General features: G+C 39.5%; 1 long non-coding RNA gene across 1 annotated transcript; it reads left to right on the top strand.

Annotated features, from left to right (window-relative positions):
* Positions 1 to 28,482: 28,482 nt before the first annotated feature.
* Positions 28,483 to 34,079, top strand: LOC135966421 (uncharacterized). Its single transcript, XR_010579744.1, has 2 exons — positions 28,483 to 28,853; positions 33,486 to 34,079. It is a non-coding gene; the product is annotated as an uncharacterized lncRNA (long non-coding RNA).
* Positions 34,080 to 59,811: the final 25,732 nt, after the last annotated feature.

Raw genomic sequence — 59,811 nt, 5'->3', positions numbered from 1 at the left:
TTCTCTTCACTTGCTGCTGATTATTGACACTCAGGAAGATCCCAGAAGCTCCATGCTGAAAATGGCGGATCCTCTTTCAGCCTGGATCTCTGAAAGACTCTCTAAACCCTTCTCTCCTCTTCTCCTTATAAGTAGAAGACAGACCAGAGCATGCTGTCTCTCCCCCTGCCTAGCATTGAGAGCACACAGGAAAGATGATGTGAGAGCATGGTGAGAAGGAGGCCAGTCCTTGCTAGACAACAACCCTGACAGCATCTTAATCTTGGCTTTCTAGCCTCCAGAACTGTGATTTTAAAATGTGTTGTTTAAGCCAAAGTCTATGGTTATTTTGTGATGGCAGCCTGAGCAGACTGATACAACCATAGGTCCTACTCTTGCCCCAATCCTTGTTGCAGATTGAATTTTACATGATGAAAAATAAATGTCTTTTTTTTTGTTAAGCCATTGAGATGTCAGGCTTTATCTCTTACAACAGTTAGTGTTTACATTTCTGATACAAAGACCGTGCAGAGCTAATCAAGTGTGTGATATCCCTTTTCTCAAAATGTACAGGCTGGATTTTTTTTTCTTTGAAATGGAGTCTTGCTCTGTTGCCCAGGCTGGAGTGCAGTGGCGCTATCTGGGCTCACTGCAAGCTCCACCTCCCAGGTTCACGTCATTCTCCTGCCTCAGCCTCCTGAGTAGCTCGGACTACAGGCACCCGCTACCACACCAGGCTTATTTTTTGTATTTTTAGTAGAGATGGGGTTTCACCTTGTTAGCCAGGACGGTCTCAATCTTCTGACCTCATGATCCGCCCACCTCGGCCTCCCGAAGTGCTGGGATTACAGGCATGAGCCACTGCGCCCGGCCCAAGCTGGAGTTTTATATGCAAACTCTGCCTTAGTGCAAAAGATTCCTTAGGGTCAGCACCCAAGATTATCACACACACACACAAAAAAGCTAACTAATACTTCATTAACAGATATTTAAAAAATAAGAGTACTTATTTAGGCCAGCTAATTTTTCAAACATTTTATGACTCTTAGCTCATTTCATTCTCATAGAAATCTATGAGGTATAATTCTTATTATCCCTGTTTTATAGATGGAGACACTGAAATAGCTATTGCAAAATCATAACTAAGAAAGAGATCTGACCTAACCAACCCCATCTTGCTTCTAACCTCCAAGCTGTCCTTGTTCATTCCTGGGTGTAGGGTGTAGAACTAACTTTGGGAGGAACTTACTTTATAGTGTAAAACAAAGATGTTAGCAGCCCTTTCTCAAAACAAACCTCCTTCTTGCCTGGGGACTAGACTGCTTTTGTAAGACTAACAAGTTAGCCACAAGATTAGAAGTCATACGGTGTTTGGTTTTCTGTTCTTGTGATAGTTTGCTAAGAATGATGGCTTCCAGCTGCATCCATGTCCCTACAAAGGACACAAACTCATCCTTTTTTATGGCTGCATAGTATTCCATGGTGTATATGTGCCACATTTTCTTAATCCAATCTGTCACTGATGGACATTTGGGTTGATTCCAAGTCTTTGCTATTGTGAATAGTGCCGCAATAAACATACGTGTTCTCACTCATAGGTGGGAACTGAACAATGAGATCACTTGGACTCGGGAAGGGGAACATCACACACCGGGGCCTATCATGGGGAGGGGGGAGGGGGGAGGGGGGAGGGATTGCATTGGGAGTTATACCTGATGTAAATGACGAGTTGATGGGTGCTGACGAGTTGATGGGTGCAGCACACCAACATGGCACAAGTATACATATGTAACAAACCTGCACGTTATCCACATGTACCCTAGAACTTAAAGTATAATAATAATAAATAAATAAATAAATAAATAAAAAAGATTAGAAGTCATGGTTTAGGAGTCATGCAGCTGGAAGCTACAAGATCTGATCCTCCCTAAACTGCTCCTAAGATCAGTGCTTGAGATTTTGCAGACCCTGCACTTGAGGGATCAGCTGGCACCCAGTTCACTGAAACACTCAGATCAATAAACTGGCTCATCTGATCTTGTGGCCCCCACCCAGGAACACACTCAGTGAGATCTTGTGGTCCCCACCCAGGAACGGACTCAGTGAGATCTTGTGGCCCCCACCCAGGAATGGACTCAGTGAGAAAGGACAGCTTCAATTCCCTATGATTTTATCTCTAACCTAACCAATCAGCACTCTAGACTCACTGGCCTTCCTCCACCCACTAAATTATCCTTAAAAACTCTGAATGCTCTGGGAGATGGATTTGAGAAATAATAAAACTTCAGTCTCCTGCACAGCCGGCTGTGTGTGAATTTTCTCTTTCTCTATTGCAATTCCCCTGTCTTGATCAATTGGCTCTGTCTAGGCAGTGGTCAAGGTAAACCCACTGGATGGTTACAACCCTGAGGCACAGAGAGGCTGAGTGACCAACCCAAAGTTTCACAGGGCACAGTAGAGTCAGGATTTGAACACAGACATTCTGACTCTAGAGTCTATCCCCTTAACCACTACTCATACTAATTCATTTATGGTTTGTTTTGTCCATGTTTTCATTTATTTTCTTTAACCTACAATAAAACTTTGATTTTTACACTTGCGGAGGATGACTTAAGAATATTGCAAATAGAAAAATGTTAATTGAAAGACACAATTTATCTTATTCTACAACCAGAAATGATCAGGCCTATTTTCACCATGAATCTCGCAAACTGTGCTCTCTAGACCTTGGGATGAGAGGGCATGGGCTCAGAGTCTGAGAAATCTCTCTCCCTCACTCCCTCTGCTAAGAAGGTTCCATATTCTATTCAAGTTTGAGAGACTCTGCTTGATTGGGGCCTGCTCAAGGGCGTGAGCCTGCATTAATGTTACTCCTATGCTTTATACTTGGCACATCACAGACCATGAAAAAATAATCTGGTGAAAATGGCAACTTTGGATTTTTAATCTCAGTTGTTAAAATTTTTCCAAATATATTTATCTTTTGAATAATCTAAGGCCCTTATCCCCCTAAGGTTTACCTGGCTTACTTCATACTGCTTTTACTTTTCAAGGCAGTTAATCTTTTGTAATAACACTTTGTATTCAGTTATGTCCTTTCACTTAGTTTTCAGCTTTGTTATTCTCCAAACTGATTTTATTAATTAATGCAGAGAAGGTCAGGAGTATCTGAATTAATTAGGTTATAGTGAACCAGGAGGAAATCACAGGCCTCAGTGTGAGACAAATCTGGATTTAAATCCTAGCTCTAACACAGTCCATGACCTTGAGGAGGTCAGTTAGGTTCACTGGGCTCAGTTTCCAAATCTCTAAAATGTAAGTGACCATATGTACCTCACAAAATTGTTGAAAGGACAATTACTTCTTTGAGAACATGTTACTGTAGTGTTTATAACCTATCAAGTGTATAGCAAATGATGATGATGATGATGGTGCTAATTAAAAGAAAATCAGACTTTAACACTCCACTGTCAACATTAGACAGATCAACGAGACAAAAAGTTAACAAGGATGTCCAGGAATTGAACTCAACTCTGCACCAAGTGGACCTAATAGACATCTACAGAACTCTCTACCCCAAATCAACAGAATATACATTCTTCTCAGCACCACATCACACTTATTCCAAAATCGACCACATAGTTGGAAGTAAAGCACTCCTCAGCAAATGTAAAAGAATAAAAATTATAACAAGCTGTCTCTCAGACCACAGTGCAATCAAACTAGAACTCAGGACCAAGAAACTCACTCAAAACCACTCAACTACATGGAAACTGAACAACCTGCTCCTGAATGACTACTGGGTACATAACGAAATTAAGGCAGAAATAAAGATGTTCTTTGAAACCAATGAGAACAAAGATACAACATGCCAGAATCTCTGGGACACATTTAAAGCAGTGCGTAGAGGGAAATTTATAGCACTAAATGCCCACAAGAGAAAGAGGAAAGATCTAAAATTGACACCCTAACATCGCAATTAAAAGAACTAGAGAAGCAAGAGCAAACAAATTCAAAAACTAGCAGAAAGCAAGAAATAACTAAGATCAGAGCAGAATGGAAGGAGATAGAGACACAAAAAATCCCTTCAAAAAATCAATGAATCCAGGAGTTGGTTTTTTGAAAAGATCAATGAAATTGATAGACTGCTAGCAAGACTAATAAAGAAGAGAGAAGAATCAAATATATGCAATAAAAAAACGATAAAGGGGATATCATCACCAACCCCACAGAAATACAAACTACCACCAGAGAATGCTATAAACACCTCTACACAAATAAACTAGAAAACCTAGAAGAAATGGATAAATTCCTGGACACATACACTCTCCCAAGACTAAACCAGGAAGAAGTTGAATCCCTGAATAGACCAATAACAGGCTTTGAAATTGCGGCAATAATTAATACCCTACCAACCAAAAAAAAGTCCAGGACCAGAGAGATTCACAGACGAATTCTACCAGAGGTACAAGGAGGAGCTGGTACCGTTCCTTCTGAAACTGCTCCAATCAATAGAAAAAGAGGGAATCCTCCCTAACTGATTTTATGAGGCCAACATCATCCTGATGCCAAAGCCTGACAGAGATGCAACAAAAAAAGATAATTTTAGACCAATATACCTGATGAACATCAGTGCAAAAATCCTCAATAAAATACTGGCAAACTGATTCCAGCAGCACATCAAAAAGCTTATCCACCATGATCAAGCAGACTTCATTCCTGGGATGCAAGGCTGGTTCAACATACGCAAATCAATAAACGTAATCCAGCATATAAACAGAACCAAAGACAAAAACCACATGATTATCTCAATAGATGCAGAAAAGGCCTTTGACAAAATTCAACAGCCCTTCATGCTAAAAACGCTCAATAAATTCAGTATTGATGGAATGTATCTCAAAATAATAAGAGCTATTTATGACAAACCCACAGCCAATATCATACTGAATGGGCAAAAACTGGAAGCATTCCCCTTGAACACAGGCACAAGACAGGGATGCCCTCTCTCACCACTCCTATTCAACATAGTGTTGGAAGCTCTGGCCAGGGCAATCAGGCAAAAGAATGAAATAAAGGGTATGCAATTAGGAAAAGAGGAAGTCAAATTGTCCCTGTTTGCAGATGACATGATTGTATATTTAGAAAACCCCATTGTCGCAGCCCAAAATCTCAAGCTGATAAGAAACTTCAGCAAAGTCTCAGGATACAAAATCAATGTGCAAAAGTCACTAGCATTCTTATACACCAATAACAGAGAAACAGAGAGCCAAATCATGAGTGAATTCCCATTCACAATTGCTTCAAAGAGAATAAAATACCTAGGAATGCAACTTACGAGGGATGTGAAGGACCTCTTCAAGGAGAACTACAAACCACTGCTCAATGAAATAAAAGAGGACACAAACAAATGGAAGAACATTCCATGCTCATGGATAAGAAGAATCATTATTGTGAAAATGGCCATACTGCCCAAGGTAATTTACAGATTCAATGCCATCCCCATTAAGCTACCAATGACTTTCTTCACAAAACTGGAGAAAACTACTTTAAAGTTCGTATGAAACCAAAAATGAGCCCGCATTGCCAAGACAGTCCTAAGCCAAAAGAACAAAGCTGGAGGCATCACGCTACCTGACCTCAAACTATACTACAAGGCTACAGTAACCAAAACAGCATGGTACAGGTACCAAAACAGGCATATATACCACCAATGGAACAGAACGGAGCCCTTAGAAATAATACCACACCTCTACAACCATCTGATCTTTGACAAACCTGACAAAAACAAGAAAGGGGAGGAGGATTCCCTATTTGATAAATGGTGCTGGGAAAACTGGCTAGCCATAAGTAGAAAGCTGAAAGTGGATCCCTTCCTTACACCTTATACAAAAATTAATTCAAGATGGATTAGAGACTTAAATGTTAGACCTAAAATCATAAAAACCCTAGAAGAAAACCTAGGCAATACCATTCAGGACATAGGCATGGGTGAGGACTTCATGTCAAAAACACCAAAAGCAATGGCAACGAAAGCCAAAATTGACAAATGGGATCTAATTAAACTAAAGAGCTTCTGCATGGAAAAAGAAACTACCATCAGAGTGAACAGGCAACCTACAGAATGGGAGAAAATTTTTGCAATCTACTCATCTGACAAAAGGCTAATATCCAGAACCTACAAAGAACTCAAATTTACAAGAAAAAAACAAACAACTCCATCAAAAAGTGGGCAAAGGATATGAACAGACACTTCTCAAAAGAAGACATTTATGTAGCCAACAGACACATGAAAAAATGCTTATCATCACTAGCCATCGAGAAATGCAAATCAAAACCACAATGAGATACCATCTCACACCAGTTAGAATGGTGATCATTAAAAAGTCAGGAAACATCAGATGCTGGAGAGGATGTGGAGAAATAGGAACACTTTTACACTGTTGGTGGGATTGTAAACTAGTTCAACCATTGTGGAAAACAGTGTGGCGATTCCTAAGGATCTAGAACTAGAAATGCCATTTGACCCAGCCATCCCATTACTGGGTATATGCCCAAAGGATTATAAATCATGCTGCTATAAAGACACATGCACACGTATGTTTATTGCGGCACTATTCACAATAGAAAAGGCTTGGAACCAACCCAAATGTTCATCAATGACAGACTGGATTAAGAACATGTGGCACATATACACCATGGAATACTATGCAGCCATAAAAAAGGATGAGTTCATGTGCTTTGTACGGACATGGATGCAGCTGGAAACCATCACTCTCAGCAAACTATCGCAAGAACAGAAAACCAAACACCACATGTTCTCACTCATAGGTGGGAATTGAACAATGAGAACACCTGGACACAGGGTGGGGAACATCACACACCGGGGCCTGTCATGGGGTTGGGGAAGGGATAGCATTAGGAGATATACCTAATGTAAATGACGAGTTAATGGGTGCAGCACACCAACATGGCACATGTATACATATGTAACAAACCTGCACATTGTGCATAGGTACCCTAGAACTTAAAGTATAATAATAAAAATACATATATCTATTGAAAGTCCCAGAAGTTTTACTTTAACATATTGATTTTTATCCCATGAAAGGCATATGATTTGGCAGAAAATATAACCCCAAAGGTTATTATGTATTGCTCTGTAAGATATTAAGAAGTTTTATATATAACCGAAATATCTTAACATTTTAAAATTAAATGTTCTATAAATACCCACCTCCTCAAATATTGTGTGAACTATTCTTAATATCTAATTGTTTCTCCATCTAATAATGAGTTGAACAATATCCTTACCATGTATTCATATTATATTTACATCGGTGTCCTAATTATATCTTTTGAAATTATACTTTAGCAATAAGAATAAAAATCATAATCAAAATGTTAGCACTTAGCATGGGAATAATTCTATCAGTCAGGGTTTAGTCAAGAAAAACTGATTGCTCTAGATAGTCCAAACTAAAAAGGTTTAATGCAGATGTCGAGAAGCCTACACAACCAATGGAAAACTGGAGGAAACTGAGGTCAACGAAGCCATGGTAGACAACCTCAGCCTCGGCTCCCAGCTGAACAGTTCCCTGTTCATTGTTCATTGTCCATTTTCCATGAACTTCTAGACATTTCTCTTCAGCCATCACAGTCTGCAGTGATGAAGGGCATTGTTTTCTGGTGGAGCCTCTTAGAATCTCACGGCTGTCCACATTTCTGCCTATAACCACCTCTAGCCTGTTGTTCATTTCAGCCTTCCAAATCTTCAGCAAGGGAAGGGACTTCTTGGTCAATCAACCTGTAAGCATATGCGGAAGGGAATTCTACAAATATAGCTCCCAACTTCTCTGAAAGACAGAGGAACCCTTAGAAGGGAGTGTTGGTGATGCCAGATTGGCAATAAATAACCCATGACTGCAACTCAGCTTGGCATCTAACTCTGTAGGGCACTCACTTACTTCAGGAAGGGAGCATTTACTCAGTAAGGCAGATTAAAGGATCACTTGGTTCAAAAGGACTCAGACAAAAGTGGACTAAGTGATTTTTAAACAGATATGACCAAGCTGAGGAATACCAAAGACTTATTATTTTCCAATCAGAGAACACAGCATGGAATAGCAGGAAGAGTACCAGACTGGAAGCCAGGGAATCTGGGATCCAGTTCAGCCTATCCTGAACTTGCTACCTGAGGAAGCCTTCAGGGCAGTCACTTCACCTCTCTGTAATTCAAGTTTTCTCTTCTATGAAATAAGGAAAATAGTATCTGTCATGCCTCAGAGAATCACCACAAGGTTAACATATATGGAAATATTTTAAAGTGTACAAGCACCATATCAATATTAAGGTCCCCATATGAACATGAAGACCTAAGGTGTACTTGGCTTAATCTGAAGAAGCTTCCGACACAAGGCTGGATTAGGAAAGATTTAAATGAAGAAATAAAAGTTGGACTGCGGCCAGGCACAGTGGCTCACGCCAGTAATCCCAGCACTTTGGGAGGCCAAGGCAGGCAGATCATGAGGTCAAGAGATTGAGACCATCCTGGCCAACAAGGTGAAACTCCATCTCTACTAAAAATACAAAAATGAGCTGGGCGTGGTGGTGCGTGCCTGTAATCCCAGCTACTCGGGAGGCAGAGGTAGGAGAATCACTTGAACCCAGGAGGCAGAGGTTGCAGTGAGCCGAGATCACACCACTGCACTCCAGCCTGGGTGACAAGAGTGAAACTCTGACTCAAAACACACACACACACACACACGCACACACACACAGAAAGTTGGACTGGGAGCCTTACAGAGTTCACACATGTTTGTAACATTCTTCAGACGTGGTCTGCACAAACTGGAGTCCAATTTTACAAAGAAAAATCATGTTTTGAATGTAGCCAAAGAAATTCCTAATTAAAATGGTATGATCCTTAAAAGGTTTTTTGGGGGTAATGGAAGGAGGATCAGGAGGATCAAAATAGAATGCATATATTTGAAAATAAATATAATATTTGGCCAAAGATGGCCGGGCTTGGTGGCTCACGCCTGTAATCCCAGCACTTTGGGAGGCGGAGGCCGGCGGATCACGAGGTCAGGAGATCGAGACCATCCTGGCTGACACGGTGAAACCCCATCTCTAATTAAAAGAAATACAAAAAATTAGCCGGGCGCGGTGGCAGGTGCCTGCAGCCCCAGCTACTCCGGAGGCTGAGGCAGGAGAATGGCGTGAACCCGGGAGGTGGAGCTTGCAGTGAGCCGAGATCCCGCCACCGCACTCCAGCCTGGGCGACAGAACGAGACTCCCTCTCAAAAAAAAAAAAAAAAATATATATGGCCAAAGAAAAATAAAAGTTCTACCTAATCAATTTGCAGAAATGCCTAGAAAATAAATCATCTTCTAAATATATCAGTGATTTTAGAGGATAAAGTTTGAGGAAGGGAGGGAGCTGTCCATCAGAAAAAAATATATAATTTTACAACATTTTATTTTTATTAAAAGAGAGCAGGGGTTAAAACCACCATGAGAATTAGGTCATTAAACCATCAACAATAGACTAATATTCCCCCCAAATTCCTGTATTGAAATTCTAATTCCCAATATGATGGTATTAGGAAATGGGGTCTTTCATAAGTGATTAGTGATTCATGAATCCGTGAATGAGATTAGTGCTCTTATTAAAGAGATGCAAGAGAGATTCATTGTAAGAGAAATCCATTGTAAGAGAAGACACAGTGAGAAGACAGTCATTGTCTGTGAACCAGAAAACTGAGCCTCACCAGATAACGATGCTGATAGTGACTTAATCTCAACCTTCTGAGCCTCTAGTACTGTAAGAAATAAATTTATGTTCTTTATAAACTACCCTATTTATGGTATTTTTGTAACAAAAATTTTTGTAACAGCGCAAATGGACTAAGATACCATCCCTAAGTAGGGCAGTCATCCTGAAGTAGTTACAACCCAACGAAAACAATGGCAAGACTTAATTGAAAAATTTCATTCCTGAGATGTAATAAAGCAGGTGAATTTAGTAATGGGAAATGATTCTGCAAGGGACTTTCAGCATTATCACCCTCCAGAAACATGTCAGAAAAATCTAGAACATTATTCTCTGGGTGGGACAGATTTTGAAGAATGCATGCTACCTTATCAGCTTGCTGTTCCTCCCTGGGAGACTGATGCTTCCCAATGCACAACTCAATTCAAAGCAACAATGTACTCTGAAATTTCATCTTTCTTTCTTCCTTCCTTCCCTCCCTCCCTCCCTCCCTTCTTTCCTTCCTTCCTTCCTTCCTTTCTTCCTTCCTTCCTTTCTCTATCTTTCTTTCTTCTTTTCCCTTCCTTCCTTCCTTCCTTCCTTCCTTCCTTCCTTCCTTCCTTCCTTCATTTTTCTTCTTCCTGAGACAGGGTCTTACTCTGTTGCTCAGGCTAGAGTGCAATGGTATGATTACACCTTACTACAGCCTTGAAATCTTGGCCTCAAACTATCCTCCCACCTCTGCCTCCTGAGTAGCTGGGTCCACAGGCATCCACCACCATGCCTGGTTAATTTTTTAAAGTTTTTGTAGAGACAGGGTCTCACTCTCTTGCCCAGGTTGGTCTTGAACTCTTGGCCTCAAGTGATCTTCCCATCTTAGCCTCCCAAAGTGTTGGGATCGTAGGTGTGAGTCACCATGCTCAACCCAGAAAGTATTTTTATGTAAAAATAAATTATGCAATGGCACTTTATGAACTTCAAAGAAAAAATACTTTCTTTGTGTTGTTCTCATTATATCTGAGAATAAAAATGATAAATTTCTAAATAAAACATATTCTGTTAATTTACAACTTTTCTCAAAATGGAAGAGTTTAAATTGTGATTAAAAGTAGTAGGTAGAGTGCATAGCAGCATTACTTACAATAGTCAATAGTCAAGATTAGAAACTACCCAAGTGTTCATCTACAGGTGAATGGAAAAATAATTTATATATATATATATACAGTGGAATATTATTTAGCCTTAAATGGGAATGAGACTCTGACACAATGCTACAATGTGGATACATCTTGAAGACATGCTAAGTGAAATAAGCAAGCCACAAAAAGACAAATACTATAAGTAATAAAATTCATAGAAATGGAAAGTAGAATTATGTTTGCCAGGAGCTGAGGAGAGGGGAAAATGAGGAGTTGTTTAATGGAGATAGAGTTTCAGTTGTGACAGATGGAAAAGTTCTGGACATTGATTACACAATGTAAATTCACTTAACACGATTGAACTGCACACTTAAAAATGGTTAAGATGGTAAATTTTATGTTATGTGTATTTTACAACTATTTAAAAAATTAATTGAAAAATAGTAGACCAAAATTTATTTCTAACGTTGGCTTCCCACCACCATTTTGGGGGAAATTCTGTTGTGAAATTTTAGGTGATTTACTTTTTCAAATTTTACTGAATCATGAGTTTGTTTTCCCAAGGAGAAATTACTAAAACAAGAGCATGTGAAAACATATAACACTTAAGTCAGTTCCAGGGGAGGTATTGCAAAGGTATGTCCATAAGACCTTTGACTTTGATGAGATTTATAAAAGCTATGTGGTCTTTTCTTCCTTCTCACTCCATCCCATCTCCCAGGGCCAGGCTGTTCCTCAAAAGAGTGAAAAACATAGGAAAATTACTGCCAGTCATCCAAGCAGACTATCTAAATGATGTAAAGTAATTATTAAATTTTACTCAGCCAATACACTGTTTGAGCTTGGATTATAAACCACTGTTTACTCTCACAGTGTCTGGCAAAAAATAGGCGCTCTCATTTTGTTTTCAGTAGACAGATGGTATTTGCCCTTCTAGAGCTCAAGAAGGAGAGTGATCAAGCAAATAGGCTTAAGCACATTTTGAGAAAAGCAATATGGTGCACAGCCCTGGGGCAAGACTATGTTGGGCTCAGGACTTGAGTCTGCCATTTACTAGCTGTGTAATCTTGAGCAATTCACTTAAATATCCTGATCTTCATTTTTTTTCAGTGTAAAATGGTGACATTAATAAACAATATCTATAACAAGAAATGTAAAGGTCAAATGTAAAGAAATGTAAAATCCTAAGTCCTGCTTGGCTTCTACCACTGGTCTAGTCGTGTGTGCCAGCTAAACATTCCCTGGGCTGCAATTAATGTGACTGATGGTTTTATCCCTGGTTTCCCAGGGTGAAATCTAGACACAGGAATCCTGAAAAATGCCTCTGTGGAAAGATGGATCGAAAGCAGGTCTTCTAAGGGAAAATGTTTCTCCCTCAGCCTGTAGTTTGACAAAATGATATCACGATGAAACCCTGAAGGCCTAGGATTTTTCATGGATTTGATTATTCTATTGAAGACCTTAAAAAAAGTGGCTAATAAAGATATTTTTAGAAATTGCTTTAGTATGGTTTTTATTAAGTTAACATTTATTTAATTAACTACATAAAATCTGTACATAAAAGAGGCAAAAGATTATTCTTCCTCTCGGCCAGACAGTTGCTGATAAGGTAGTTTTGACAGGAATCTCCCTGACTCAGCAACCATAAATATGGTTGGAATGTGGTATTTTCTCTTCCTGAAAACAATGCTTCCCATTTACAGAGTTTATATTCAATATGGTGTTAATACATAGACCTCATCCAACTGTCTCTCTGTGGAATCTGAGCTCCTACTCAAGTCAATATCCTGTAACACAAAAACCCTCCTATATTAGTTTCCTGAGGCCACCATAACAAAGTACCACAAACTGGGTGGCTTAAACAACAGGAATGTATTCTCTCACTGTTGTGAAGGTCAGAAGTCCAAAATCAAGGTGTGCTAGCAGGGACACCCTTCCTTGGAAAGCTGCAATCCTTCCTTGCCTCTTTCAGCTTCTTGTGGGTCTTTGCATTTCTTGGTCTGTGGCAGCATGACTACAATCTCTGCTAGGGTTTACAAACGGTCTTATCCCCAGTGTCTCTGTGTTTTCCTCTCTTCTCATACAGACACCAGTCATTAGATTTTTGTATGCACCACAAATCCAGGGTGGTTTTATCCCAGAATCTTTTTTTGTATCCCAAATATATCTACAAAGATTCTATTTTCAAATAAGGTCACATTCTGATGTTCCAGGTTGGAATGGTCTGAATGTTTGTATACCCCCAAAATTCATATGTTCAAACTTTTTTTTTTTTTTTTTTTTTTTTTTTTTTTTTTTTTTTGGCAGAGTCTTGCTCCGTTACCCAGAATGGAGTGCAGTGGCACCATTTCGGCTCACTGCAACCTCTGCCTCCCGGGTTCAAGTGGTTCTCCTGCCTCAGCCTCCTTGGTAGCTGGGATTACAGGCACATGCCACCACGCCCAGCTCATTTTTGTGTTTTTAGTAGAGAGGGATTTCACCATGTTGGCCAGGCTGGTCTGAAAATCTTGACCTCAGGTGATCCTCCTACCTCAGCACAACCAGAGTGCTGGGATTACAGGCATAAGCCACCACGCCCAGCCCATATATTCAAACTTGATTCCCAATATGAGAGTATTAAGAGATGTGGCTTTTTGGGCAGAGGGGGTGATTAAGCCATGAAGACAGATTCCTCATAAATTAGATTAATGCCCTATAAAGAGGCTTCAGGGACCTTGGTCAACCTTTCTTCCATGTGAGGGCACAGCAAGAAGGCACCATCTATGAAGCAGTGAGTAGACCCTTGCCAAACACTGAATAGGAAGTCATCTTGATCTTGCAGCCTCCAGAAACTATGAGCAACAAATTTTCTTTTGTTTATAAATTACTTAGTCTATGGTATTTTTGTTGTAGCCCCTCAAATGAACTAAGATACAGATGTACAGAAATTTAGGGAAAAATTATTCAACGCATTATACCTCTTTCTTTTTTACTGATTCCTATTTGATTAATGATTCCTATGGTTTGTTTAGTGACAACAACATCTATGGTCAATATGTGAGATTCTCAAAAGAAAATGTAGCCATCAGCAGCCAGCAGAAAGTGGGGGGGGGGGGCAATAGAAATCCTACCTCATTCCGCAAGTTAGAGAAAAAAAAATCAATACATAGAGATATGAAAAAATGCTTTGTGGGCCTGTTTTCCTGTAGCTTCTGAACATGTCCTTCTTTTATGCTCAGCTTTCTTCATATCTTATTTTAGTATAAAAATGAATGTTTTATTGCCTTCAATTTACCATTATTATGTTTTACATCAATTATTCTTTGTGTGTATGTATGTGTCAGATTTAGTTTTCTGGAGTGTGAATGCATGTGGCGTGTGTGTATGTGTGTGACCTAAATAAGTTTATGTCCTGAAAAGAAAGCAACATCAACATTTAAAGAGTAGGTTAACAGAACTCACTTTATTAAATGCCTGCTATGTGTCCAGGCCTTGAGCTGAGGAATAAGAACAATGATGAGTAAAGACCATCCCTGTTCTCAAGGTGTTTGTAGACTACAAAGGAGCCTGCAACCTTGCAGCAAAAATAAAGTAAATAAACACAAACCACGGAGCATGTTGCACTCAACAGAGGTTCATTCTCACCCATTGTGAGGATGCTGGGAATAATTGGAACTTTGTTGAAGAAAACAAGGAAGTCATTTCTGTTTTGTCTGTGCATCACCGTGACTGTCTAGCACCATGGAGAAAGGGACCCCCTCTCAGAGCACAAACTCTGACCACAGAGGGCTTTTGTCTGTCTTTTGTTTCACTCTAAACTTTTCTCAAAATAACCATGGATGAAGCTGGAAACCATCATTCTTAGCTAACTAACACAGGAACAGAAAACCAAACTCACTCATAAGTGGAAATTGAACAATGAGAACACATGGACACAGGGAGAGAAACATTACACATCAGGGCCTTTCAGGATGGGGGACAAGGGGAGGGATAGCATTAGGAGAAATACCTAATGTAGATGACGGGTTGATGGGTGCAGAAAACCACCATGGCACATGTATACCTATGTAACAAACTTGCACATTCTGCACATGCGTCTCAGAATTTAAAGCATAATAAAATAAATAAATAAATAACCCTTTGTGAATCTGTACTTCTGGAGGAAAGCCCACACAACTCTGGGACATTAGCATGCATCACAAGTAAGATTCTAAAAATAATTTTAAAAGTACTAGTTCTGCTTCTGTTACCTTGTCATTAAATAAGGTTTCTGACCTTCCTAAAGCTAAAGGTCAGTGCTTTAGCTGCATGTAAATGCCTTCTTGCATTGGATTCTTCCCATAAACTGCACTGCTCATTTCTCTCGTGGATTGGGCCGTCTGTGACTTCAGAATAGAAAGCTACTTTCTCTCTTAGCAAGGTGTGGCTTTTCCAATGTCCCCTCTTGCTTTGCCAAGTTGAATTCCAAAGTTGTGTCAAATCTCAGCTAAATCAGTGTATTTGCCTTTCCTGCCTATGACATTAATTGCACTTTACCCCGGCTATTATTTTCAATCTAACTTCTTAGTTAATTCCTTAATGTATTTTGGGATACCATTTGGGTATGGAGATATTATAGAAATGATGTTGGAATGAACTTCAGCACTCCAGGTCAAAGTTACTTGGCTACTTTTAAGCATTTGTTTTTGCATCTTCTTTTTTGGTCCCTGGGAGCCTTGGACAATAAGCTGTTATCCACTTTGTATTTCTGAATTATACTTACATGAATCTGGTGCCAGAGAAAGTTCTATGGTAAAGAATGATAACCGATTATTCCACTGTTTACAGTCAGAGCTGATGACTAATGAGGGTGACTCTACTGACTCCTATCCCCGTTGCTAACCTTCCTCAGAAGAGTAAAGTTCATCGAGACCCAGTATCCTCTAGACTCCTATTTTCCTCCACATGAAACTACACGTTTTGTTTAAAAAATTGGATCAGGAATTTTACTCTCTCAGGCATTAACTAGCAATTCACTTTAAGAAAAGTACAAGGAGAGGGGATAGAATGAAAATTGTAAGTTCCCCTTTGGATGGGCTTATGAAGGGCCCATTTACTCACAGAGTATAAGAAATGGAATATGGGCTGGGCGCAGTGGCTCAAGCCTGTAATCCCAGCACTTTGGGAGGCCAAGACGGGTGGATCACGAGGTCAGGAGATCGAGACCATCCTGGCTAACATGGTGAAACCCCGTCTCTACTAAAAAATACAAAAAACTAGCCGGGCGTGGTGGTGGGTGCCTGTAGTCCCAGGTATTCGGGAGGCTGAGGCAGGAGAATGGCGTAAACCCAGGAGGCGGAGCTTGCAGTGAGCTGAGATCCAGCCACTGCACTCCAGCCTGGGTGACAAAGCGGGACTCTGTCTCAAAAAAAAAAAAAAAAAGAAAAAAGAAAGAAAGAAAGAAATGGAATATGTACATTATCAAAAAGCAAACTGGAGTCAGCCATGAAGTTGTGAATGTAAGAGAGGGGATTCTCCATCTTATTTTGATTTTATTTTTAACTTAAGAGACAATTTTACTAAGGAAGCAAAAATCCCCACCTGCTTGGCCCATCACACTCAGTAGAATATAGACAGACAAGGCACATGACAATGGCATAGATCCTGTTGGGTTTATGCCTGTCAAAAGGGAAGAAATTGTTCTTTTAGGATCCAGACTTTGAAGGCAAATAAACAAAAATTTCAGTCCCAACCCCACATCCTCCTCATTGTGTAGTCTTTAGTAAGTTTCTGAAAATGTTTAAGCTTTGGCTTTGTCAGCTAGAAAGTGGAAATAATCATTTAAGCCATAAGTACCAAGTCCTGGCTGGGTCAATTGGCATGCTAAAAAAAGGTTACCTGAAGAGGGTTTTATCAAGAGTTGATTCAGGGTGTGGACAAAGTTAAGGAACCCACTAAGAGTAGGGAGGTGCCCAGGGACTAGTGGTAGTGAAGGCTATTCCCACCATCAGGCCTGTGGGGATGGGGGAGGTGAGAGCTCTTATCAGAGCATTGGGGAACTTGCACATGGGAGAGACCACCCAGCAAGAGCTGCTTCAGTGAGGGATACTGCCACCACCACTGCCACATCACTGTCTGGCCAGGTGGGGGTGGAATAAACCCCACTAAGGCTCTTTCCTCTTGCTTTCCAATCCCACAGCAGTGTGCTTCATTGGCTGCCCTTGACATAAAGTCAGAAGATAAAGGAAGAGAGTGGCTAAGGAAGTGAGCTTCCTTTGCACAAAATCAGGTTAGAAAAGGATCAAGAGTGGATATGGAGGAGGAAACGGAAAATTTTCAGCATCTCTCTGTCTTAGCTGGCTGTTGTTTGCCCAGTATCTCTTCTTTTGAGTATAAAACTTGAATGAGGCTGAAATAACATGTTACCCTCCTCCAATGACCAAGACCAGAGAATTTCATCTCCCTACCCTCTAGCCAATCAATCAAATTCAACTTTGAGATTTAATACAGGGTCTCTGGAAAATAGATAATCTCTTTTTCATTTGGATTATGAGCCATAAGGATGTAGACTTGGGCCAAACAAGTCACCTTTCCAACTATGTAGAAATAACTGACCTGACAGCAAAGACAATGCAAAAAGAGCAAAGAAGAGTCCAGGAATAGAGAGAAAGAGGGAGGCCCATGGTGACTTTGTTTGAAGCCGTTTGTTTAATTACATCTAAAGGCAGTTATGCTTTTTAACATTTCAGTAATATGATTCTTTAATATCCTATATTGGAAGAGTCGCAAAGGTTAATAAGGAAATATGAAGCACTCAGCAACAGCAGAAAGTCTCTATCATACCAGAAATGGAGGTCAAAGGGAGGCTATGGCACTATGGAATTCTCTGAGTTGGGGCCTCAGTAGGACCTGAAATCATGGAGAAGGAACTGCTTAGGAAATGCTGAAGCTTCCAGGCTGGAACCATGGCAAAGATTGCACAACAGGAACCGAAACCAGAGAAGAAATACGACCTCAAGTACAGAGAGTGAGAAGAAATAGTCTGGCTTCTCCTTGTCTTCCACCCTTTGGATGCCCGCTCCTCTGCCTTCACTTAGCTAAACCTAACTCTGAGACCAACATTCAGAGCTGAGCAGGAAATGGGGCAGGATATGGCTTTCAGAGCAAACAAGTAAAACACATGATCAGGACATAGGACACACTCGTTCTTTTTTCCTCTTTCCTTCCGAAATGCATTACAAACTGTAGGAAGGCTACACATTTTTTTTTTTTTTGTCAAATCTCAGAGAATGGGGGTCAGGTTATTTCCTCCTTAGAGACTTGAGTGGGTTACAATATAAGACAAGGGAATTTGGTCTGATACTCAAGTTCCTTTAGACTATTGCCATAATTTATGAGCATGGAATAACATGACAGAAAAATGTAAAGGTAAATTGAAATCCAGTCACATTAGGCTACTTGCTCTTTTTTATTACAGCATATTTTTCTGCACTTGCTAATAATATTCCTTCTGCCAGGCTTAACGTCTTCTTCCCCATTTTTCTTTACTGAGATTTTACCTTTGCAATTATTCCTTCAAGAAACATACTGGCTTGCCCAAACTTCATTGTATCTCTCCCTTCTTAAATTCTTATATCATTTTCATGGCACTTAACAAATTAGATCTTGTGTTTTAGATATTGAAATTTCTGTCCTATGCTTTGATAATAGATGGTGATTTCTGCAAAGCCAAAGAATACTTTCCTCAACTTTGTTTCCTTTGGGGTGGATTTAAATGATCTCTTATACCTACTAGTTGTTTGATAAATGTTTGTTGTAGCAGATGAACACCTGAAACAGTAATACTGAACCTTAGGTTCTAGTATTTTCTATGTCACATTAGTGTGACTTGCAGAATGGCTCAGCTTAGCTTTCCCTATGCACAATAAGTTCAGACTAGATGAGTTCCAAGGTCCCTCCTGGCCCTTTCAGTTTCCTAATTTCGCATACAAGTTGGAAGATAAAATTTGCAAGCAGCAATTTTATAGTTCTATTATGGAATTTCTACTTGGGGAAAGCTAACATTTAATGATTTCATTCTTGCTGGATTGTTTCTCAAGATTTTCCATGGGGCTGAAATTTATCCATGACCTTGAGAAAGACATGCAAATGCTTCATGATCCTCACTCCACTATCTCGTCCCTAATGCTTTTCCTCTGATGATTACTCATTTCACACCCCAAAAGCAACTCATTTTATAAACGTTTGTATAGCACAGCAAGCAGTAAAGAATAAGAAATTATAAAATATTATATACTATGAAGAAACACTGCTCCTAATGCATCCACAAAGAACCAAGTTCACAAATGTTGATTTGTCAATTATAATGGTAAAATATGTATTTATATAATACATATGATATGATGAATGCTATTGGAGTGGGTTTGGCATATTTATTAAAATTTATTTTTATGAAAAAAGATTTAAAAAAGAAATGTCTGCTGTAAGCAGTTACATGAAAATGGATAAATACAAAAGCAAGCACAAGAGTATTCAGTAGAGAGTTTTGAGTCTGAACCATCAAGTTTCAGGCAAATCTTGTGTGGTTCATAATTTTAGCCCTTTATTATGCAAAGCTGCCAATTCAATTTTACAATGCAAAGAAATGTTTGGCGTGATTATCAAGTTATATTTACTGTTCTGCGGATCTAGTAAAAGATGCACTATCTTGTTTTTTTTTTTTTGTTTTTTGAGACGGAGTCTCGCTCTGTCGCCCGGCCCAGGCTGGAGTGCAGTGGCGCGATCTCGGCTCACTGCAAGCTCCGCCTCCCGGGTTCACGCCATTCTCCTGCCTCAGCCTCCCGAGTAGCTGGGACTACAGGCGCCCACAACCGCGCCCGGCTAATTTTTTGTATTTTTAGTAGAGACGGGGTTTCACCGTGGTCTCGATCTCCTGACCTTGTGATCCGCCCGCCTCGGCCTCCCAAAGTGCTGGGATTACAGGCGTGAGCCACCGCGCCCGGCAGATGCACTATCTTGAAAGAGTCTGTTCAAATTACCTTTGAACACATTTTTAGATCCTCATTGGTAAGCAGAAGTTGGCAGGCTAAAATGTATTCTTTCTTAACTAGCATCAGCATGTGAAACTTTAGAAAAACTGGTAGAGCAAATGATGATTCAGTTGCAGAGCCAGAAAAATAATTTCCAAATCAACAAATTCAAACAGAGAAAAAAAGTTGCTGATCTTAGATGAATTGCCACATGTTGCCCCTTCCTTTCACAAGTGTCTTGGTAGAAAAACTCTCATATAGAATTTGTCCCACCCATCAGGATAAAGTTGTTATTTCAATTTCCTATCTCCTCTTCTGCATCTCACCTTCTGAGGAGAGAAATATTAAAATCTCAAAGTATTCATTGCTAAACCCAGAGATAAGGGGTTGGGATGCAAGTTGGAAAAACTGGGAAAGTACTAAATTCTGGACCTCTCTTCCCCCCTGGCTTCTCTCTCACCTCTCTCTCTCACTCTCTCTCTCTCTCTCTCTCTCTCTTCCTTCTTCTTTCTAAAAGAAGCCTTTGAAAGAGTTGTATGTATTTGCAGAATCAAATTTCTCTCCTCTCTCCTCTCTCCTCTCTTCAGGGCACACTGTTCAGCCTTTTGTTGTTATCTCTCCATTAAAACTGTTTTAGTCAACATTGTCGATGATCTCAATGCTACACCAAAGTTCTAGTTTCAAGCTTTGTCTAATTCAACTGTAGCAGCATGAAACAGAATTTATTACTCTCTGCTCCTTGAAGCATTGTCTTGTCTTCCAGGAATATACACTGCCAGTGTTCCTTCTCTTATTGCTTGCTTTTTTTCAAGGTTCCTTGCTGGTTGCTCTTTTTCTTTGTGACAAATAGAAGTATTTCATGGCCAGGCCTTGAAACTCTTCCCTTATCTATCTATCTATCCATTCGCATTCACTTTCTTCATGGGTTCATCTAGTTTTGTGATAGCTTATAAATACATAATTTTAGTCTCAGCCTCTTTCCTGAGGTATAGACTCAGAGATGAACTGACTACCTGATGTCTCCACTTGAATGTTCAACGGCCATCTCAGAGTCAACGTATCCAGAACAAGGCTTCTATATTCAATCCAACCTCCCCAAACATGCTTCTGCTTAGCCTGCCCCGACTCAGTGGATCGTGACACCATTGTTCCAGTCAGGACTAGGAAAAGGGTGAAGCAAGCCAGCCAGTTGGGCACAACGTTTAAGGCATTCGGAGCATCAGGAAAGTGCTGGCCTTACTTTTGTATGGCTATGCAAGGTCCTCCTTAAATTTTATGCCCTCAACATCTCACTTGGCTCACCCTAGTACCATCGCTGCTTCTTCTTGCTCAAGCCAAAAAGTTCAGCATCATCCTTTATGCCTCTGTTTCTCCCATTTCCAATCTACCAGGATATCCTGTTGGCTCTACATTCATTAATATTAAAGTGTTTGACCAGTTATTAAAAAAAATAGATATATCAAAAGTAATGGAGGAGCTTTTTAAAATGTAATTCTTGTCCTAAAGAAGGAAAACCAAAATTCTGCTCTTATTTTCACAAAGACAAGGGGCTAAGAGAACGTAGACATACTATATCAGAGTTTTTAAAAAATTAATAGACTTTGACTTTTATACCAGTTTTAGGTTTACAGAAAATGTGATCCAAATATATTGGGTTCCTGTACACTCTGTCCCCCCACTGGCCTCTGGTTTTTCCTACTATTAACATTTTGTGTTGGTGTGGCATATTTGGTACAATTGATGAATGAATATTCATGCATTGTGATTAACTAGCATCCATAGTTTATTTTAGGGTGTAGTCTCTGTGTTGTACAGTTCTATGGGATTTGTTAAATGTACTATGTCATATATTTCCCATTACAGTATCATAAAGAATAGTTTCACTGCCCTAACAATCTTCAGGGCCTTATTTCCCCTCAGCTAGCAGTGACATCTTTAGGTACAAGTACACACCACCTATAACAATTTAATTTCTTGCCTTCTGGGCAAGCCAGGGCAGTGACTGAGGGCAGAGAGAATGTCACCTGTCTTCCATTCAGCAGCCTGTGTTGGATGCAGGGTCCAAGGTTCCTGGGTCCAGCCTACGTGCCCCAACGGTGGTCTCCTACACTCAAAGACAATGAAATTCCAGACACGTCACAAATGCCAGATGCTCTGCAAAGCTCTCCCGATTCCTCCTAGCAACATGAGTTGCCGCATTTTCTTTATTCTAAGGTGTCAGGCACATGATCATGGTGTTCATCAGGCTGTCTGATCCTCAGATTATATGTCAGTCTTCCAGACTAGATCATGGGCTTCTTAAGGGCAGAAGCTTCTTAGTCATCTGTGTCTTCCTTAGGGCCTGTACTTGCCATTTGTTGATGATATGAAAAGAGTTGGGGTTGTGAAGGGGAGGAAGAAGGGTAGAGAAATGAATAAAGGGAAAAGAGGGAAAGAAATAAGGGAGAAAGGGAAGGTGTTTGTGCTCATGCCCTCGGTCACCGATCGCTATGGGTGGGCACAGGTGTTCAGCACCAGAACGACAGGAAGATGAGCAAGAGAGGGCATCTCTCAGTCAGGGCTGATGCATTTCGCACACCCAACGATCCAGCCACATCGCTGACGAATCTGTGATATTGTATATTTTTCCCATCAGCAGCCCTAGTTGCACATGAGAGACTATCATCTGCTATTTCACTGACTTCATTAAGTCCTAGAACCTCAGGGTTAATGAGTTCTTAGTTACATGGAACAGCTTTGTTTGATAGGTTATTTTAGTTTTATATGTAAGAAAACTTGGTGTTCTTATATTATTTAATATATTGATTTGCTACATTGTATAAAAAGACAAATAAATGAGACTTCTTTAAACTGTCTTAGAAGATGTCTCAAGTCTCCCATGGCTCTGAAACTTCAGTGTGGATGGGCAGTTCACCACATTTGTTGTCCATAGTGTACTTGTTTGGACAATTTCTCAATTTCCAAACAGCAGTGATGTTTTCTGCAACAGATGAATTACAAAACAAAATATTACACATCTTGTCCTCCCTCTGATAGAAATCTTTGTGGTCTTAAACAATTAAAACTCCTTAGTTTAAACTCGAAGTATTATTAAGGAAAGTTGAAATTTTATGATAGTGATTAAATTGAAGATTCAAAAATGTGTCTATATTTGGGAATATTCATTATGATTTTAAAGTTAATTTTTTTGAGCCAATACCATTTCCAAAAACTTAAACTGCAGAAATACTAGAACATGTGCAGTTATAGCTTAAAAGAATGTGGTGAAATTATCTGCAGTAGGGCAAAATTTAAAACAATGCAAATGGTTTTAAAAGAGGATTAAGTAACTATATTTAATGATGAGTAAGTAGTAGGTTAAAAAAGGAATTATTTTGAATAATAAGAAAAATAAAGATTCTAAGGTACATATTCAGTGAGGAAAGTTTCAGAATCACATGTTTGCTATCATTTCATTTTCGCAAAAGAAACAAGAATAAAAATGAAAACTACACACGTGCATGCCTACTCACTGCAAGACACTTGTAAATTGAAGGGGGTAATGTTAATGTTGACATAGGAACCATCAGCATAATATAGGAGTGTCATGAAAACCAGGATCTATAACCACTTTAATTTAAGGGACTTTATATTCTCTATTATACCTTACTATCTATAATAATAAAATTAAATTTTCCATACTTAAAGTATAAAAAAAAATAAATTGAGTAAATTGTGAACTTGGATCTCAAGTCCAGTTCCTTTAGTTCTCTCAGAACTATCTCCCTTCATTTCAAAGTTCATGGAATGGTTTTTGGTTTTCCTAACATGTACCACTGTATTTTAAATTTACACATCACCAGGACATTCTTTTTTCTTGTTCTCTTATTATTAGAACATACATTTAATGCCCTCTGACAATCTAGCCATTGTAAACCTCCCAGGTTTATCAACTGTCATCATCCAAGTACCCACAGTGCAGATTTCTGGTATTACAATGGTTTTAGATTTTGTCCTTTGGATTTTTTGAAAATAAATTATAGTGTCTATTTACATGGATAAAGAGTGACCACTGTCTTTGGCTGGTTTTTGTTGATAATGAGGCCAAGACCAGGGCCTTCACTGAATTCCCACATGTGCTTGGTTGCAAGCCACACTCAGGTGACAGACAGTCTTGCAGTTGCTGCTATTGGTCACATGAAGACTGGGAAAGAGAGTGCATCAGATCAATATAAACTTATTTCTCTTGCAAAGCATAGCAACTTGAGGCACATGCATTATGAATATTGGGTCAGAAGCATTATCTTCATATTCAAAGACTAGCATATAATTATCAAGAACAGAAATGTAAAGAACATAAATAGCTTGATGATAGAATTGGTACACATTTTATTAGAAATTCTATTTGAAATCCAGAGAAGAGTAACTGAATGGATTAAAAACATATCAGATATTAGATGACAGAGAATATGAGAAAATTTCAACTTTTTTTCCAATTGAATTTAACAATGTTTTGCTCCTTAGTTGACTGATTGAATAATTTGCCTCTGCCAGGATGTAAATTCTCAGAGATACTCTTTCTGCCATTGTGCCAATCTATGACACAGCTAGCGTAGTATTTATATGCTGTGCTGGTCAATATCCTTCAGAAATGCCCAGCAGAACACAGGCACAAATATTCTCCTTCAACAAATACTCATCGAATATGAAATCAGACTTCTACTGATACTGAGGTACCAGTACTTCCACTGGTACAGAGTCATCTGGAGGGCTTGTTATGAGGCCTCATTCAGGATGAGGCAAAAGTTTTGAAGTTTGCATTTAAAAGTTTTTAAAAAGTCATGTATAAAGAGTGGCCGCCATGATGATTAAACACATTATATTGTGCCCTTATAAAATGTGATCAAAAACCACAAACTTTATGACAATAAGTAATTGTTCTTATTTGGTCTGCTCATTCTGAAAAAACTGAGTCTTGTCCTATGCAACAGGGCTGGAGCAGTTGGAACATGCGTCAGTTGGAACATGCGTCAGTTGGAACATGTTTAAAAGCTAATGGATAAAATTGTTTTATATTTCATATAAGACAAATAGAGTAAATTAAGGACACATTTCTAATATGTTCAGATATTCCAACAAGTAAATATCTTATATATCTCAGTTTGCTCCATTATTTGTCAAACACATTTATTTTCATTTTGATAAAAATGTCTCAAAAATGCCTTAGTAATTTGCGCTTTGGTGAGGGAAATTTGGAAATAATGAATGTGAGCTAATCTCTTTGTGACTCAAGGATTCTCACTCAAAATCATCAGCTTTAGAGCTATGCTTTTATAATGTGATGCTCATTGGGTTTTTGAGGTATAATGCTTGTCTCTAAACTGAATTGCCCCAAACTACTTTATAGTAGTTGATTTCACTACCTGTGTTCTCTCCTTCACTCTTATTTTGTATTTCAGTATACCAAATTTACAATGTTTTTGTTGGTTTTGTTACCAACGGAAACATCAGGTGAATTAAAAGACACCAAGATAAGTACTCATCAAACTAAAAAGTAAATGCAATTCCACATTATTTTTGCCCGAGGGTGGGTGGGTAAATTTACCATAATGCAGTCTTCTCAGTCTTGAGCATGCTTCAGAGTCATCTGGAGGGCTTGTTAAAATGTAGGTTGTCGGGTCCCACCCCAGAGCTGTTTCAGCAGATCTGGGGTGAGGCCCGAGAATGTGCATTTCTAGCACTTTTCCAGTGGATGCTGCCCATCTGAGGACTACACATTGAGAGCTACTTGCTGCTTAGAAAAGTGGAATGGGGATAGTTTAATGAATCAGTAAGAGTTTAAGGTTTCAGGAAATGTCTGGAAGTCTGCAAGTAGAAAAAAAGGGAATGTTAATTTTCTCTTCACATATTGTGCATTACATTTATGGAACACAAAGAGGGAGCGCTGTGGGACAAAGTCAAGGGAGCTATATAAAATGATAGATTACAGTTACGTGTTAGTTCACAAAATGATTTCTGGAAGATACATTAAATAATCCCAACATTATAAACTGATACCACATCGGGCAACCTCACTCTCCAAAATCCTCTCATGTTGCCTTTGCACTAAGCTGGCCTGGATGGCCCATTGGTTGGACCCCATGTGGCATTCCTAATATCTCTGTGTTCTAATCCATTGGTTGCCACTAAAGTGCTTTGCCAACGGATTTTGTTCTCAGATAGTGCACAGCACTGAAGAGAAAATCACTTTGCAAATCCAGTTATTTCATGGGCCACTAGGCTCTCTGGATTCTCTATTACCCAGTTTATCTTTTGTTCATTTAATGCATCACAAACAACATTGAATTAGTTTTTGGACAATTAGGTAAGATATTAAACTAAAGATGTACATATAAATATGTCAAGTCATTATTTTAAGAATACATCTGTAAGACATAGTTGGAGAAGGCTTTTTCTTGTGAACATTGTGAAGGCTTTTCCCCGCAACTCTCTAATAGTTCAACAGGTATCAACTTGCATAAATAATACTTCTTTCTCAGAGGGGTTCACAAGTGAGAAAAAGAATTTTCTATAATGGATGTTTAAAAAAATCACTTCCAAGGCAATTAGTTCTTGTAAATCTCCTGAAATAAACATCAGGAAATTAAATTGGTGTGTGTTTGTTACTAGAATGAACATCCGCAAGCAAATCCAAGATTGCAAATGTTTTAGCTCAGGCCTAATTTCAAGTCTCTGAAAGACCCTTCCTTCCTGAGCTATGACCACCTAAAGTCCTCCTGCAGCTTCACCATTGCCTTAACTTTCAGCACAAATCCTGAAATGATGCTAAGGAGATGTACATGACTACATGTCTACAAGCTGTGGTTTCATCATTTTTTTCTTTGTCTCTGAGCTAATGCCGAGAAAACACCCTGGTTCTGCTAAGTGGATCTCAGTCTGTTACTTAGTCTCCTGCTCTCCAGTCACCCAAGTCTGATTCCTGAGCACCCAAATCTGATTCCTCAGCTTGATTCTTTTTTGTTACGTGTCATTGCCCTCAGGGAAGGGTACCCCAGTCCTGGATCCTGGACCATTGTCTGGGACCCTCCTCTGAAATGCCAAATATTTCTAATTTCAATTTGCTATCCTTCTTGTAAGGATGAATTGTCTCATACTGCATCCATCTGTTTGGACAGGCCAACACTTAATTTGTAACCCTTCATGGGTATCTACTTAACTGAACTACAACCTACTATCGCTTCATCTTGTTGGACAGGCTAGTGTAGTCTCGCTTTACATCTGTGATGGAATCTATCCACCCAGATCCTATTCAGTAATAGAGCCTTTTCTCAAATCCCAGCCCTTCCTCATCTGAGCTACATGACAATAAGTAATTAATTGGTCTTACTTGGTCTGTTCATTCTGAAAAAACTGAGTCCTTACTGAATGGAGTTTCGTAAGGACTGAGTTCTTATGGAGCCATATTATACATGGGAGTGATGGACATGAACAAGGTACAATTTCTCTCCTGAAGAAACTTAATTTCTTTCTTTCTTTCTTTCTTTCTTTCTTTCTTTCTTTCTTTCTTTCTTTCTTTCTTTCTTTCTTTCTTTTTCTTTCTGTCTGTCTGTCTGTCTGTCTTTTTTTTTTTGACAGAGTCCCACTCTCTCACCCAGGCTGGAGTGCAGTGCATAATCTTGGCTCACTGCAACCTCCGCTTCCTAGGCTCAAGTGATTCTCCTACTTCAGCCTCCTGAGTAGCTGGGATTACAAAATCAGTCTGCCATCATGCCAGACTAATTTTTTTAATATATATTTAGTAGTGACAGAGTTTTGCCATATTGTCCGGGTGGGTCTCTAACTCCTGACCTCAAGTGATCTGCCTGCCTCAGCCTCCCAAAGTGCTGGGATTACAGGTATGAGCCACCGTACCTGGCTCATTTTTGATGACAGGGCAAACAAGCAAACAATTGAAATACAGGTTGAGTATTCCTTATCCAAAACTCTTGGGATAAGATGTGTTTTGGATTTTTTAAAAAATCTTCAATATTTTCATTAAACTTACTGGTTGATATCCCAAATTCAAAAATCTGAAATCTGAAAAGCTTTAATGAGCATTTCCTTTTGAGCATGACCTTTGAGCATCGTGTCAGCATTCAAAAAATGTGAATTTCAGATTTTTGGATTAGGAATGCTCAACCTACACAATACTTTAACCATAAATTCTGAAAACCTTTCTTTAAAGGACGTAGTAGAAGAGGTCAAAGAATTGTCCTTCCATAAACATTCATTCTATCATTTGCTCAAACCCCACTGTGTTTCAGGCATTTTGTTAATACATCAGGAATGGACCCAGAAGGCCTTTCTGAGAATTGTGACTTAGACCCAGATATTCACCCAAGCCCAGAGCATCCAAGACCTTTCGCCTCCAAATACCAATGATAATTTGTCTTGTGGTCCTAAGACGTTAATCAGAGCTGCTTATAATAGACAGCTTCTGAAACTGGCTTCTCTCCCCTGTAGCCCCAGATGGTCTACCCTGGACCCTGATGATGTTAGGTTGGAGGATTTTAAGTGCAGTCACTTTGTTGCCACTTCCACTTTCTTTCCAGAACCTCTGAATCAAATGTCAGCCTGTTTTCATTGTTCCCTTTCTGTTTAACTGGAGCTGGATATACTGAAGGAATGAAAGTTTTCTGAGCTGACTGCACTGATAAACCTAGAAGGAGACCATGGAGCTGACTGCACTGATAAACCTACAAGGAGACCATGGTGATAATTGCTTCATAATTTTCAAAAGTCAGCATTAACTGCTGAGTAGCAGAGTGGACTTAAATTTGTGTCTTCAGTGGAAATGATCACAGTGATGTCCTTACTGCCTCCTAACTCATGAAAGGAACAACTGGCTGGTCCCTGGAACTCCCTGCATGACTGATGATTGCCCACGGACTTCTAAAACCATCTTTACTCTGAAAATGTGAATGTTTCCCATGACCTTCGGCTGATGGATGATATCTGGGCCTGAGATGGCAATATCAGGTATTTCTGAAGACATCCTAGGGAAATGTGGGGATTGCCATGGTGCCTCTGAGCTTACCTCTAGAACAGACATTTTGATAAGCACTTTTGCTTCCTTCTCTGAATTCTAAATCAGCCCTAGATCGCTGGAGGATAATTCTGAAACAAGCCCTACCCAGTCAATTTTCCTGAAGTTTCATGAGGATTCTGAAGAGCGGTGACTGGTGTTGGACTGAAACCAGGGAGGAAGGCCAAGGAGAGGAGAGCACTCAGAGGCAGTGGGTGGACAGAGGTCATCCAGAGACTTGCAGAAAATAGGACCAAAGCCATGGCCCCAGACAGGAGTGGCAATCCTAAGTGCAGTTTTAGTTGCACTTTTGAGATAATGGAAGTACAAAATCCATCACTTAACCTCTTTTAACATCAGTTTATTCATCTGCAAAACATTGACATGCTACTTCACAGCATTCTTCACATATAATAAGAAACAGCATGTTAAAATACTAAACAAAACTTAAGATGTGATGCAAATATACTATCAGAGTAGATTGTAGATTATAGTTCTATCACTTATCTCTTTCTTATTCATAAGAGAAGCTCTTATGAACATTGAGTTAATTATTTCTTTTCCCTCCTTATTTATGAGCATACATGTCTTATTCAAGGTTTAAAATATCACTTGGAAATTAACAAGGGGTTTCACAAATATAGTAATATTCCCTATTTGTTCACAATATTTTGTCCCAGAATGATGCTTTTGAAAAAATAAAAGAACTGCTTATAAAATCGTGGTACAGTCAAGGCAGACTATAAACAAATGCTCACCAACCAACAGAAGAAATCTATCCTGCAATATAGATGACTTTCCCAGTGCACCATGATAGTTCCTTTAAGCTGTTACGAATTATTCCATAAACATGTATTTAGAGACTTTTAAATATGCAGATTATTGGCCTGAGAAACCATTTCATCTCCAAAGGAACATTTGCAGGCTGTTGTGCAAATCTGCATTTGAGGAACTTTCACATTATGATCTTAGTGAATTCTTGACCAGATAGACTTGAACAGCTGCCACCCATGCTTGGGAAGTCCCTTTGCTTGAGAAGACAAAATAGCTCATTTGTTTGCAATTCTTTCCTGAAAGTACACAAGGGCAATTTTCTACATTGTGAATTGCTTCTATCAGAGCAACATTTTCCCTGAAAGACCATAGCTCATTATGCTATTTAGAAACAAACAAACAAAAATGCATAAAAACATTTTTTGGGGGAGTTTTATAATTTGTGCCCAGAAGGGACAAGTTTCTTTTCAGATTAAGTTTTAAAAAATGTTCCTTTATTGCTGTTATGTTCAAGCTGACATGGAGGTTTTAACTGAGAGAATCCCCCTCTGAAATAATAATGCCTTACGTTTGTATAATGTTTTATACTTTTCAAAGTGCTTTCAGGCACATTATTTCATTTGATCTTCAAAACAGCTCAGTGAGGCAGGTAAAGTAGGTGTTTTTATTCATTTCTTTTTAGATAAGGAAATAGGTTCAGACTACAAATATTATCCGAGTATCTACTAACTCCATCGTATTGCGTGAGGTGTCACAGAGGATAAAATAACATATATTCCTAAAAGAAGAATCTTGGTTTTAGATAAGACATAACAACACAAAGTTAAATAATACTAAATGTACAATATGGTTCAAAAGGTGACAAAAGACAATTTATGCTCATAGTATTAGAAGCATGAGCAAACTGTATTCTGGCAGGTTAAGGGAGACTTCTTAAAGCAGGTTCCACCCGAATATATATGCCTGGAAGGAGGTTTGGAATTTGGATTTGGCATCATAATCACCTACTCATATAACCTTAAAATAGAAGAGATTTTGGCATTCATCTAGTTTGTTCTGATACTAGATGTTGGCACTCCCTATAGCACCTTAAACAAAAATGTTGGAATAGCTATGAGTCTTACAAATTCTATCTTATGAAATCCCATCTCTACTAAAAATAAATTTTAAAAACATTAGCCAGGCATGGTGACGGGTGCCTGTAGTCCCAGCTACTCGGGAGGCTGAGGCAGGAGAATGGTATGAACCCGGGAGGCAGAGCTTGCAGTGAGCCAAGATCGCACCACTGCACTCCAGCCTCGTGACAGAGCGAGACTCCGTCTCAGGAAAAAAAAAAAAAAAAAAAAAAATTCTATCTTATATGCAGCCGCAATCTCCAGTTCTATAATTCTACCCTCTGTTGACTAGAGTAAAACAAGACTAATCTATTTTCTCTTTCTGTGGAAAGCCTTTAATATGTCTGTAGTCAGTATAATAGCTTGATCTGCCTTTAGTCTTTTCTTCTTTCCATTTAATTTTAAAGCTTCTGGAGATACAGTCATTATTTTACTGCTGGGCCCCTATTTTATTTCTCCAAATTATCTGTAACTTTGGCCATCCCAAATTGATACACTGTTTTAGATATGCAGATTTGAATGAGGCTCTAAAAACTATCGTTATCTTTCCAATTCACTACTAGCATGTCTGTTAATACTACTAGTTGTGAACAATTCTCACATATAAAAGTAACTAACTTTTGTGTAAAAGCAGCATAATTAATGTGCCTGGAATGAGTCATGGATGTCTTCCTAAAGAACAAAGGCCACCTTTCTCAAGAACAAAGACTGCCTTCATTGTGATGGCTTTTTTTCTTTTTCTTTTGTATTTTTCTTAAGCCGTTCATGATCTATGCATGTCTGCACAGATGATACTTGCTTAAGGAACTAACACTAAAGCTCTAATACAATAACAATTTTTGGTATTTTGTTTCTCATTTTTATTACTGGGAAAGTAAAAATTAATAGCTCATGTAAATTAATAATCCAATACTGACCCCTGGTGTGTAATGAAGAAATTGCTTACTGGATGAACTAGTGGATGCTTGGGAAAAGTTTTATGTTTTAATATAAGAGTATCTTTCTCCAAGTAAAGAAGTTTCCTAGGCTATAATTTAAAATGTGAAAATTGGGAAATGTCAAACTAACTAACTGAATGTAGAGAATGTCTCTATGGTAGTCTTTAGCAGTGGGTAAATAAAAAGAAAAGAAAGAACAGCTGACACCAGAACTGTCCCATTCAAAAATGTTTTTTACAATTCGGCCAGCGTTTAAGAAACTAAGCACAGTGAGTTGAGAATGAATGATCTACTCTCCTTCACTTCACTATATTTGAATCAGACTTTAAAAAAAAAACAAAAAAAAAAACAAAAACCTCTTTTGAATTTCTCTGAGTCACCTCCTCAGACGGTAGATGTGTCTTCATTGCCTGCCACTCCCCAAAGTGTCTCTCCATTTATTTCAGACACAAGATCCCAAAGTCACAATTTTCTAGTCTTACTTGCTCTTCTTTGTTATCTTGTCATTTTCTAAAGCCATACCATATGCCTGCTTTACCATTCAAAGGTATAGTATTTGTTAGGCTGGTTCTTGTTTCAGGTTTCTCATTCTCCTTCCTATTTTCAGTATGTGCCCTTCCCTCACACCCTATGCTCAAGCCAAATTATCTATCCAGCATGTCCCCCATTGGTAACTTCTGAGAAGAAGTACTGCAGAGTGGACAGATGGGACTGGAATGAGTCAGTCACTTTGCAGACACAGGTGTAAGCCATGCAGGTTTAGGCCTCTACTGCCACCAGCGACCCTATTGATGGCCTATTCCCTCCTGTAGCAGAGCTCATAGAACCTTAGAAATTCACCTGTTGAGGGAGTATCACTGGGCCAGTCGTCAATGAACCCAGATTCCAATTTAATCCTGGCATTGCCCCTGACTTGTTATGGGACTTTCTGCAATGCAGTTCAACTCCTAGGTTATGAAACTTCTATTTTCTAATCTGTAACAAAGGGTGATTACATTAGACGATTTCTAACATCCTTTATAGTACTCCAGTTCTACAACTCTATACATGTGGATTCAAGAGGCTAGCTCAAACCCTGGGTTCTTCACTTCTTGCAATGCTCTCTCAATTTCCTCCTTCTCCCATCCTCTGGTTTGTCCATATGTTACTGTACTTGCGTACTTCCTATGTACACTAAACCATTATATGGACTACACTCTACTGTATCTATTTGTCTATCTTTTTCCTTTCATTGAACTGAGATATGGTAGGCTGGGATGAGCTCTCTATACCGAGATATATACAGTAGGCTGAGACGAGCTCTCTATACTGAGATAGATACGGTAGGCTGGGACCAGCTCTCTATACTGAGATAGATAATGGTAGGCTGGGACGAGCTCAATATACTGAGGTATATACAGTAGGCTGAGACAAGCTCTCTATACTGAGATAGATGCAGTAGGCTGGGACCAGCTCTCTATGCTGAGATAGATAAATGTAGGCTGGGATGAGCTCTCTATACTGAGATATATACAGTAGGCTGAGACGAGCTCTCTATACTGAGAGATACGGTAGGCTGGGACCAGCTCTCTATACTGAGATACAGTAGGCTGGGATGAGCTCTCTATACTGAGATATATACAGTAGGCTGAGACGAGCTCTCTATACTGAGAGATACGGTAGGCTGGGACCAGCTCTCTATACTGAGATACGGTAGGCTGGGACTAGCTATCTATGGAATGAATGAGAAAATAATGCATATCTTGTCTTTATCCTGCAGGTCTGTCTCTGCCACATATTTCTGAGGAGCTCCTGGGTCTGGGAAACTTTGGAGTCAGCACTGACCTTTTATCCTGGTTCTATAAACCAGATCACATGCAAGAATGTTGCTTCTTAAAAATTCTCAAAAGTGATGAATAGCTGTAGTCCATGCTAAAGGACAATGGAGAACACCAAGTTGTTAGTGAGAGCTGAATCACTCTGAGTGATAGAGTGAGAAGTTTTATTAGGTTGGTGCAAAAGTAATTTGTGGTTTTTTACATGAATTTTAATGGCAAAAACTGCAATTACCTTTGCACCAACCTATAGTTCACAGAGTCAGGTAGACTAGGTAAAGGCAGGCAGAAAGCAGAGACTGGGGAAGTGGAGAAGAGTTAGTGAAATGATTTGACTTTGGAGACAATGGGGTGAAGGCCCAGGGAAGGTTCCACACTCTTGGGGTGGCCATAGGAAAGTTTTAAAACTCAGAATTTAATTTGACTCAATTTGTTTGCCAATTCAACTCTCAATTTGTAATTTGCAATAAACTTTTCTATCTTCACAAATTCTTTACATGGTAGGTTTTTGTGGAAAACAATAAAGGTGATGAACATTCTGTCTGGGTCAATGGTTCTCGATCTTCAAGACTCTTTAAAATCACTTGGGGAACTTTTGAAATCTGCATGCTGATGTCAGACTCCTGAGTGATTACAACAGAATCTCTGCAGGTGGGACCCAGGAATCAGTATAACTTAAAAGATCCCAGGTGAATCCAATATGCAGCTTGCTTTGGAATGAGTTATTGTGAAACAATAGACTACAGTGATCAACGTGAACTCATCTGAGAGACTCCTTGGCAATCATGTCTGCTTTGTTCTTTAATCAGTTCTGTTTCACATTATTGGAAACACCTATTTTAATTTTATAAGCCTCCATTTTTCTCAAAACTTCCACCTCCAATTCCATGTATACTCTCAACTAATGACTTCCCTTCTACCTTTCAGAGATAATTAGAGCGCAACATGAAAAATGTCTTTATTTCCTGTCACCAAATCTGTAAATGCGTTTTTTCTTAATTACTTTTCATTAGTGCCTTTCTATCAACATTTGACCATCCAAAATCATCCATCTCTAGAAAGTAACAATACAGAAATATAGGGTGTGTGTTTGTGGGAAATAAAATAATACTAACAAAGACCTCTCTGAACCAACATAGAAAAGAGAACACAGTTTATTACTACATGAACATGGTCAGATTTCTATGCTCGTAGGTACTACAAAAGTGACTAAAAAGTCTATAGAGACTTTCACATAATTTATTTAGCAAAGCAGAAGTGAAAATAACTTCTCATCTCCTCAAGAGACAAAGGGTTACATCCTAAGATAGTCTTCTTGGGAAAAACTCCCAAGTAAGTTTTGAAGGCATTTATTTACAATTCCAAGGATCAGAAAGTCTGCATTTTTCCATTGCAAAATTAAAAGAGTAAAATTATTTGGACCTATTAAGATTTCAAGGAAATACTCTAAGGAAGAGAGGAATGGAAAGATAGTGACCCCCAACCTCAAAAAGGTCATCATTTTACCCTTATGGTATGCTTTGGTTGCATATGCATATGTATTTCTTAGCTTTGTGAAGTGAGAAAACCTAGAACACCTAGCTTCTAGACCTTTGTATCCAAACACTATTTCTCCATGGCAGAAACCCATGCTCTTTGGGGAAATGGTTAATTTTTGGAATAGGGAAAAATGGTTAATTCCTCTGTCTACAGAAGAAGGCTGCCGCATGTGGATTGAAGCCACAACTGAGTAACGGCTTCAATGCATGTAGGTGACCCACGTGGGGTGTCAGAATCAAAACAAAGTGAGGAAGCATCCAGATAGATGTATTATCCATCACCTGGTGTCTAAACTCAACAGGCTATTAGTACCTATGTAAGGCAATGGCACAGAATGGGATAAAAAGGATTTGCATGTAGAAGAGGTAGATCATTGTGGGATTTTTCTGGTCTAAATCGAATGAAAGGGGCATCTGTATAAGAGGGCTCCAAGGTGCCAGGTATCAAAGCCAAAGAACAGGAGAAGGAGTCCGTGCAAAAGTGGTGGCAGAATCCAGGCAAGATGAAAAGGGCATCATCACAGTGATGTAGCATGTTTGGCGTGTCAGAGCCTAACTGAGCAGGGTTGGGTGAGCACCCACACGGGTTTAGCTGAGGAAGGATAAGAAAAGTATCTATGTGAAATGGATAATAATCTAGGGGTTAGGTCGGAGCCCAAGGATGGCATCCAAGAATGAGGGTGGCCAAGCATGAGGTGTTGGAGCCAGAGTAGAGTGAAAAGGGTAACTACACACAGGGGTTAGCTTAATGTAGAGTGCCAGGGTCTTGAATGGGGTCTTGGGATTAGACAGTAACAGGGTATTAGCGGGAATACAACCAACGCTGATAGTTGTGAATATGTAGGAGAAATCCTGTTTGTCAGGAATAAATCCCAAAATATCTGGTGGTAATTGGGAATCAGGTCAGTAACTTATTCTCTAATGGTTCAAGAAATTTTTTGTGTGTATTTTACTTGCAAATTTTGTCTAAATATCAATATATATATTTTTATGAACCAGCAAATAGCAAATTCATTCTTAGGTATATTCTCAATAGAAATGTATACATACTGAAAAGCTTCTTGTTTGGATATTTGAAAGGAACCACCACATTCCACGGAACATATTTACGTGGGGCTTTTATTTAAAGGCAAAGATATGGTGCAGCAAGTGAAAGAGAGCGCAGGCATGGACTGGGAGTCTGAAAGACATCCCATGTTGAAAGCTACCCAAGGCTACAAGTATTCACAGACACAGAGTGTGCATTCTGTCTCCAGTGTGAAACACCAAGATTCTGTGCTAGCAATCTTGCTTTCAGGAGGGCTTGGAAGAGAAGTTCTCAACAAGCCTTCTGTGTCTCCTTGTCTATATAATCAAGCTAGGTTTGTCAAACCAATTAGGCCAGTTGTAAACCATCAGTGAAAAACTGACCCTGCAGGTTACCAGGAGGCATTTCCTGACTTTAAATCATACATGATAAATCTCATTGCGGTTATCTTCACCAAGAGTAAAAAATCCAGATATCCAGGTAAAAAGAGCTTTTTCTGTTGAGCTATAAATCTGCACATATTTTTACTTAAAAATCCAAGAATATTTAAAGCATCATATTCATAATAACAATAACTGTAACCAACCCAAATATATCCATTAGGAGAAGAAATAGGAAATAAATTGTGATCTATTTCTACATTGAATACTGTGGAACAATGAATAAATATGCATTATTGTTACATAAAACAACATAGATCAATATGGCAAACAATATACTGATATTCCCTTTACAGAAAGTTCAACACCCAGGCAAAACCAATCTCTTGTGTGAGAAATTAGGATATTAGTTGCCTTTGGGGTATTAAAAAGAGAGTAATGGGCCAGGCTTGGTTAACTCATGCCTGTAATCCCCGCACTTTAGGAGGCTGAGGTGGGCAAATTGCTTGAAGCCAGGAGTTAGAGGTCAGCCTGGCCAATATGGCAAAACGCTGTCTCTACCGAATTTTAAAAAATTAGCTGGGCATTGTGGTGGGTGCCTGTAATCCTAGCTACTTGGGAGGCTGAGGCATGAGAATTGCTTGAACCCAGGGGGTGGATATTGCAATGAGCCAAGATCATGCCACTGCACTCCAGCCTGAGCAACAGAATGAGACTCTGTCTCAAATTAAAAAAAAGAGTAAGGATTGATAGTGAATATAAAACAAGGTGATAGTTGCCGGTTATGTTTTATTTCCTGTCTTAGCTGATAGTTAAATGGCTGTGTTAAAAATGTAAAAATTCATCAAGCTTAAAATTTGTTCTTAGATGTGCTTATGCAATATTTCAATAAAAGTGATTTTTAAAACATTTTGTACACATTTAACATATGTGTGCACGCATACATACACACGTGCACACACATACTCAAAATTTGTACCTGCTTTTGGAGTCTTCTCAAGAAATCCATTTAACTTAGCACTGAGTGGGTAGTGACATTATACTATGTGTTTCTTTATTCTTCACCTTTTAAAGTTTTCTTCTATTATTTCTGTATTTGTTTTTCATTTTTCATGTTTTATCTCTTGGTGACTCATTTAGGTGGATATCACAACTTATGAATTCAAATTCCATTTCACTTAATGTTTCTCTCACATTTTTCATCTTTTTATGTATTTTTAAATTTATTTTATGAAAATAGCTAACTGAGGTTGATCCTCAAATTCAATTTGAAGGCATAGGGTGTTCATGCACAAAGTACTAGGCAGTTACTTTAAAATATGAGATAGATTTTACTCTTATAATCTACAGGTGTTACAATGTAAAAAATATCATATTCTATTCTATTTATCTATTTATATTTTATTTTATTTTATTTTTTTGAAACGGAGTCTTGCTCCAGTCACCAGGCTGGAGTGCAGTGGTGCGATCTCAGCTCACTGCAACCTCTGCCTCCCGGGTTCAAGCAATTCCCCTGCCTCAGCTTCCCAAGTAGCTGGGACTACAGGTGTGCACCACCATGCCCAGCTAGTTTTTTGTATTTTAGTAGAGATGGGGTTTCACCATGTTAGCCAGGATGGTCTTGATGTCCTGACCTCATTATCCACCTGCCTTGGCCTCCCAAAGTGCTGGGATTACAGGTATGAGCCACTGTGCCTGGCCCATATTATCTTTTTAAATTAAAAAATAGTATAATTTATGTAGTATGAGACCTTTAAAAATATCTGTGTGTATGTGGTCTGTGTGTCTTAAAAAGAGTGCAGGCAAGTGTATTTCTAGAAACATATTTTATTAGTTGAGTGCATTGCGTTGCAAGTAACAGAAGACATTCTTATAGTGACTTAAGCAATAAAGTTATTCAACTTTTCTACATTACAATACCTCTGGAAATGGAGACTACCAGATTTCCTGCAGCAGCTCAACAATGTCAATCACCCAACTTCTTTCTGTTCTGCCACCACAACACATTCCATTTTCATTCTATGTAATTCCTCACAGTTATAAGATCACACAAAGCTAACAGAACTTAAATAATTATGTCTTTAAACAATAAAACCAAAGAAAGAAAAATTTCATATATTTGGCCATCATTTTCATTAGAGGTCAAAATCCTACTAATTAGCTCCCTCCTTTGGCATTCTTCCTAAACACATTCTATTAGCTGGAAACAGGACAAATGTTCATCTCTAAATCAATCACAAGCAAAGGGAATTACATTAACGTTTGCATTAGTTTGCTTTTGCTCCCATGATGCTTAAGAAACATGATCAGAAGCTAATGACCTATAATAGCAAGCGTTTACTCCTTGCTCATGAATTTTGTGAATTGGTTGCAGCACTTCTACCTTAGACTACAGATGAGATTCAGGTGTGCTCCAGGAGACTCTCATTCCTGGACCCATGTTGAAGGACACAGACTACTTAGGGCATTTGATTTTTATAATGCTGAGCAAGAGTTGAAGAGGAGAAGCTTCTTTAAAGTTCTGCTCAGTTACTTCTATTACTATTAACCTACCCAAATTCTACTGGGTAGAGCAATCTCATAGTCAAGCCCAAAGTCAATGATACAGGGAAATATTATCTTTCCTCATAAAAGCATGGTAAGGATGGGGAGGGAACAAGAATCCTCTTTTTTAATTTTTTTTTTTTTCCCGAGACACAGTCTTGCTCCTCTGTCATCTAGGCTGGAGTGCAGTGGCGCAATCTTGGCTCACTGCATCATTCACCTCCCAGATTCAAGCGATTCTCACACCCCAGCCTCCCAGGTAGCTGGGATTACAGGTGCGCAGCAGTATACCCAGCTAATTCTTTGTATTTTTAGTAGAGAGGGGTTTCGTCATATTGCCCAGGCCATTCTTGAACTCCTGAGCTCTGGCAATCTGCCTGCCTCAGTTTCCCAAAGTGCTAGGAGTACAGGTGTGAGACACTGCACCTGGCCGGAGAACAAAGAATTATGAACACACAATACAATCTACCACAATATTCATGGCCTAGACCAGTCATGGCTCATCCTCTCAGATTGGGAGAGGAATCCATATTCTGTGAAATTGTTGCAACAATACAAACGTAAACAATCTATGATCATTGTAAACAAGAAATAAGGAATTGTGGCTATTGAGTAGACAATAGTTCAATGTTGACTTCTCATTATTTAAACAAATTAGGCTTTTTTTTCTAATTGAGAAAATGCACAAACTTGAAGAAACAACTCCAATATTGATGAAAATAGCAATGATTTACTTATTGACTAAATATTTTAATTCAATGATTTGGAAAGAGAGATTTTAATCTTCCAGAAAAAATTCTACCTTATTTAACAAAGGCTGAAATGTATATATATGGGACATTCATTTCACAGCATATCAGACAACTCTCTGACACCTTGGGTGCCCAGTTTTATTTCAGGCAGGACAGCAACATATTTCTTCTTTTAATTCTGGCCCATCCACTGGCACAGACTGGTCCCTTATGTTACCATCATGAGCTAGTGATACAGGAAGAGAAGCATTGCTGATCTGTGAAATTGGACAATACATTTAATCTGTCTTGGTATTTAAACCACAGTAAGTACCATGTTTAATTGGGTTTATGAAATGACATCTTGTTCAGGGCAAGGATCAGTATTGAAGAGGAGCTATGCATAATGCTAAATTAAATGCCTAAGTTAAAGCTAAATTGTTACACACACAAGTCAGTAATTTCAGATCTATGACTCGCAAATAAATCACAAATTGACCTCTTTGAGCACACTGCAGGAAATACTTTGTGTGGCATTATATGGCATTAATTGTAAAAGCCAAATCTGACTTCTTTCTAATTATATGTCCAAAAATCAAAACTAAGAATTCTCTCTTTGGATTTTCTGACTTTCTTTCCTTAGTATTAAGGTAATGAAAGACTTTAAAGCTACAGTTGTGGGAAATGCAAGAGCTTATCCAACAGTTAATATCTGAATCTTAGGGTTTATCAACTGTAGCATATCTAAAGACACAAAACCCACCTTCTCTGATTTCCTGGATGCTCTAGATGTGCAAATACAAACCTCATTGCATATGGAAGTGCCCTATCAGGCACAATTTTCATAAAGGGAATTTAAGTTGCTCTTTTAATTTGTAGATCAGACTGTGTAGTCCAGGAATCTAAGACTAATGAGCCACTTTCTCAGAGAATCTCTTCTTCTAAATAAACAAGATCTTTTGCACTGACCCAGGAAATCTGAGTTGTAGCTGAAAAAGTAATTATACCAATATTATAATAGGCATATCTGCAACAATACAAAAGAAGGTTTTCTCCGTCTCCAAAGTTAGATGTTCATTCAGATGAAGTGCAACTTATTTATCTGGAATGTTTTAAATGTTTTCCTTTGTGCCTCTAAATGAGCAGAAAGACACTTCCTTTTAAGAAGAAAAGAGAAAATCCATTATTTTTACTTTTTCTTTATATATATAAATAAACAAATTCCCAAACTAAATTTTTCCCCTACTAATTTGGAATAAAATTAGAACTGATCATTATGAGCAAAATGTTTTCAATTAAGACATAATTAATTAAATGTGCAAATGCAGAATACATTTGGATGTGCTATCAGATGATTGATTATGCCGAAATCTAATTTTACACTTAAATTGCCAGCCACACACCTCGTCTTGAGCTGTTGACCCATAGCACGTTACCATAAGTTAAACCTTACCTCTGGAGGAAGTGGCCTCAGTGGACACATTTTTTCTGCAATAATTCTATGACCATGCCATAGTATCTGTCTTTAGAGAGTAGTCCGAGGTACCTTGCATGAAGGAGCTTCATTCTTGCCATCCTTCTTGTTTTTCAAACAGCATTTTGTTTGATTTTAAATAAGTGATGCATGTCTTGGCAAATTGTGAAAGAAAGACTTCTTTTACTCTTTTCTACTTACTCTTTTCTACTCACTTACTCTTTAAAAGAAAGTTGATAATTAAAGTACTAATGTGTGAAAAGGTACTGAGCTTTGAACAATTTTTTGGATTATTTAATATTGCATTTTAAATTGTCTAAGTTATAGATACAAATGTCTGAATCTATACTTGCTTTTGGTGTTTATGTGTTAAGTATATCCTCAAACTAACCAGGATAATGAATTTTTATTGCCTCAGAGATGGAAAGGATATTTAGCAAGGTTTGTAATTGATATGCATCCATATTGCTCTAAAAAATGAAGAGATTCCCATCACATAGTTTAAAAAAATTTATAGGTCCAAAAATTGGCTACAGTCAATAATTCTTCTCTAAATCTGGTGTTATTTTATGTTTCCTGAATATTTGAAAAATTTGTAAAATATTTTTCAAGGATTCTAAAAAGTGAATGATTGAGGAGGAAAGCAAAAGTTGTCAGTGAAAGCATTTGTTGAATGTCTACTATGTGCCAAGCAGTGCGCTTGGTTTTCTTATGTGTCATGTCTTTGTGAATCAATTACTAATCCATAGGTTGGTGCAAAAGTCATTGCGGTTTTAATAATCACTTTCAAGGGCAAAAACTGCAATTACTTTTGCACCATACTAATATCATTTCTCAGTCCCAAGCCAATGCTTCTATACCGTTTTGTGTGTGTGTGTGTGTGTGTGTGTGTGTGTGTGTGTGTGTGTGTGTGTGTTTGCAATGTTGAGTTGGACATCTACAACGGCCTTCCATGAGGCAGCATACTGTCTTCCAGAGTGTGATAAGGAAGTTCCTTGGATTAGATACCTTTCTAGCCTGAAATATAACAATTTGCATTTCAGTCCTTTGAATTAGACATTTTTGTCTTCAGATAATTTCTTTGGAAATACAAATGTTCATCAAAGTTTAGTTACCTTTTGGGTCACTGAAGCTTAAATATTAGCAGGTTTGCTGGTTAGCTTTCTTCAAGAATAGTGGATATTTTGCCACAAAGGGAGAATAGGAAGCCAGAGAGGAAAGTGGGGGGGGGGGGCGGGGAAACCAGGGATAAATACAAGGGAAGGAGATAGACGGTATTAGCATTTACTACCCCATCATTGTATGGACCTTGATTTTTCTCCTGGAATTGCTGAAGAATGGCTCAGTTTCCCTTTTCTTATGTAATTCTTTGATCCAGTTGTAGTCTCACTTTTGAAAGCTCACTTTTAGAAAGATGAATATTTAGAAAAATAGGCAAAGTGATGTCATGGTTTACAATCTTCAATTGGGAAATCCAAAACCATGGTTCTCAAACTTGGCTACTCATGGAAACCATCTGGGAATTTTTAAAAAATACTTATGGCTGGTTCCATGCCCATAGATTTTTTAAAAAAATTCTTCCAAAGGATTCTGACATCCTAATCAGGGTTGAGAGCCACTGCTCCGAAGAGCTCGACATAATCAAATGAACAATTATCAGGTGCTCACGTAGACTTAGGAAGGCCCAGCACAAAGCAAAACCATAGAGACGTTGAGTCCTCTTTTGCTTCAGCATTCATCATCCAATTCCAACTCCACGCTTTTCCTACTTCCAACTTCCATCTTTGCCCCAAGCAACCTGTGTGGGGAACCTAATGGTTCCCTGCTCCACTGAACATCTAAAGACTATGGTGGTGATAGAAAATGAGAGTCACCAAAAAGCTCCAAGTTTAGTGAAGCTGTGCAAAGCGAACAAGCCCTTGCTGAAAACTTCGGTGAATGAACCAAGATTCTACAGAAACTGCTCAGCTTTGCAGTGATAATTTTCTGTGAAGACATAGACTGAAATGGGAATAAGGGATAGAAAGTTGAAAAAGAATTTTCTCAGAATTCACATGTAACCTTACAGAAGGCAAACAGAAGGGTTAGCAAGATACATGGAATCACGCAGCTGAGGTGAGACAATGTAGGAAAATTAAGCATGAGATAGGAAATCAGGGTACTGTGTCTCTTTGTGAAGACTCAGTTCCCTCTAATGGCTCATAAACCTAAAATCCCTACTTCATTCTTTGTAACTTTTTCCTCATTTCTTTCTGGAATTTTTGGATTCCCCTCTTTTTAAGACAGCTTGAGAGAAAGGATTATCAGAGTCAACCCAATAGGCATTTATTAAGACACTACCAGGGATAATATCCTGAGTAAATGATTGCCAAATTTGAATATGTGGTTAGAAACACCTGAAGGACTGCTGAGCCCCACACCCCGAGTTTCTAATTCATTGAGTTTGAGCTGTGGCTTGAGAATTTACATTTCTAGCAAATTCCCAGATGATATTGATATTGCTGTCTGGAGGCCACACATTGAAGACCACCGCCTCTAGGAATGGGAAAAGAAATTAGATATCAGCAATCTGCCCTTAATGAGGTTGCTTAAGGTTTTGTATTAGGGGATGTACTTTGCCATAGAAAATGTCATATAAATGACAAACTAAGAACACTGGCAACATATTTTAAAAGGAAAATATAGTACAATACACTCCAGAGGTTCTGAGAAGGATAAATAATTAAGTAGTGGTGAGGCAGAAGAGGGTAATTAGAGATGACAAAGACAAATACAAAAACCATAGGCCACAGAGCCAGGGGGGGCCTGGAGGTGAGATGAGCTTATTACGGAACAACTGCATATGTGGACCAAAGGACAAAACTCAAGGTTTTAAATGCTACGAAGTGCAGGGCCATGCTGCTGGTGCTAATTAAGCACTGAGAACTAGCTTTCATACAAGGCTGAGATCTGTACATGAGAGCTGAAACAGCCTCTTTTTTTTTTTTTTTTTTTTTTTTTTTTTTTTTTTGAGACGGAGTCTCGCTCTGTCACCCGGGCTGGAGTGCAGTGGCCGGATCTCAGCTCACTGCAAGCTCCGCCTCCCGGGTTCACGCCATTCTCCTGCCTCAGCCTCCCGAGTAGCTGGGACTACAGGCGCCCACCACCTCGCCCGGCTAGCTTTTTTTGTATTTTTTTTTTAGTAGAGACGGGGTTTCACCGTGTTAGCCAGGATGGTCTTGATCTCCTGACCTTGTGATCCGCCCGTCTCAGCCTCCCAAAGTGCTGGGATTACAGGCTTGAGCCACCGCGCCCGGCTCTTGCTTCTTGATCATGAACATCTTCAGTTAGATGCAGAAAGGGTCTAGTGAGGGTAGGTGGGTTACTCAAAATTCGTAGTGTTTAATTAGTTTTAGCTAGTTAAGACTGATTGTGATGAAACACAATGTTTAACTTTGCTGTCTCCTAGGTGCTGCCAGAAATGAAAAGTCTCCTTTTTACAGAAAAGAGAACATAGAAGGGCAGTCCAGAGTTCAGTCTCAAAAGCGACCCTGGGCAGGGACTGACAAAAGGGTTGAGGAGTGTCCGTTAACCTGAATATTGGTGATGAAAAATGTATCCTGAAATTGGAGATAGCAAGACCCTTGGTGAATTGTTGAGCAGATTGGGTTGATTTCAGTGAAGGATCTAAAAGGAAAAATAAAAACATTAATGCTTCTATGTAGTATTTAAAAGTTGTGATTATAAGATGGCAAGTATAATCACACACCAAAAAATGACATTTGTGTGCCATGTGAGTGGTGGGCTTCAGTGCAGTCACCCAGAGAACATTGACTATTTGTCATATGTTCAAGACACATTTTGAGACATCTAAGGAAATAGAACTTATTACTTTGTTGTATGTGCACATAGGTGCACACACAGGTTATTACTCAGCTAATTTTTTCAGCTTTATTCTATATAACTATGTATTTTTTTCCAATCTTATTCTGCCTGACTATTCAGATTTTACACTGTTTAGATTTGGCTGCTTCCAAATTGCACCGACTGTCTTTGACTGATATGGACAGAAGGCGGGCAAATACTAGTAGAAGACGGCAGGGTCTTTGGCAAGGGCTCGACCCACAAGCCTGGACCTACAGCCCAAAGTGAGAACTATCCCTGTTTTCCCGCCTGAATATTGCCTTTTGGCCCACCCCCACCCCACCCTCTATCCTGTGCCCATAAGAACCCCAAGCACCAGACTCAGTGGACACACACACATAAGAGAGAAGTGTCTAGATGTTGAAATGAGAAGCAGCAGCTGGAGGTCAGGGACTACTACGGTCAGAGAAGAGTTCAGCCAGACACAGCAGGCTCCAAGGTAAGATTATCTTCCGGCTCCACCCCTATTTCAGCTCCCCTTCCTACTGAGGGCCACTTTTACCACTCAATAAAGTCCTCCACATTCACTACCTTCAATTTGTTCATGTGACCTGATGCTTCCTGGTACCTGGACTCAGGTACCAAGAGAGCAAAGTGTAAAAGGCTGTCACCCTGACCCTCCGCTGAGCTGGTTAACACTTAGCCATCCACAGACAGCAAATGCTCAAGGAGCGCTGATTGTAACACATACCCTCTGGGGCTCTGGGGTTTGCAGACAGCCCCTCCCAGACAGCAGAGGTAAAAGACCATTGTAACACATTTTGACACTGCTGCAGAAACCACACAAAGCTTGCTCCCGCTGGAGAGGAGCAACAGGCCAGTTCCAGCATTCATTTGCTCTGGTTCCCACACCCACCCACTCATGTGCTTCCTTCCATAAGGGATTCAGCATGGTAACCAAGTAAACAAGCCACCCATGTCACAAGTCCAGCAAAGGGGTCAAGGGAACTCTCCCATTTCAGAACCATTGAAGAAAGTCAAAGAATCTGTGATAAGCTTGTTACCAGTGCCCTGGGATCTTGTGATCTCCCCGGACAGAAATCAAGAGAGATCACCAGATGCAGTAATGAAGGAGAGTTTATTACCTCTCAGGGAGTCAGCCATGAGAGAGGAAAAAGGAGTGGACTGCTCCCCGAAGCTACTGTGTGTTCGGTTATGTATAGGATCTTTCTATAGGGAAGGGTTACATCAGGGAATGTATAGGGGGAGTTTTGCTAGCACCTGCATAATGGCTCAACATCTTTATTCATACATTGCATGTAGCATTAGCGTTTTAAATCTCCACCCCTGGGCATGAACTTTAGTGTTAAAATGAGGAAAAGGTAACTTTAGGTTGGAGTTTGAGTCTGACTCTGCATGTGGGACTCTGGGGAAGTCTCCAGCCCCCTGAAATAGAAATTTGCAGTTAATAGCTTCCTGGGTCTTTTATTGCTGATTGGCTGAGAGTTAGATAAGTTAGAGCTTGAGTTGAAGGGCTTTTATCCTTTTCCTTCAGACTTTCTTAAGATAGGGAACCAACCAGTCTGCCTGTCTCAGGCTCTAAGGAAAATTCTGAGAGGTCAGAAAGAAACCTAATATTATAAACAACAATGCCATCAGTACTTATTTAAGTATATAAATATAAATTTAAAAGGGCCTATTAAAGTCATTCTGAGCCTATACATTTAACTCATTCTAAATGTTTACAGGTATTTAGATATGAGAAGAAATTAGACCCAAATTATGCATCAATATCCAATATGGGTACACTATGTATTAAAGATCAATATAATCTCCCACAGACTGTCCTGCTGAGTTAGCCAACATACAAAGACTTAGTTTGTCTTCTATATGTTAGAACATGAAAGAAAAGATATGTAGCTCACTGCCGTTCCAAAATCCCAACAAATTATAGAACTGCCTCCATTGTGAAGCTGGCTTATTTTTTGTTTGTTTGTTTGTTTGTTTTTGACAGAGTTTTACTCTTGTCGCCCAGGCTGGAGTGCAGTTGTGCGATCTCAGCTCACTGCAATCTCCGACCCTCCCAGGTCGGAGATTCAAGCGATTTTCCTGCCTCAGCCTCCCACGTAGCTGGGATTGCAGGTGTCTGCCACCACACCCAGCTAGTTTTTTGTATTTTTAGTAGAGACAGGGTTTCACCATGTTGGGCAGGCTGATCTCGAACTCCTGACCTCACGTGATCCATCTGCCTAGGCGCTGGTTGTTTTTTAAAAGCAATCTTTCTAATGAAGTGTAACACTGATAATTGCCCTACACATAGATGACATTAGACCTTACATACTAATCTCAGTGCTAACTATAGTCTTACACCTTTTAAAATTTTACATTTTCTCTGTGGTTAAAGTCATCTTACAAAAAGACCCAAATTTTACAAAAATTTAATTGTCTTGGATTTCAAATCACAACTAGTTTGATAGTCAAATGATTAAAAACAAATTGATTTTATGAAAAATTCTTATGGTATTAGTATTAAATTCAACATGGATTACCATTAATAATACAATCCTCTGCTGGCTGTGAGACACGCAAAGTCACAAAGCTGAGACCCCCAGATTAGAAAGGATTTTGACATGTATAATTTTCTTCGTCAGTTTGGGCTGCTATAACGAGATACCATAGACTGAGTGATTTAAACAACAGAGATTGATTTCTGGAGTTCTGGAGCCTAGGAAGTCCAGGATCAGGCGTCAGCAGACTCCGTGACTGGCGAAGACCCACCTCCTGATTTGCAGACAGCTGTCATCTTGTATCCTTAGATGGTGGAGAGAGGGAGATCATCTTTTCTTGTAAAGGCAGAAATCACATCTATGAGGGTTTCACGCTCATGACCTAGTCACCTCCCCAAGGCCCCACCTCCAAATATCAACAACTTGGGGGTTAGGCTTCAATATATGAATTTTGGGGGGACTCAGATATTCATTCACAGTAATAGTGAGCACTGTTGACACCACACAGATACCCTGCATTCCTTTTGCTCTTTCTGTAAGCCTCTTCCAGCTGCTTTCTGCGTTGCTTCTGAAGGCCTGCAACTGAGACTGTCTTTTTTTTTTTTTTTCCCCTGAGTCTGAGTCTTGCTCGCCGGAGTGCAGTGGCGAGGTCTCAGCTCCCTGCAACCTCCCCCTCCTGGGTTCAAACGATCCACCTGAGTAGCTGGGATTACAGGCAACTGCCATCAAACTCAGCTAATGTTTGTATTTTTAGTGGAGACGGGGTTTCATTATATTGGCCAGGTTGGTCTCGAACTTCTGACCTCTTGATCCACCTGCCTTGACCTCCCAAAGTTCTGGGATTACAGGAGTGAGCCACCACACCTGACCGCAGCTGGGACTGTCTTTAAGGATATCTGCACAGAGCTGGAAGAATGGGGCGTTTTAACCCTCTGTGCAGTTCTTAGGCAGTGACTGACTAGTCCAAGTGTCTGAAAGTCTGATTCCCTGGCCTCAAGTTGAATGAGGCTGAAACTGGACTTTGAAAAAATCACACACTTTATTGGTTTCTCTCTCTTCCATATCCTTCTTTCCCTTCTCTTTCTCTGTCTTCCTTTGAGATCACCTTCTTAATAAATTACTCCCACATGACTCCTCATCTCAGGGGCTGCTTGAGGAGAACATGACATAAGACAATATATGCACAAAGAGCTTTACACTAAAATTTTTAAAATTAAAATTTTTTTAGTAGAGATGGGATCTTGCTATGTTACCCAGGCTGGTCTCAAATTCTTGGGCTCAAGCAGTTCTCCTACCTCCACCTCCCAAAGTGCTGGAATCACAAGCATGAGCCACTGCACCCTGCCAAAATAAGATAACTTCTGTAACCAAAATATAGGCAGAGCCCTTCATGGCACAGACTCTGCATAGATTTCATCTCAAACCAAAAGCAATCCAATATTCTTTAGTTACTCTCAGAAATATTTAAGTAAGGTTGGGGAGAAATGGCTGTTATAAAACAAGGAACATAAATTGATGCAAGTAGATTTATTACAATGATCCCATTTCTACTCACGAGTTACTGAGGCCCAAAGAAGTGAGTACTGCACATTGAGTATGTGACATGGGACCAGCCCAACAGGTGAAAGAAGTTGGCAATCTGTTTTATGTCTGAATTTGGAATGCAATAGCAGAAATCTGTTTTATGTATAAATTTGGAACACAGTGCCATAAAATATATCCTTTACAGGTTTTATGCAAAGCCTGAAATATAATTATAGAAATTTATTGAATTTCAGATGCAGTTTTGTCTAGGAGAGCTGAGGCAATGAAGCATAGGAAAGAGATCTGCAAAGAGCCAAAGATGGCAGAAAGACTTCTGGAACCTGGAAAAAATAAAATAAAGTGTTACAAGTGATTAACCTAGGAAGGAAAGAAATGGAGATAAACTTGTTTTTGATTTACTGTAATTTTCTTTATTCTCCATATTTTCCATAACATGTATTAGTTTTATAATCTAAAAAAGTAAATTAAATTTTGGTTACTGCAAAACTTTACAGTTATAATACTGTACACCTAAAACAAAATTTCCACTTTTAGGAAATTTAGAGACTATGAACAATTATGCCAGGGAATATTGTGCAGTCATTAGAAATAATGTCTATGAGCCGGGCGCGGTGGCTCAGGCCTGTAATCCCGGCACTTTGGGAGGCCAAAGCAGGCGGATCACGAGGTCAGGAGATCGAGACCATCTTGGCTAACACAGTGAAACCTCATCTCTACTAAAAATACAGAAAATTAGCCAGGCGTGGTGGCGGGCGCCTGTGGTCCCAGCTACTTGGGAGGCTGAGGCAGGAGAAAGGCGTGAACCTGGGAGGCGGAGCTTGCAATGAGCCGGGATCGCGCCACTGCACTCCAGCCTGGATGAGAGCAAGACTCCGCCTCAAAAAAAAAAAAAAAAAAAGAAAAAAGAAAAAAAGAAAGAAATAATGTCTATGAAGTGTTTTGTATGACATTGAAAAATATATCAAATAACAAAGGCAGGGTTCAAAACTTTATTTACTATTTGATATGCACTATATCAAAATGTATAGAAAATACAAAAAGGAATTATTACACTGTTATAACTGTTACTTAATTTTCACTAGACTGTGAGATTATGAACTTTTTTGTTATTTATATCTTATGTACATTCTGTACTGAATTTTCACAATCAGGCAAAGGTAAACTTAATACAATTTGAAGGCAATTTGAAATCCCGAGGTCGTACTTCTTAGCAGGCCTAGGAATAATTAGTTCTATCTAAAACATTGGAACTAATTTATGCTTTTAAATAGATAAAAAGCATTTATCATAAAAGCATTTTTCTCTGCTTCACTTCTCCATTTTCCTTCAAGCATCTATCTTCCTTTGAATGCCTGCCACTTCTTTGTCTCAAGAAAGCTTAAATTTATTTCCAGCACTTTTCTTCACATTCACATGAAAAATACACATCTGCTGCCACTGCTGCTACTGTGTGTGTGTTTCTTTTATCATCTTTATCTCACTGAGAGTATGCTAGCATTTTTCTGATGATTTATGAAAAAGTAAATATAGTTTTCCAAGGCTATTCACCCCATGTAAATTTCCAATGATCCCAAACGTGAGGGTGTGTTTGACAATGATGCCTTGGTAAAAAGCCAGCTGCTCTTTTCATTTGAGCAATAGTTTGATATTATTCAACTCACTAAGTGAGCTTGTTTGTTTCAACAGCTGTTGACTTCATCTCCCTCTCAATGGATAAAAAGAAAAAGGTAAAAAGAAAAGCTTCCTTCCATATCCCCTGCCTGGCTACCTTTCAGCAGGGGTCTTTGCTAGGTGGTAGACATCTTATCCATTATTAGAATCAGGAACATTTGAAGTTAGGAAAAATTTAATAGATTAGAATTACCAAGCACCATCTTTGAGAAGTCGTTTTACATTGCATACATTATGGTGTCATTAACCACTTTTTGTCAGATAAGAAAATTGAGACTCAAATCCATTAAGTAGCTTGCCTATGGTCACAAATCTTGCGGAGTGAGGACTTTAATATATCCCTCTTTTCTCTCAAAGACAGACCTGCAAGGTCGAATAAACATATTGGACTTAAGGCATAATAAAGGATATAAACCATAAAATTAATCTCTTGTTAGGCTTCTATGCTTACATGTGTACACTTGTTTACCATCTTCAAGCAAGAGAGCTCTGCCTCTAGAAAGAAGGTGTGGGCCCATTCTGCAGGCCCAGAGAATGCAGGGACTGCTGCAGGTTCACATTTCTCAATGGCATCTATTCACATTTTCTGATTCCAAGTCTCAAGATGCCATTTCTTCCTTACCAAGGTCCTGGCTGTTGCATAGGATTGCTGAGGATGTAAATTAGGCTTCTTTTAAGGTCTACTGTTTTGTTTTTGTTTTTGAGATGGAGTCTCACTCTTGCTGCCCAGGCTGGAGTGCAATGGCACGATCGCAGCTCACTGCAAACTCTGCCTCCCAGGTTCAAGGGATTCTCCTGCCTCAGCCTCTTGAGTAACTGGGATTACAGGCACGTGCCACCACGCCTGGCTAATTTTGTATTTTTAGTAGAGATGGGGTTTCTCCATGTTGGTCAGGCTGGTCTTGAACTCCTGTCTTCAGGTGACCCATCTGCCTCGGCCTCCCAAAGTGCCAGGATTACAGGCATGAGTCACCAAAGGTTCACTGTTCTTATAGTTGGTCCTAGCCTGGTCTTCAGCATGGTCTTCCTTGGCTGTAGGAAAGGGTAGTTTGTTTGAGAGCTGCCAAGGGACTTTCTGACTTTCTCACTTTGCCTTATGCCGACCAACTGGAGTCTGCCCTTTTCTCCTTTCCATTTATCATGGAACCCATCCACAGCCTTTGTAATGACCATTTACCTTGTACCTTCAAAAGCCGAAGAAAATGGCACAATCTAGCATACCCCTTCTGTCAGAATCCCATCTGTATTAGTTTCCTAGAGCTTCTATAACAAAATACAGTAACCTGGGTGGCATAGAACATGAGGAATTCATTGCATTGCTGTTTTGGAGACTAGAAGTCGAAAATCAAGGTGTCGGCAAGGTTGGTTTTGAGAACTGTAGGGAAGAAACTGTTCCATGACCTCCCCGTTGGCCTCAAATTGTTCTTGTGGATGCCCTGTGTCTTCACACCATCTTTCCTCTAAGCATGTATGTCTCCGTGTTCAAATTTCACATTTTTGTGAGGGCAATAGTGATATTGAATTATGGCACACCCTAATGATATCATTTTAACTTGATTATCTGCAAATATATTATTTCCCAGTAATATCACATTCCCAGGTACTGGGGGTGAAATTCAACATCTTTTGAGGTTACTTAATTCAACCCGTAACATCATCTTAATTCGCTCCAGGTGAAAGTTTTAGCAACTGCAATGCTCTAGTGTGTCAGGGACCCTCTGGGCTCCAGATACCACTCTGATGGGGTATCTATTGCCACTTAGCTGGTGACTTAACTCTAGAATCCCATCCTCAGAATCTGCCTTCAAAAATCATCCCTGCCCTCCTGACCAAATACCTTAGGCTGGACTTCCAGAAGCCGACTCTGAGACACAAATCATGAACAAGGTATTTATTAAGGGCCAAGAGAAGAACGCAAGAGAAAAGAAAATGAAGAACAGAGAAAGGCACAATTTTAGCCAACTCCCTGGCCTTAGCCAGATCTTTTGGGGAGCTCTAGACCATAAATTATGTCAGAATTTGCCCCATTTTGAGGAAAGGGAATCAGGCTTTCAGAATCTTGCGTAGTCATTGGCTATATGCTTCCCTAGACAGATGTACAGTACCAGGCATTCCAGGCTCTCTCTTTGGGAGGGTTGGACTGGCCCAAGGTCAGCCTCTGAAGAAGGTCACAGGAGCAAGCCATTTGGAACAAAGCACAGAGAAGCTACAGGATGCATGCCCATGGCTGGTAAAGTGGATAAGAAGGGGCCCGGGGAGAGCATGGAGAGAGTTCACTACCCAAAGCAATACACTTCTGCCCACTTGTTCTGACAGTTACTGAGCGTCAACACAGGAATGTTTTAGATAAAACAATATTACTCTTGAACATTGAGGGAAGACCAAGAATGCCTTGAGATGGGACTCAGCATGTCCTGGAATCAGGGTGCCATTGTGTGAGACGGAGGTGCCCGGCAGAGGTAATTCTTGGATCCGTGGCACCTGCAGTGGACAACTGGCCAGCAGGAGCCACAGGAACGAGCCCCACGGGCTCAGCAATGCCAAACAGCAGCAGCAGGAGGCCCTGAGTAAGACCCTATTTGTAGAGTCCCTTGAAACTTTAAAGGACAAATGCAAGAGAAGCGGCGGTGAAGATGGACAAAAGGCCTCACAAAAACAGATCTGTAAGTAGAGCCAGAGAAATCAGTGCTTATTGTTTTTAATGTGTCACACTTTTTCTTCTTCCTTTTAATGCTAGATGGGGTTGGCAGTCCTTTGTTGAGAACAAAAAATATTTTACATTTTTCCACAGCGGTAAAGAAAAATTTACGGGGCTCATTAGAAATATTTAGTGGATGGAAAGTAGTTTGAAGGAATCGATGAAGTTGAAAATAATAATAAAAAGAAATCAGAAAGGGGTAGAGCAAGATAGAAATTTACAGATTTCAAAGCAGGGATACATGAGGAAAAAGGTTACATCAGTTCTCTACTTGAAACACAGCAGGTGTGCAGGAAAGGAATAACACCCATCCAAATGCTTGTGCTCAAGAGATTCAGGTTTCTCTTAAAGTGAGGTCCTGGGAGTGCAGACTGAATATATTTGAGGAAACCGAGGTTCAGACAGGTTAATTGATTTTTCTCAGAGTTACACAGCTGTGGATTTCACAGCTTAAAAAAAGTTACAAAAATCCTAATGAGAATTATAACTGAGAAGTAGGTGTCTTTTTTGCTCACAGAATATTCTGTAGCAAATTCTAGACTCAGGTTCTTATAGCCATAGCCCCAAGCTGTGCCAAACATCCACACACACCCACTTTCCCGTTCTTTCCAACAGACCTCAGAAGTTATCTTAGTATGTAGTCTACGGCTATTTAGCCAACACCTGCACACAATCATCATTTATAAAATTGCCTAGGCAAACCAACATCAGCTTTGCTATATCTGGGCAAATGTCTCTCCTATATTTGGCCTTTTAGCCACGGTGTGATGATTGGAATGTGTGTTGCAGAAAGGAAGCTTTTTCTGATACCCATGCAGGGGTGAGGCGGCAAGCCTCTGACGGAGGTAACTTTCTGACTTGTGTTTGGGATCTCTCCAAGCTGCTGAAATAGTACTTGCCGTGTTTCACGGACACATGGAAATTTAACACCTCCAAAGTTAAGCCTGACGCTCTAAGGTGGAATGCTGAAACCGCAGAAAGCAGAGCAAGTGTAGGTGATGATTGCATTTCACCTTCCTAGTGCTTTCATAGGGCGCTTCTGGATTTATGTCTCACTGGGTGAGGCCGCCCTCTCCTGGCCAATGATCCCACTGGCTCAGTCACAGCAGGAAAGCGAGAGCTGCAGGTTGCAGGAAGACAGAGCTCCACTGTCAGGGGAAACTGCTGGCAATGCCAAAAGTCGGAATCTCTTTACTGTCTCTTCACATCCTGGCTGTCAGAGAAGCTAACTTTAAATTTTAACTTAAGCAGATTTGTGGTTTTTATAGAATATTTCAACTCAGAGGGCAAATTTCATTCTAATGTGACAAAAGCAGTGTTGGGAAAAGACTTGGAAATGTGTGCTTTTGAATGTGACCTGAGATATGGTTTCCAAAGCTGACCAATGCTCTCCTGGCCCAGAGCCTGACCTCGCTTCATGACAGGAGAAGCTGAATCTCACGCTCTGTAAGAACCTGGCTTGCTCAAACGTGAGCTCCTCGTTCTCAGAAGTGGATCACTATAGTTTGAAGGATCAACATTGATCAAACATACCCATTTCTGCCAGTTTTACTCTCCTCTATGCTGTTACTAAACAAGAAAAGTTATTCTACAATTTATGTAACTTATAAAATAGTAATTAAAGATTTTGGAATATGTGAAAAATTAAACCACCACAATCCCCCTACCTACCTACAGTACTATCATTTTAATGTTTTTCTTTTTCTCATTTTATATGCACATTTACACTAAATGTTTATGTGTACATATATATTTTAGCCTATAATATCTATTTTTATTGTATTATATTACTTTTGATTTAGTATTTATTTTATTTACTATGTAATATGTGACATATAAGTATATATTTTATGTTATATTATCACCTTACATTTATAGCTTTCTTCTGTAATGTTGATTAATTATTATCATGAGTAAATTATATTTAGAAAATATGCTACAGCATATTCTCTAAATATTTATTGTTATTAAATAACAATAACAAGATTGTTATTAAATAACAACAACAAGATTTATTGTTATTAAAACAAGGAATCTGCACTAAAGTAGATCAGGGTAAGCTCACATCCAATTAAGAAAGCTCTCTGGACACATATATATTCCACCTTACTCCTGGAAGCGAATGGAGCTACTAAAATGTAACTTACATTCTTCAGTTTTCCATAATCTGTGTACCCCTGTTGCCAAAGATACACTACAGTAAGAAAGAAGAGAATGTTATACCTGAAAGATTTTGGTCTGTACTGGTTTGTAAGGAATATTCTCAAAGACTAGCTTCAACTCTGTCTGCTGTTGTTCCTAATGAATTATCCAAGTATCCAAGAGTCTAGAGTTCATGCTGCCTCCAGCCATTGAGGCCATTCACCTGGTGAGATGTGTTTGCCCTAACGAAACACGGACCCCCTGGAGAATATATACCTGTCTGCAGTCATGTTCCATTATGGTTTTGCTTTCAGTTAGCCAATCATATATATAATTCATAGTAAGGGTATCAAGGTCTGTTTTTCTCCACCAGTAAGCCATGGCAGTTTGGGAACCAGAGGCATTCAGAGTATCTGAAATCACTCCAAGCCCTAGGGTGGGTTGGACCCATCTGAGAGCCCTACAGGGCGAAGGCAGGCTGTTCTGTGTCTATTTTCTCCTTAAGCCTTTTCATACACACATCTTTGATGAGAGCACCTAAGTGTCATAAAATGCTGACTTTGGACCCGAAGACAAATTACCTTGAATGAAATGGGCTGGGACTTCCAATTAGCAGCAGAAATTCCAGGAATTTCCAGATTACTTGGCACCCATATTATCAGCTAGATATAGGGAGTTTGGACTTGAAAATTCAGGAGCATGGGGATGCACGGTAGTGAATTCCTATAATGTTATATTGCCTTGGCATTCATTTTGAATATAAGTTGGACTTTCTCATACAAGAAACAGGGCTTAGTCACCCTTGGCACAATTTCCAGTTCTCTATTTCATCCGAGTTCCTTAATGTGGTCAATCCAGATATCTGCCTTATACGATTGCCCCCTGTTGACCACCTTCCCTATGGGATAGCTATATATCACCTATTGGCTTACCCCACTGACTCCTCCATCCCCCACAGACTGCACCAATATGCTGCAGCGACAACCTCTCGGTAATAGTGTGGCCACATAGAACTTGCAACAGCTTGCTGCTTTGAACTCGAAAATTAGAACTCCCATGGAAACCCACCTAGGTAATACCTTGGAGTCCAATAAAAGCTTTAGCACACAGGCCCCTCACTCTCTCTTTTGCTCTCCACTTTCTGGTTCTGGTTGAGCATGTACGTCTAGAATGGCTCCCCCTACCCATTGGCCCTACAAGGAGTGCTGCTCTTTTCTCTTAATCTGTAAGTAGTACACTCCTTCTACTATTATATGGTTTTAGTTGCATTGCCTCCTCTGCATCTCACTTGACTGACACACTTGAACCTAACTTCTTTCCAAGGTAAAGCTCTCCTAGACAATGGATATCTTGGTAGAAATAAACTGGACATAGGTCAGACAAGAGCCACAAGGGGGGCTGCTGGTATAAGCATGTTTCCTGTGAGTGGGACACCTGGTCATGGGTTGAACTCTTAGGCATTAGGCAACACTTAGGCATTAGGCCATCCACTAGGATAAAGAAGTCACTGTAGACATCCATGACCAAATCACTGGAGCCCTGTCAATGCGGGGTTAGAATTCATAGCCATTTTCCAGAGAGAAACCTCAAAAAAAATTTTTTTTTTTAAATTGCAGTACTCACCCACAGCCTCCTGCTTTTAGAGAAGGGGGTGCCTGCAACTTTCCCACTAGCCTCTCACTCGCTGTCATTTCCCATCTCCCCAGGAGGTAAAAATTTTAGCTCACCCCTGCTAGGGAAGGGCAGAAGTGAGGAGAAGCTAGGCAGATGGTTGGCACTGATTACTTCTCATATTTCATCCTAATTTACATTAGTGCTCAACATTGCATCACTGTCTCTGTGTATATAATTTTTTAGTAAAAAAAATTTCTCTTCAATTTTGAGCCTGAAATTTTGAACAATTTGATTGCTATTTGTTAGTCACATTAAGATTCTCTTAAAATATACACACACATTGTTATGTATGTAGCAGGCATATACTAATGTATGTTCTTGTAAAAATATGCCTATGGGTATTTAGTGCTGGAGACAATTACTGTATTTCATTTCAACTTCAGTCCACAGCATGGGACCTCTTCTGAAAGTGCATGTACAAAAATGATCATGTTTAGTATAGCTCAGAGTATTATCTTCCCTTCTCATTCCTGGAGAATATTACATTTTTTTCCTCCCTCCAGAATTTTGTAATTACTGTAGGGAAAAGAAAAATTAAATAATGCTAAATTTACCAAGTGCAGATCTTTCAACACTTCACAGGTAAAGTATCACAAAAACATTTTTTTTTTCAAAATGGTTTTGTCACGGCTTTAATTAAAGAATTAGCTAAAGACTTGCTGCCTGAATATGAAATTATGCTATCTCACAAAATCTTTCCTCTGTGATTAAAATTTGTCATCTTCATGTTCTTTTTTGATTTCCTGCTATATAAAAAATATATTTAGGGCAGGGCACAGTGGATCATGCCTGTAATCCCAGCACTTTGGGAGGCCTAGGCAGGAGGATTACTTGAGCCCAGGAGTTTGAGACCAGCCTGGGCAGCACACAGAGACCCCATCTCTATGTGTGTGTGCGTGTGTGTGTGTGTGTGTGTGTGTGTGTGGTGTATATATGTGTGTGTGTGTGTGTGTGTGTGTGTGGTGTATATATGTGTGTGTGTGTGTGTGTGTGTGTGGTGTATATATGTGTGTGTGTGTGTGTGTGTGTGTGTGTGGTGTATATATGTGTGTGTGTGTGTGTGTGGTGTATATATGTGTGTGTGTGTGTGTGTGTGTGGTGTATATATGTGTGTGTGTGTGTGTGTGTGTGGTGTATATGTGTGTGTGTGTGTGTGTGTGTGTGTGGTGTATATGTGTGTGTGTGTGTGTGTGTGGTGTATATATGTGTGTGTGTGTGTGTGTGTGTGTGGTGTATATATGTGTGTGTGTGTGTGTGTGTGTGTGTGGTGTATATATGTGTGTGTGTGTGTGTGTGTGTGTGGTGTATATATGTGTGTGTGTGTGTGTGTGTGTGTGGTGTATATGTGTGTGTGTGTGTGTGTGTGTGTGTGTGGTGTATATATGTGTGTGTGTGTGTGTGTGTGTGTGTGTGGTGTATATATGTGTGTGTGTGTGTGTGTGTGTGTGGTGTATATATGTGTGTGTGTGTGTGTGTGTGTGTGGTGTATATATGTGTGTGTGTGTGTGTGTGTGTGTGTGGTGTATATATGTGTGTGTGTGTGTGTGTGTGTGTGGTGTATATATGTGTGTGTGTGTGTGTGTGTGTGTGGTGTATATATGTGTGTGTGTGTGTGTGTGTGTGTGTGTGGTGTATATATGTGTGTGTGTGTGTGTGTGTGTGTGTGGTGTATATATATGTGTGTGTGTGTGTGTGTGTGTGTGTGGTGTATATATGTGTGTGTGTGTGTGTGTGTGTGGTGTATATATGTGTGTGTGTGTGTGTGTGTGTGGTGTATATATGTGTGTGTGTGTGTGTGTGTGTGTGTGGTGTATATATGTGTGTGTGTGTGTGTGTGTGTGTGTGTGGTGTATATGTGTGTGTGTGTGTGTGTGTGTGTGGTGTATATATGTGTGTGTGTGTGTGTGTGTGTGTGTGGTGTATATATGTGTGTGTGTGTGTGTGTGTGTGTGTGGTGTATATATATGTGTGTGTGTGTGTGTGTGTGTGTGGTGTATATATGTGTGTGTGTGTGTGTGTGTGTGTGTGGTGTATATGTGTGTGTGTGTGTGTGTGTGTGGTGTATATGTGTGTGTGTGTGTGTGTGTGTGTGTGTGTGGTGTATATATGTGTGTGTGTGTGTGTGTGTGTGTGTGGTGTATATATGTGTGTGTGTGTGTGTGTGTGTGGTGTATATATGTGTGTGTGTGTGTGTGTGTGTGTGGTGTATATATGTGTGTGTGTGTGTGTGTGTGTGTGTGGTGTGTATATGTGTGTGTGTGTGTGTGTGTGTGTGGTGTATATATGTGTGTGTGTGTGTGTGTGTGTGTGTGGTGTATATGTGTGTGTGTGGTGTATATATGTGTGTGTGTGTGTGGTGTATATATGTGTGTGTGTGTGTGTGTGTGTGTGTGTGGTGTATATATGTGTGTGTGTGTGTGTGTGTGTGGTGTATATATGTGTGTGTGTGTGTGTGTGTGTGTGGTGTATATATGTGTGTGTGTGTGTGTGTGTGTGT

This window comes from Macaca fascicularis, chromosome 12 (genome assembly GCF_037993035.2).
Source record: "Macaca fascicularis isolate 582-1 chromosome 12, T2T-MFA8v1.1".
Classification (NCBI taxonomy): Eukaryota; Metazoa; Chordata; class Mammalia; order Primates; family Cercopithecidae; genus Macaca; species Macaca fascicularis.
Note: the sequence above shows the minus strand (reverse complement) of the source record. Positions and strands in the feature narration are given on the sequence as shown.